Here is a 63,544-nt window from a genome sequence, read left to right as displayed (position 1 = left end):
GAGGCTCCTGGATCAGAGCGCTGCATCCTCAACACACACCGGCACACACACACCAACACACAGCCGCACACTGACACACACAGGCCTACCTGATGGCCTACATATCAGCCTCTTCCTCCTCGTTAGTGGTAATTGAACAGACTAGAGCAATAAACAGGTTTACAGACTGAAGGCGACAGACTGTGGACGGAATAAAGGTCAACGCGAGCAGCAACACTTCCATCCTGATCTTGTTTTCCTCACAAAATCTCACTGTACTGCCACCTTTATTAAATACAAACCAGTGTCCTTCAAGAGATTTATTCAACAGGGAAAAATATCCACTTGCAGATGTTTAGTCCAAAAAATTGATCAAAGAAAATGAAAAGAGAAATTGAATCTCATCAGTAAACAATGTTGATTTATTTACAGAGACAAAAATATGTGACAACAAACCATATAAGTAAGCATTTTGGGTTTGATCCCCTATTGACTAGTGATCGTCAGTCATACATGTTGGACACTTGTGTCTGTGGAATATCTGAACTGAAAGAACTGAGTGTTTAATTGAAGAACTGAGTGGACCAAAAAAGGGGAGCACAAAACCTGTTATCCAAAAGTAATGAACAAACCATCTACAAAGACAGACAAAACAAATGGATTAAAAAGATTCAAATATATAAATAATGGTGAAAAAGTGAAAAAAAATGCTAGAAATGCCCACTGAAAAGTGTGAGTAAAAGTTATTCTTTTTTAGCTACACAATAACAGTTAAAATGACTTGCTAAAATGTGGAATAAACAGTTTCAAACCGTTAGCTACAAGTATGGCTAACAGTTGAAATCATTAGCATAAAGTATGACAAAGAACTAGAATTGTTAGCTAACAGAGTGACTAACTGTTGAAGCTGATAGCTAATAGTGTGGCTAACAGTTTATATTGTGAGCAAACAGTGTGGATAACAGTTGAAACTGTTAGCCTGAAGTATGGCGAACAAGTGAAATTGTTAGCTAACGGTATTACTAAGCGTTGAACCTGTTAGCCAGCAGTACGGCTAACAGTTTAAATCGTTCAGTAACAGTATTGCTACGAATTAAACAGTGAGAAAACGGTACAGCTAACAGTTGAAATACCCTAACATGGGTCTGTGTAGCGTCATTTGGAATAATATGTTACTCTGATCTGTAACATGCAAACTAATGTGCAATATTGACTAGAATTAACTAGTTTGTGCTTTGTTTTGCTTTTTGCAACACATACTTATTATTCATGTTTTTATAAAATAATTCATGACCACATTAATATATTTTGAGGACCCAGGACAACATTTTGCGCCTTTACCATCACTGTTAGCACAAGCTAATCTGTTCAGTTGAGCAAAATCATAGATCACAATGTAGAAAAAATGTCTGCATTGAATTTTGTTTCAGTGTTGTCGCATGAAAGCTGTGGTCGCTGCTTGTTTGTTGACATCAGACTGTCAAACGCTGGCAGGGTCATCGGAGCTGTTTTTAGCTCGTTAGTCGGTTAATTAAGTGAATCAGATCACACAGCTGGTGGAAGTCCTGCCGCCAGGAAGGAAGCACCATGTTTGGAGAAAAGCTGCTTCGTAAGCAGACAACACGACTCCAGGCCACGATTTATCTGCCTGTGTTCCAGACGAGGCCTTCAGATCTCGGGCAAATGTGTCAAAGGGCATGATATTTCAAGAAATGTCTGAGAAACACCAATGAAGCTCATAAAAATAATGATTATTTGCATTTCAAAATCCAGTACCACCTTTTCTATCATTGACTTTTCTTTTCCTTCCTTATACTTCAAAATCAAGAATATACTGGGACCTGCTTGGACTAAAATAGGTGCTGTATTGTTAATTTCTCTCTATATGGATATTTTTTATCCACTTTTAGTGTTTTGTTTTTTTTTTTTTTAGAAATCAAGTTTGAAGTGCTTGTTCTTTTAAATGTCAAACAGCGAAAACTGAATTCTAACTATTATTGTCAGTTTGAACTTGAGAAAATGTTTGTTTTTTGGGCCACATCTTTATATAGTTTCGTCTATACTGGAGGCTTTTCAGCTTTTACTCTGACCTTATTATATTTCTAATTTCTGTCTCTGACACATAAATCACACAATTGTTCAAGTTAGTCTTGTAGTTTTGAAGTTGTTGTTTGTTTTTTCTGGCAGAAACTTCAAAAGTAACCACATAAAGTTGAACGGATGGTGCTTTATATTGTATACGATGTCTGAATGTCACTTCTACTTCTTTGTGACAGAAGATTGGTAAATAACCTGCTAATCTCTAATAAGGAAGCATGTAAATAGTTAAGTTTTCTATATTTTAGGAGGAGACTGGAGGGGTTGAAGCTGATGGATCTGATGCTGTCAGCATACCTGGATGTTGAGATTCACCAAGAAGATCCTTTCACCTGAACTGCTTGCATCAAGGCTGAAGATACAAGATCCTCACCAGCAAAATGGCTTCTCTCGTCACTGCGTTCAACGCTACAGCTACAGGTGAGTCAAACCTGTGCAACATCTGTTTCCAGATTGTCCTCCTGAGCTTTAACAGAAAACCACCATGACATTTCAAACTGTTGATAACAATGTCGCTTGAATTTCTCCAAAATATTGACTAAACTGCACCATTTTCTTCCATTTCAAAACAGAATATTCAACTATAAAAATGCGGAATATGGTTGACAGTGAACTAGTAAAACTACCTGTCGAGTTTGAAATGCATGCTATATTTAAAAATATCTGCAAAATGTCCTTTAACTCAGTTTTGAAGTGCTGCTCAGATGAAAAATTATCCTAATCTAAGCTTAAAATGTAACTAAAATTACGCGTCTCTTTAGCCAAATAGATTTGCTAAAAATGAAACATTTTTAATAACCAAATTTTGTAAAAATTAAAAAAATTCTGCGCTCCTGTGCACAAATTGCCATGAGCAACTGACAGTCACATGAAAAACATTCAGACTGTTCAGCTGAACTGCAGGCAGTGTTTGCACAGAGCAGATAAGTTATAAGTATAAAAGCAAATTACACACGGAAAGGAAAATAAACATGCAAGCTTTAAAATCTTGATATTTTATCAAAAATCACTTAATTATACGTCTCATTTATAAAAATCATCACCATAAACTGTTAGCTGTAAGTAGATTTTATTTAAAAAAAAAAAAAAAAAAAACTAAAAAATTCTGGGCTTTTTTAAACCTTTTTAAAAACCACAAGTGTTTTTTTTAAGGCATATTTTCTTCAGAATAATAAATAAAAATAAATGCTAAAATAACACCATTTATCAGAGCCATAAAGTGTTAAATACAGAAAGAATCCTGAACTTTATAACGTCAGATGCAGTTTTGTTAATAATCATCAACCTAATCTAAGCTTAAAGCCATGATATTTCATCAACTCACACTTTCACATCTTCTTTTTTTTTAATTCCCAAAAATATACAAACCCAGTTCTGTAAAAAACTAACAAATCCTCTGCTCCTTAATGCATCTGAAATGCTATTAGTGACTCAGCTGTGTCCAAAAGTCACATGACAAAAATTCAAACATCTAAGCACATCTTGATATTTTATAAAAATCACTTTATTCTACATGTCTCATTTATAAAAATCGTAAGAAAATAACTGTTAGCAGTAACCAGATTCTGTAAAAAACTAAAAATTCTGCCCTTTCCAACACAACTGTGAAGCCGTTAGTGACTCAGTCGTGTTTAACCTTAGTGGAACAAAAACTCACTGAATTTTTGCATGAACTGCAGGCAGTGTTTAAACAGAGCAGGGAGGGGATGATGATGCAAGCAAATGAAAAATGTAAGTCAGAAAACATATCTATAGTATGTAAAGATTAATAAAATAAATGCAGCATGGCTCCAAAATAGTGACCAGAGGAGCAAGTTGTTGAAGATACAATTAGAACCAATGAGACAAAATTAAAAAAATGAGACACAAAACGAGATACGAAATGAGACGAGGCTGTAAACATGGAAATAGTGAAATATCTACGTTACATAGAGCCACTTTTTTCCAGTCTTGGAGAAAAAACTGTCAAAAAAAGGCCACAAAACAACACAAATGAGACACAAAAATGACATCAATTAGACAAAGTGAGAAAAATGAGACACAAAGTGAGAAAAATGAGACACAAAATGAGATAAGATATGTGTAAAGCATAATGGAACACTAAAATAAAAGCAGCATGGCTCAGAAACGGTGAACAGAGGAGCAGGTTGTTGAAGATACATTCAGCACGGTGAAACATCTTTCTACTGATGATGAGCAGAGTACAGAGAAGGAGTTTGTTGAGCTTGGAAAAACATGAGTAGTAGAATATCTGTCATATTTGTTCCTACTACTTGTAAAATTTGTAATGGAAAATGATTTATATGCTAATTCCAAGAAAGTGAAGTTTTGTTTCTGTCTGTTTTTGTGTTTTTATGGCAGAATAACTGTCATACTGCACAAAAGATATTTGACTTCTCTCCACTTCAAGTCATGGTTGTTCTGTTTCCATTGAGGATTTTATACCGCAGAGAGTAAAAACTGACAGTAAAAAAACAGCTTCATTAGTTGACATCCAGTCAGTGACAGTCTGTGGAAATCTTTGCTGTCACTCTAATGAATATAAACCCCAAACTGAACAATCGGTCGCTGCCTTGTTGTCTCGGTGTTTGTGTCTGCCAGGCATTAAATTAAAGGAAGGAGTCTTTTCCTGCAGCAGTAAAGTATCTCCAGCCGTGATGGTGACCACACGGAGCTAATCTCTGAACCCAAAACCACCTCCCCCGCACACACAAAAACAGCTCCTGACAACCACAACAACATATGGTGAACGCTAAGCTGCCGTCAGGTCATAACAGCGAAGCTTCAAACTCTGGCACGTCGCTGCCCCGACTTCCCGGCAGCCGTCACAAGGGATTACCGATGAGCAGCACTTCATCGAGTCGTGACTTCGAACTGAATACAACACCTGACACAATGGAAGGAAATAATCCAAACCTTAAAGGAGCACCGGCGTCTTTGTGTTACCGCTTTGTGAAATTAGGACGCTTACAAAGATCTTTAATTTCGTCCTTTGGCACTAATCAACAGATGACTTTATGGATTTAAGTTTCTTTTTAAGCAGTTTAAAGTCAAAGCCACAAAGCTGATCCAGGAGTGAAAAATGTTGCTGACAGTAAAGTTGTAGAATGTTTTTAGATTAACTGCAAAAACTTTTGAAAATCTGGCATCGGAGTGCCAGAAAAAATATTTTAAAAAATGTTTGCCTACTGTGATGTTCAAGAACTGTTAGAAAAACAAACAAACTGAAATAAACTTGGAAAATAGCAGCAAATGTCCTTGAAATAATGATATTTTTGCTGATTAAATACTGTAACGCACTAATTTTATGATCACAAAGAATGAATTACTATTCACTAAAAATACAGATTATTGATGAGGACATTATTTAAATTTTTGGCCCCTTTTGTACATTTATGCTTTTTTCCGTGATTTTATGCAATATCTGTAATTTAATAAAATATACAAAATCTTTAAAATAACAGAAAATGTATTTCCCATTTTGCAGTCTTTAACATACATTATTTGTCTTTTAAATATTGGCAGTTATCTGTAAAGTAATATTATTTATCTCATTTAAATATGTTGCACATCGAAAAAAATGACATATTATTTGTAAAAATACATATTTTTGATGAGGACCTGATTTGAATTTTTGGTCTTTTTTTTTTTTTTTTAAATTACCATAGAAACTTGTACTTTTTTTCAGTGATTTTACAAAATATCTGTGATTCATCAAAACATAGAATATCTGTACAATAACAGTTAGAAAAATATTTACCATTTTTAAATATTTAACATACTTTATTTTTATTTCAAATATCTGCGACTTGTGTGATCACACATTGGAAAAGAATGAATTACTATTTATAAAAGTACAGATTTTTGACGTGGACATTATTTAAATTTTTGGCCCCTTTTTTAAACGTTAAAACTTCACATAATTTGAAATATTGGCCAATATCTGAAAAATAACATTTTCTAGCTCATTTAAATACAGTAAAACGTTAGAAATGTATGGTTCGGATCTAGGAAAAGACGCATTATTTGTAAAAAAATACAGATTTTTGATGTTGACATTATTTAAATTTTTGGCCCCTTTTTAAAAAAAAAAAATTTTTACCATCTACTTTTATTCTTTTTTCTGTGATTTATGCAACATCTGGAATTTAATAAAACATGTAAAATCTGTTAAAATGTAGTTAGAAAATATATTTGCCATTTTCAGTCCTAATCATACTTTGTTTGTCTTTCAAATATTGGCAAATATCTGTAAAATAGTATTTTTCCGCTCATTTAAATGTAGTAAAACTTCATGGTCACACATTGGAAAAAAAAAGTCATATTGTTTGTAAAAATATTTATTTTTCATATGGACATTATTTATAGTTCTGATCTTTTTTTTGGTAGTGTTTTTGTTTTTGTTTTTTACAGTCTACATGTAAATTAATACTTTTTTCTGTGATTTAATTTGCTACTATCCATAATTTAACAAAACAGGAAAATTCTATCAAATAACAGTAAATTGAAAAAAAATATATATTTTTTTAATGGGGCAGTACAGTGTTGAATTAGAGCATTCACTTCAAACGAGGTGAATACTTATGCAATCATTTATTTTATATTTTCAATTAATTCACATTAATTTGTAGAAATCTGTTCTCACTTTGAGATTAAAGAGTCTGTTTTTTCGTAAATTGCTGTTAAAAAAAAAAAAAAAGAAGCCAAATTAAATTGGCCACGATTCAATATTATACGGATATATTATACTAAAGTGTTCCCTTTCACAGGAGGAGAAGCCACACATCAAAATAAAACTGTCACTGCTGTTCCATCATGTGAATTAGAGGTAATTCAGTTTATGGTGATTGATTGCAGAGTGATTCGTCAAAACGTTGTCAAAGCGAAGCGACAGCCAGGATTCACTTGTTAACGCGTCTCGTCATATTCGACAGCAGGTTTCTTGTTCTTATCTTTGGACGCTGCGATTCTCATTTCACTCACGGGTTTTCAAAGTGGCTCACGGCAGGAGCTGTGTGACCGACAGACGGGTTAATTAACTTGTTTTTAATCTCGTTGAAAAGCTCCCCGGCCCTCTCCTGCTATCACAATGAACCTTCTCGTTTCAGATTCAAGTCCTCGCTGCAGCAGCTGTTTGAGTGCTGTGAAGGATGGATGAAGGATCTTCTGTCCAGAAGGTCACGAATTCAGTTTGAGAAAACGTACGCAGACTTCCACGTGTCCTTGATCAAGTCTAGAAACACTTCCTGTCCTCTGGAGAGAAAGAGTTTCAGCCAAATTGTGCAGCTTCAGATCGCTAATTTATGATGTCAATGGTTCAGATTTGACATTTTGTTGAGCATCAGTATCTGAAATTAGCCACCATCAGATTCATTTTTGGTATTTAGCTGATGTATGCAGGTGAGAGCATCAATCAGACTTATTACAATGATAAAAGGTGAAGCAAAAACTGTTGTTTGTCTGTTTGCAATGTTAAATATTTCAGTTGTGAGCAGTTACTGAGGAAGAGAAATAAACAGAGACTGGATTATAAACAGGACACCTTAAAAATGAAACAAACTGTAAGTAATGTGACCCAATTTAAGAGTTTTTGCCGCTTTCTGTTCTCAAATTGGTCATCCAAGCTTGACTATCGCTAAAGGAACTTGAGTTAAATGAGCTGTTGTGTGGTTATTCTGTTTTTTATGCAGTGGTTTCCTCGTTTTTCACTTCTGAGATGAACTGGAACTGAAACCTACAACCCCAGCAGTCTGAGCATCATCACTAAAGTTCATTAATTATCGCCTCTGCGTCCAAACATCTCCGTATATCAGCCCGAGTTTACGGCGTTTGGTCCGGAGGTGGAGCAGCCGTTTAACCTTTTTATGGAGCTTTAATTCTCGCTCGGCCTTCCGAAGGGTTTCCTCGCTTCACCGGCTCGCCCAGTTAAATGAAATTTATGCGACTCCAAACTCTCTTAGCGTGCAAACACACACATTCCTCCTGATGAAATTTAAGCCGAGTTCCGGTGGTTACATTGAAAGTGTCCGGCCTCGTAAAGAGGATGCCTTCCTCCCTCAGCAGCTTCATCAATCACGGCTGATAATTGTGATCGATGGGGCAGGAGCTCGGACGAATGAAGGCCGGAAAACATGTAGCCGAGTGCGGTGAGGAAGTGTGAGATTAATGGCAATAAAAGTGACTGAGCGAGGGTGAAGGTGAACCGTGCAGCGTTTTAACACCAGTAAATCATTAGCACATTAATGCGGAGATGTCAGGGTAAGTACTGTAAACAAACAAGCACCATGTCAGCCGCCGCTGCCCCGGCTTTCCATCTTGGTTTGGGTTGGATTTGAAGGGAACCTGTTGGATATTTTCAGACTTTTTGCGAATGAAAAATGGAAGTAATGCTTCTCTATTTTATAATGCTGTCCTAGTTCCTCAAGACTGCAAAATAAAGAAGCCCATATTGGGGATGCCTAATTTATCAGTTGGTCAAACCGCAAAGAGTCACCAAACTATACCAAAGTGATGCAAAATGACTCTTACTCAATCCCAAAGAGACTCTGAATGACTGCAAAGGACTATAAAGAGACGTAAAATAAGTGAAGACAATTGAAATATAGTCAGACTTACTTAAAACGCATATAAAGAGATTGAAAAATGACTATAAAGAGACACAAGATATAGACTCAAAATGATCAATACAAAGAGACTCAGATTTACCCAAAACAGTTATAAAGAGCCTCAACAAAACTAGAAAGACACCCAGAAAGTCTCAAAACAACCACAGATAGACTCAGTTTTATTCAAAGCAACCACAGGGAGAATCAAAATGTGTCAAAATAATTAGAAATACACCAGGAATTAATCAAAAACAAATCCAAAGATAGTCAGCATTAGTCAAAGAAATTAACAGAGAGCCTCAACACAACAAGACACACACTGAATTATTCAGAATAACCAAGAAGAGACTCAGAGACGACTACAACAAATCTAAAATTACACAAAACTGACACTCAAAAGTACGTGATTAAAAACAACCAGAAAGAGATGCAAACCAACAAAATTAAAATGTGAAAAGAACACAAATGGACATAAAATGACTAAAAATAGATGAGAAATTAGCACAAATTCTTGATCAGTCTTTAGACACAAAATGACTCAAAACAACGACAAAGACATTTAAACTGACCATAAAAAGACACAAAATGACTCAAATCAACTAAAAAAGAAACTGAGACAGAGTTGAGATTTACAACAGCTAACAACACTCAAACCAACTAAAAAAGACATTCAAACCAAGTAAAAGGACATTCAAACCAAGTAAAAAGACATTCAAACCAAGTAAAAGAGACATTCAAACTAACTAAAGGACAGTCAAACCAATTAAAAAAAACACAAACAAACTAAAAAGACACTTGAACCAACTAAAAAACACTTAAACCAACTTAAAAAGATACTCAAACTAACTAAAAGGACATTCAAACCAACTAAAAAAACACTTAAACGAACTAAAAAGACACTCAAACCAACAAAAAACAACACTTAAACCAACTAAAAAAAACACTTAAACCAACTAAAAATACATTTAAACCAATTGAAAAGACACTTAAACCAATGTAAAAAAACAAAAGAAAACACTTAAACCAGCAGAAAAGACATTCAAGTCAACTAAAACCACATTCATACCAACTAAAAAGACCCTCAAACCAACAAGAAAGACTCAAACCAATAAAAAAGACGCTTAAACCAACTCAAAACTCAGAATGAGTCAAAACAGCTACAAAAAGACAAATACAAAGAAGCTTAAATCCACTATAGACTCATACTGACTCAAAACCACTAAAACTCGCACTAACTCAAGATAACTACAAAAAACTGACAACTGTAAACATTCAAACAACCACAAAGAGATTTACACTCAAAACAACCAAAAAAACCCCCCAAAAAACCCTCAGAATCTGAAGAACTCTGCAAAATCTCACAAAAACCACAAAAACACTCAAACCAACCCCCAAAGTGAGTCAGACTGATGAAATACAACCAAAAACATTTGGAAACTCCAGAACTCCAATCTTTTTGATTTTGTGGTACAACTTGTCAAACCTCCTCAATCAGATATACAAGTTCACTAAAAATAACTTTTATCTTTTCATTTTTGTGACCAAATATTTCCTATTAAGAAGTAATCTAAATGTTAAATGACTATATATTATAATTATTATGGAGCAGCTACATATGGTTTAGTTAATCTGTGCTCAGAGGTGAGACTTTTCATGACAACTTAAACATTTTTTTTTTTTCAGATTTCAGCTCAACTATAATCAGAGATTATTTTAACTACCTGTCAGGTATTGGAGATTTTAAATCAGTGACATGATGAGAGATAAGAGTGAAAATTTTAGGCTTTTATCTTTAAGAGTTCCACAGATATTGTCGTTCAAACAGCCTTAAATTTCACTGTGCAACTAAAAGTCCAGCAGAGGCGACTGAAGCATTTTCCTCCCCAACATGAAACATTAAAAGTGCACAAATTGTAAATTAATTAGTTTTTTTTTTTTTGCAGTTTAAACTCCTAAAGCAAGCTACTGTTGGTACACATCACCTGTCTGACTGCAGTTACTAAACAACCGACATAATTTATGGATTTCATTAAAGATTCGGTCTTGCTAAAGTTCATTTATCGCCACTTCTTCCTGACCTTTGAAGCTCTGACAGGAAGCGATCCAGTCGGACGGCTCAGGTTGCCATGGGAAACCTGTGGACAGAGGGGGGTTCTGGGTAATTGTTGTTGAGCCGAGGTTGGAGCCGGCGAGGGCTCAGAGAAAATGATTTTACAAAGGAGGCCCTACAGAGAGGAGATGGTCCAGCTGTATGGTGCTGAATTACATTACCTGTGCCGCTCGCTGAATCTACCTCCATTGTTCGAACGCCAGGTGAAGCCACAGATGAGGTTTAGCCCCCAGCTGTAAAATATCTATCTGCCTCTGAACTGAAGTAATCGCCTCAGGCCAGAGTCGAGAACTCAGCCAAAGACACATTTCACTTTTAACCATAAACCTCATATATTCTTTTAAAGCAGCAGCTGCTTTTCAATCCAGATTCTTCATGCAGATAGCTCTAATTTCTACAAAGATGCTCTGCCGGTCTTCAGAGACTACTTTTTGGGTTGTGTTGCTCTATCTTTCGCTTCAAAATACCCCAAATTAGTTGTACTGGATTCAAATCAGGTGACGTACTTGTCTAGATCGTAGTTTTCACTTTGTTCTTGTGTGGAAACCTCTTTGGATGGTTCTCATGCTGGATTATTCCCCTTCTTCTAGCTTCTGCAGACTGGGAGTCATCTAGTCTGCCAGTACTTTGATATATCCTCATGGTGCATCTATGAATATCATCCTCCCAACACTTTCTGCACCCATACAATCCTCCGTGCTTCACTGTCAGGACTATGCATTCACTGTGGTAGTCCTGTTGAGGCTCACACCAATCATCCTGGATTCCATCTGAGCCGAAGAACTTCATCTTGGTCTAAAGAATGTTCTCTCAACATTCATCAGGTGTCTTCATGTTCTTTAGGAAGTCACATCTTGCCATTTTTTGCTTTAGAATAAGAAGCGTTTGTTTTCTTGTCCTCTGTCCATAGAGGTTGATATTTTTCACACTGTGAGCTTCATAGAAACTCAGATTTCCATTGATAACCTTTGAGTAGTTCACTATCCGAGGAGACATTTTAGGAGGACAACCATTGTAACCCTGATTGGTGGAACCATGGCTCCTTCTATACCTCCTGATTACTGCTTCGACTGTGTTTTCATTGATTTTTTAGTTGGTTACTGATCTTCTTGTGTCTTTCATCATCTTTGTAAAGTCACACAATGAGACTTTTCAGTTGCCCTGGCAATTCTTTTCCATGTGGAGCCATGATACAAGTCCAAAACTGTTAAGTTCTGCTGTTTTAGAACCATGTTCATGCAGTTAGGCTGACTGGAATTTACAAGTGGGTTCAGTTTAGTTTCAGTGATCAGGCGTATTTAAGTGTATTAAGTTTGTTCTTTGGAGCCTAATATAGTTTTTCTGATTGTTCATAAGACAGAATGCTACTGTTGTCTACTGTATCTTTTGATTTTGGATTGTTGGTTGGTCAATACAAGATCGCTTGAGTTAGCATTAGCTGCAGCATTTGACAACCTAATATTGATAATGTTGAAAAATCCCACAGTTAGTTCGGACAAACAAGAGAAATCTGAATCTCGTCACTCCTGCAGAAGCCTCGGTAAATCAGTCAAAAAGGAACATGAGAGCTGCTCCATCTTATACGGCCATTTAGAAGGTGATTCTCTTTTAAGGGAATCATTCATCATGAATATTGAGCCTCAGTTTGAACCAAATGATCCGACCTTTTCAGTAACAGCTATCCCTTGTCTTCATCTTACAAGATGAATTTGTATCATTGAAGCTGTTGCCAAAACACTCTCCGTTTATGTGGGGAAAACATCATTACCCTCTGCTGATCATCCCGTATCTCCACAGTGTCCTTGAGCCAAACTTCAAATCCCCTCCTGCTCGCTCTCTTTGTAAGTTGCTTTGGATAAGAGCAACAGAAGACGTAAAAAGTGCTTGATGCAGGGGATCCAGGCGGTGAAATGGTAATCATTAAGTAACCAGGGATTTTAGGGATTTACGGATTTAAAGGCCACCCTTCTGAGAGTAGCATCGTTTGGTTTCATCGCGTTGACAGATTGGGCCTCTCTGTATTTCAAATTGCAGATGGAGGGCTCAGTTTGGATCAGGAGCATGAATAAAATGGCCAAAAAAGGAGAAAATACCCTGAAAGCACGAGCTAGTATGGCTAAAAAGGTACAGATATTAATTTGTTTCCTAAAACTGGCCATTGTCCAAACCTGCAGAGGCTTCTTGAAGTGATTTACGATTGGCTTAAATGCAAATTCATCATCAGGAATTAATGCTAAATCCTAAAAATGCTGCCTAAGTGCAGGAGAGGCTGCACATTTCAGGTGTGTGTTTGTGTGCATGTGTTCGCCCGAAGATACAGCGCTCTAATCTGTGGCCTTTTCCCGCCACTGCGACCGAGGAAATGATGAATAAGTAATTTCCCGTGAACAGGTTGTGCAGCCTCAAGTGTGGCATCGTCGACGTAAATGAACAGATGGAGGCTAGAGAGAGAGGAATGGGCTGGGGATGAGAGGAGAGGAGGGAAAATAATAAAGAAACAATTCAGTCTGAAGATGAAATGTCTTGTTCTCTCTGCAAAAGTAAGAAAAAAACTGATTTCTGGCAGTTTTATTCTGCTGTGCATTCACAAGGCAATTTACTGCAATGGCTTCACTTACAGTTCAACAATTCACTTTCTCCGCCTTCAAAATGTGGTGTTTCGGCCACGTTTTATAGCCAAAACTACCAAATAGATCATAGATTTATTAAAATGTACATCAGTTTGTATGCAGCTTCTAATAAACTATTCAATCTGTTAATGTTCAGCCTCTGTTTTACATTAATTCTCAAGTAAATCAGCTTCTGATCAGTTTCTAAATGTATAAGCTGAGCAGACTAGTCCCTCTCAAACTGCATAAAACACTGATAAATAGTCAGATACAGGATGAAGAAATACACGTTAAAAAAACAACATAAAAATGTGATCCTTTTTGTTTGACAGATTTTTTTCCATATTTTTTTAAGCGCACAAACATGTCAGTAAAATTACAGAAATAAACTGTAAACCTACATGTTTAAGGTAAAAAATTCCATAATCTTGAAAGAAATAATAAATAAGTAATTTTTATGACCCAAACAAAATATATTCAGAAATTTATCACAATTTAATCAATATTTCTTGTTTATTTGATTGATGAAACAGTTTTTTAACATTACAAATTTAAACCAGGTCCTCAGTTTACGACGTCCTCGACCTACAGTGTTTCGTGGTTATCTCCCCAAATTCTTTTTAAGAAAGTCGTGTTCCATCATTCTGACGTAGGATGTTTGTGACGTTAAAATAACTTTCGCGTTGGAACTAGTTGGCTAGCGGAGTGGAAGAATACGTCGTCACACGGCGCTATACGAGGAAGACGGCTTTGTTTACCGGTTTTACGCCACATATGTTGCCATATGTGAGTTCCGACTTACGGTGAAAATCGAGTTACGTCACACCATAGAAACGGAATTTCTACGTAAGTCGAGGACACCCTGTATTTCTCAAATTAGAAGCCGTCAGTCAACAGAGAACGAAGTATTGGTTTTCTAAATATGCATACATTTATTTGTTAACTGAGCGATAACTGTGTTATTTAGTTATTTTAAGCTTGTAAATAACACACTTTGTGGACCCGTCTATCCGCCCCGATCTCCTCCCTGCTTGGTTTTGCAGTGTTTTAACATTAAATTACTTCCTCTTTTGCTTTTGATAGTAGAAACTCTGCCTTTATGGGGAATTCTGAACACAAATACTCAGATTTTCACCCTGGAACTTCTGTTTTCCTTCACAAATTAGGCAAGTCTTATTCTGCGTTTGTAATCTGCTCTTCCAAAAGAAAGACTCTATAATAAAGGAGTTTCCATTGCTTACTTACAGATGCAAACTGTAAGTTAAACTCCTAGAAATTGCATTTCTATGTGTTAAAGTGCAGCATCTCATAGATTTCAATGGAAATAGAAGTTAAACTGGGTTTTCTGTTAATATAAAAAGGAACATTTGTTAATTTATATATTCGTCAAGTGGAAAATATGCTGATTTTATGACTTCATGTATGTTTTTTCATCATAATGTTCCATCTAGTGCAGTTGCAACTTGTGCAGACCACAGAAAGATCTTGGTCTGTTTTAAAACAGCCTTAACCAAAGTTTGTTGGTTCATCTGGTTTCTTTTTTTCCTAAAGAGTCTAAAGCACTTCGTACTTGTAAATTTCGCAGTATTAAATGGGAAAACTGGTTTGTTGTACAGAAACACAATTTGTAGGAGCATTAGCATTTTTTAAAATCTTATCCATCATAAATTTAAAGATAAATCAGTCTCTACTTGTGATTTTAACAGCATTAAACAACACAAAACCTCAGTTCCAAAGAAATCAATTGCTTTTATCATAATCCATGAAGTAGCTTTCTTCTTGTTCTCCTTTATGAGCATTTAGAACAGATTTTAGGCCATGAATTACCAAGAGTTTATAATTTTGTCATTTTGCTATTTTCAGTATATTTCTGACAAATAATAATAAAGATTTTTTTGTACTTTTTTCTATATTCGCACAAAATGTACTGCAGGATTACAACAGCTCTGGTTGTCTGGGAACAGTTCAAATCCTCCTCGAATGAAGCTCCTGAGCCGTTTTTTTTCCTGCTATTTTAAGCTCTTCTTTGCCTCGTTTTTCAGGAATTCCTGTATTTGCATTCAGGCCACATCTGAAATTCACCAGATTCCTGGTGTTCCTTCCCAGAACCAACCTGGCTGACAAGCGAGCGCTCGGTTATTCTGATGCAAAGCGAGCTTCACTGATAGCGAAGCTCCTTGATAATGCGGTGAATAGAAAGCTCCTTTTCACATCCCACAGTTCCCATTCATCCCAGCTGAATAGACGCGTCCAATCCAGTCTGGGCCTCTAATAAGAGCTGAACTACGGGGCAGCAACGGTCCAACAGAAAACATTTACCTCTTTACACAACGACCAGCTTCTTGGGCCAAACTTCTCAGGAGGTGCTTCCTCCAATGAAAACACTTCAAGGTTCTTTAAAGTTCTTGAAATTTCCTTGATGCAAACTGTTCTTGTAAAATGTAATATTTTAAACTTCAGTAGGAAACATGAGATCGAAGCTGCTTTTATTGTCTCAGAAGATGGAAAATGATTTAGTTTGATGCTGCAGAAGTGATTGAAAAGGTGAAGTTCAAGTTCAGTGGTTTGCTGTTGGAATTTGGTAAAATTTTTCCTGATCTTCTATTCTACCTCCACGTCAAAGTATTCACTTAATTTGAGAAAAATACTATGTAGACTCACCGTGAATGCAGTTTTGTGGCACTTTACCTTTTTTTTACTATTGTTTTTACAATACATCATTTAAAAAAATATGTCATTTTTATCTTCCAGATTTTTTACAGATTTTTTTTCACATTGAGTGCCAGAAATTATATTAACTTTAAAAAGCTGTGAAAATATTGACAAATATCTGTAAAATAATTAGATTTTAACTGATTTAAATATAGTAAAACAGTGCAATTTAATGGCCACACATTGTGAAGTATTTGTGAAAATATTATCTACAGTTTTGGCCTGTTTTTTGTTTGTGGTTAACGTGATTAATGCTTATTTTTCCTGGGATATAACTAGATATCTGTAATGTAGCAAAACACTGAAAATCAATATTAATAATAAAAAAATCATTAAAAAGAAATACAGTTAAATCTGTTAAAAATGGAAATTTTACAGTACAATTAAGAAAATCTATATATACAAACAAACACATAAATAGATATTTGTAGTGTAACAAAACACCATAAATCAATTTTTCCAGAGAAAACTGTACAAAAATAACAATGAAAAAATGGTAAAACTGTTTTAAAAAAGCTGAAATTTACAGTGCTCAAAAATCTATAAAAAAATAAAATAATATAAAAAAAATCTGGCAACAATAATGACAGAAAAAAATTTAAACCTTTTTTATACAGTAACATTTTAAAACTCGTAGTACAGTGAAAATAATGGCACATTTTTTGTTAATTTAAATACATTAAAGTGTGGTATAATTTTATACTAAAATGTTTGGAAACAATAAATTACCATTTATAATACAAACACATATTTTTGACATTATTGGCCTGTTTTCTTATAGTTTGCATAATAATCTGTAAAAGACCAAAAAAAAATAAAAAATCTGTACAATAACAAAAAAATTCTTTCACAACATTCTTCAGTGTAAGAGGAACCAAATCTTCACATATAAGAAGCTGGAAGCGAATAATGTTTGAAATTTTCCTTTGATTAATGACTTAAAACACCTAAATGCTCAATAAACAGATGGGAATTTAGTCCGCCTTCACTTTTTAATAATAAAAATGACAAAGAACAGCAGACTAGAAAATGGAATCTGTTTTTTTTTAACTAATGCTGCTTTAGATGATGTGAATTCATGATTAATTTGGGTGTTTTGGCTCAAACACAGAAAAAACACATAAACAAAGGCAGACTTAAATAATTATTCAGATTGAGTCTGTTTTTTTTAATGTGATTCTTCATGTGGAATAAATGAAAGTTGAGCAGGTTTGATCGAGCTGCTGCTGCTGCTGCTCTCGACCCTGAAAGTGTTTGAGGAATCCTCCAGAGGAAGTCCAGGTCGACTAAATGGATGTCAGAGCATCACTTCACAGCTCACATATCCATCACAGACCAAGGAGGACGTTCGTATAAATCTCACAGCTTTGTGTTGCTGCTGCAGCGTCCATCAGACGGAGACGCTTCCTAAAATCCTGAATTTGAAGCAGGCAAGAGCTCATGAACAGAAAACGGGCTGAAAGTGGAGAATTTTTCCTGCTAGATGTTCACGTCTCTGGAGACTTTTCACGAATACAACGAGCTTTGTACGAGAGACAGAAGAGGACGAGTTCTAGTTCATATGCTGCGATTAATTAGGATGTAAAAACAACTTTCCTGCTCTGTTTTTGGTCTAATTAGCTGTATGTGTTGCTCCCTTTAAAAGCTCCCTGAGACTGAAAACCAACAGGATGTTTGTCACTTAAAAAAAAATAATAAATTACAGTTAAAGCTGTTAAAAAAAACATAAAAAAAATAGTAGATAAATTTAAAAAGTACAGAAAATACACACAACTGAGAAGTACTGTAACATAAAAAACTAAAAAAACAAATAATTACAAAATAATTACATTTTATTTCATTTCAATGCAATAAAAATGAAAGAAGAAATTGCTGTTTTTAAAAATAGAAATTTTTGATGTTGACATTATTTTTTAATTTTTTAACATTTATTTGTTTTCTTATTTAATAGACAACATTTTTTTCTTTAAAATAAATGCAAATGTCGGTAAAATAGTATGTTTGCTAATTTAATACAGTAATAGTGTACAGTCAGATATTGTAAATGAAGCGTTTACTAATTGTAAAAATACAGATTTTTGATGGGTTGTTATTCACTTTGTTTGCCTGTATTTACAGTGCAATATTAAAGAGGTAATAATAATAATAATAATAATAATAATAATAATAATCATAATCATAATAATAATAATAATAATCATAATCATAATCATAATCATAATCATAATCATAATAATAATAATAATAATAATAATAATAATAATAATAATAATAATAAATATCAGGCAGCAAGGATGCCAGAAAAATATGTTTAAAAGCTGGTGAAATACTGTAAATTAAAAAAAAACTGTGAAACTTGTGAAAATAATCTGAAAAATACTACTAGTATTTTTTAGCTTTTTTAAATACATAATATAATTTTAAATACATAAAAAAGTGTAATTTTATAGTTGTGAAACAAATTTGCTATTTTTTAAAATACAGACTCACTAGATATTATCTGTATGCAACAAAACAGGAAAATTTGTACTATTCATATAGTATATGTGTGTGTGTGTGTATATATATATATATGTATATGTATATATGTATATGTATATATATATGTATATGTATATATATATGTATATGTATATATATGTATATATATGTATATATATATATATATATATATATATATATATATATATATATATATATATATATATATATATATATATAATTTATAGTCAAACTTTGTAAAAGAATAAATGAACATTTATAAAAATACAATTTTTTTACATTTCATTTTGACATAATCTACAGTTTTAGCCTGTTTTTCTATGTTACTGTATAAATGAGTCTTGAATTTTACATTTTTTTCTATGTTTTTACTCATTATGTGTAAAAAAACAGCAACAATGATTTACTTTATAAAATGCATAATAAAAATGTTTTACAGTGGGAACGGAGATCGACAGCAGATCTTGACTTCATTTGAGAAGTTAGATTGAAGAAATATTTGTCATTTTTCTTTGATGAAAGTTTTAAACAAGTAATCAATTACTGAACTAACTGTTTCAGATAGAAAGGAAAGTAAGAGAGCATGTCCTTTAATCGATGGAAATTTAGATTTGCGGATGTTATTTACAGTGTTTTTTACAGATAATATTTAAATTAATACTTTGAAAGTAAGATTTTTCTAATTGTTTGTAATTTAGCAAACTAGAAAACATGTTTACCATTTTTCTCTCCTTGATATAAATCTAATTTTAGCAGCTTATCACTCACCAGTTAAAAAACACTGATAGTTTAGCTTTCACCTCTTTCTTTGACTGAGCTGATCAAAGTTTTCTTTGGTTCTACTTTATATTCATATCGGTGGAGGTGCTGGATTTGATCTCCTGAGCGTCCAGGTGGATTTACTGGTCAAAAGGAGTCCAAACTGTCAGTTAAAGGAGAATAAAATATGTGATTTTCTGGTCTGGCTTTGTGGTCGTCAGCTGTCAAGATGTAGAAGTAGCACAGCGCTTTAATTAACAGGAGAAGCTTTTATTTTGACATCCAGCGTGCAGCTACAGCCTCCAAAGTCAGAATAGATGGCATTAGATTGAATGGAATACTTGATGTTTCTTTATCCTTTTGTCTTTATCTCATACTTTTGACTGTTTATGTCACATTTCAGAAATTTTGTCTCATAATTTTGAGTATTTATATTCGATTTTGGAAATTTTGTCACAATTTTGAATTTTTATTTCATATTTTTGACTGTTTATCTCATAATTTTGACTTTTTAACCTATAATTTTGATTTGACTTTGTTTCATATGTACTATTGAATTTTTGTCACAATTTTGAAATCTTTTCTCATGATTTAGAATTTTTGTTTCACAATTGTGAAATTTTATCTCAGAATTTTGACTTTATATTTTATGATTTGGATTGTTTATCTCATAATTTTGACTTTTTAACCCATAGTTTTGATTAGATTTTTTTCTCATACATATTTTTGAATATTTGTCAAAATTTTGAAATTTTATCTCATAAATTTGACTGTGTTGAATTATTTGAGTCTTTATTTTGATTTGACTTTATATCTCATGCATAATTTTGAATATTTGTCATAATTTAGAAATCTTTTCTCATAATTTAGAAATTTTATTTCACAATTTTTTTACTATATATCTCATCTTCTTTAACTTTATATCTCAGAATTTTGACTTTTTGTTTTATAATTTTGACAGTTTTTCTAATTTCAACTTTTTAACCCATAATTTGGATTTGACTTCATATCTCATACATACTTTGAATCTTTGTCATAGTTTAGAAATCTTGTCTCATAATGTTTATCTCATAACTTTAATGTTTCTAGCTCATAATTTTGACAATTTATCTCAGATTTTTTAAAACTTTTGAACTGTTTAACCCTTTTTTTTTACTTTTATTGAATAATTTTGTTAATTTATTTCATGCTTTGTGATTGTTTTGATTATAGTTTGACTTTTTGTGTCACAATTTTAACTTTTTATCTCATAATATTCACTTTTTAGATTGATAGTGTGACTCTTTTGAAGGTAAAACCATCACTCCAGACGATGTAATCCTCAGATGGAAACATGTCAAAGTGAAATATTTCATTCTGAGTCGAGATGTCCGAACCTCCTCTTTGCTTTAAGACATTTTGTTTTCTTCTTGTCGCCTTTTTGTTTCCAGAACAACTTGACAGTAGTTTTATCCAGCAGAGAAAAGAGAACAAATCACTGAGTGTCAGATTAGAGGTTAAAGCTCTGTTACAGTCAACGTTTTCCTCTATTTTTTTTTTTTTTTTTTTAGCTCCCACAGCTTTTTAATGCTCCTTTTAAACCGTCATCAAGTCTTCATCAGGTGCTCTTTCATCAAACTCTGACGGTTAAAGGTTTTTGCTCCCAGCAGACTTTTTTTTCTGACAAAAGACAGGAGAATAATTGGATTTTTTTGTGCGTTTTATTGTGGAGTCACCCAGACTCCAGCCTCGGAGGATTTTATCTCGCTGACGGTGTTTAATCACCAAACTCTCAGAGAACCGGAGCTCATTAGCAGAAACCGTCCAGCTGCAGGAGTCATTTACCTTCAGCTTTATTTATGAAGACCACTGACTCCAGAGACGCTTTTATTGTGGCGGTCTGATGTTCCTGTCCTCTGTTAGTAGAAAGAAAATCACGCCCAGGTTCTTTGTTCAGAATGTGTGCTGCAGCAGTAAAGAATGGGAGTTTAATGGACGTTCTGCTTCTTGTTTTTGTCAATTAAAGGAAGTTAAATTGAATCAGAGTCCAGCTTCACCACTGGAAGGAAAGAAGCAGGAAGCAAAGTCATTTTCATGAAGGTTCAATCTCATTATTCTGACTTCAGCAAAGCTTTATTTGGATTTTTAGCTCTTAAATTTTAACTCGTCATCTCCTAATTTTTACTTTGTGTCAGAATTTTTAGTTTTTGTCACAATTTAGTATTTTATTATTGCATTTTTTCTTTTTAATTTAAGAATTTTGTTTTTTTACATCACAACTTTGACTCTTTATCTCCTCATAATTTAATATTTTCCCCCATAATTCTGACTTTCTATTTCAACATTTTGACATTTTGTCTCATGAATGTGATATTTCATCTTACAATTTTTTTTTAATCTTGCAATTTTGAATTTCTTTCCATGATTTGGACTTTTTACCTCATAAGCATGTTTGTTTGTTTTTAAAATCTGACAATTATCTATTTTTTAGTACTTTGGCACAATTTTAACTTTTGTTTTCAGACTTTTGATGCTTCATTTCATAGTTTTGACATTTAATCTTGTCATTCTTTTTTTGATTTCTTAAGATACTTTTTCTCATAATTCTGAATTTATTTCTTAATTTAGACATTTAATCTTATAATTTTTACTATCTCTCGGTTGACTTTTTATCTCATAATTCTGACTTTGCTGTCTACTAATTTTAGCTCTTATCTCATACTTTGGACTTTACTGGTCATACTTTTTAGTTTTTATCTCACATTTATATTTTGTATGGGATAATATTAGTATTTATTTCATAATTTTGACAATTTCCCTGATCATTTCAGTTTTTCAATCATAATTGGAATAGTTTTTCTCACAATTTTAGTCATAATCTTATCGTCATTTTAATTTTTTTTCTCCTAATTGTTACTTTCAAACATTTTTTAATATTTCATCTACAAATTTGGAGAAAATCTCAAATTTTTGACCTTTTACTGTACCTTTGACTTTCTATCTCATACTTAATACTACATACTTAGTTTTGACTTTGTATTGGTTTATTTTAGCATTTATTTTATTATTTCGACTATTTATCAGATAATTTAAATTTTAAGTTCAATTAAATTTTATTCCTCATAATTTTAATCTCAATTTTCTCATCATTTTACTTGTTTTTTTCACATTTTACCTACAAATATGGGGCAAATTTTTATATTTTCTGGTTTTTATCTCATACCTATTACTTTCTATCTAATACTTTGTAAAAAATATAGAATTTATGTTCTTATTATGTGACTGAGAATCCGAGGTAGTCTTTGGAATAGAGGAGTATAAAGTAGAGAATGTAGTAGTTTCAGTGGTTGTATAAACAGTAAAAGCATTTCCACACACATGTAGTATGTATGTTGTGTACCGTGTTGTCTCCGCCCCTCCGGGTGACGCCGCCTCCTCCCTCCCAGCAGCGGCTTCATTCCTCCCGCAGACCGGAGCAGAGACGGACGGTCGGAGCTCCGGAGCGTCGCTTCTTCTATCCCCGTTAAAAAAAAAAAAAAAAAAAAACAATTTTAAAAGAAACAGCTTGTCGGAGTCGAAACAAACTCACATTTTCTCTTTTACTCTCTTTTTTTCCTTTTTCACCTTAAGGACAAATGACGCGAGAAAACCCGAGAGAAAGACGCAGAAGATGAAGCGTCTCTTCATCAGCCAGCCGGAGGTCAGTTCACTTTGCGGCCAATTTTACACTTAACTCCTCTGATTTATTTTTGAAAACTGTGCAATCACGCATGTTTGTGGTTAATTTAACAGAACAATATGTGGAGATAAATTCGGCTTCACTTGCATGAGAAATAACTACATTTTTCCTTCAAATATCCGGTGCTATAACGAGTCCGTGCAGCTTTCCAGAGTTTTTTTTAATTCCATTTATTGCACATGATGACTTTGTTTAGTGTTTCATGTAAATTTAATTCATTTAGATGATTTATTCTACCTGCTGATATTTCTACTGTGTTCAAATATACATTATTTCTCGTGTTTAATTTACAGTGCATTGGCATTAAAGCTGTATTAGCAGCAGCAAATGATAAGCTGACAATTAGCGTGTATTGTCCCTCGTGCACGCGCGGCCGTGCGCGCCTCCTCAGCCCTGCCAGTAAGGTCATCTGATAAGCTGAAAGTCCTCCTTCTGTCTGTGTTCTCCACCAGGGAAACTCTTCATCCTCCTCTTCTTTCCTTCTTTTTCCTTTTCCTGCATTTATTTACCTTCTTCCTCCTCCTCCTCTTCATCTCCTCGGGAACTCCTCTTCCTCAGCCCTCTTAGCTTTTCTTTCGCTCAGACATGGAACAGTGCTTTTACTGTTCTTCCTATTTATTATGTTGTGCATATTGCATATTTATATTAACAAATATGTGCAGTTTTGGTGTCCAGTGACAGTAAATTCTGTTCTATTTCATTATTTTGACTATTTATCTGATAATTTTAGTATTTCTTTAAGTATTTCGACAATTCATCTGATAATTTTAGTATTTATTCCATTATTTCAACTATTTATCTGATAATTTTAATGTTCGTTTCATTATTTTGACTATTTATCTGATAGTTTTATTTTTTTAAATTCATAATTACATTATTCCTCATAATTTTAATATTTATTTCAGTATTTCGACTATTTGTCTGATAATTTTAGTTTTTGGTTCATTATTTGATTTTTTTTCTCAAAATTTTAATCTTAATCTTCTCATCATTTTAATTTATTCTCACAATTGTTACTTTAAATCTCATTTTTTACATTTTGCCTACAAATTTGAGCTTTTTAATCTACATTTTTAGTTTTTTGCCTCATAATTGTTACTTTTAATATATATATTTTTTGACATTTCACCTACAAATTTGGAGATAATCTACATATTCTGGAGTGTTTATCACATAACTTAGACTTTTCTATCACAATTTTACTTCTTATCTCATGCTTTGGACTTTTCAGGTCGTGCTTTTTAGTTTTTATCTCATAATTTTGACTTTGTATGGGATAATTTTAGTTTCTAAGCTCATTATTTGATTTGTTTTCCACATAATTTCAGTCTTAATCTTCTCATCATTTTAATTTATTCTCATAATTATTACTTTCAATCAAATTTTTTTACATTTTACCTACAAATTTGAGCTTTTTAATCCACATTTTTGAGTTTTATCTCATATCTATTACTTTCTATCTCATACTTTTTTCTTTTTAGTTAATACTTTTTGCTTTGTATCTCACATATTGACTTTTCTGTCTAATAATTTTACTTTTTATCTCTTACTTTCGACTTTTCAGTTTTTATTTTATAATTTATACTTTGTATGGGATAATTTTAGTATTTATTTCATTATTTTGAGTATTTCCCTGATCATTTCAGTTTTTAGGTCATAATTAGATTTTTTTCCCTCATAATTCCAGTCCTAGTCTTCTCATTATTTAAATTTTTTTCTCATAACTGTTACTTTTAGTCTCACTTTTTACATTCTACCAACAAATTTAGGGCAAATGTACATATTTTAGATTTTTTTTATCTCACACCTTTTACTTTTATCTCATACTTCTGGCTTTATATCTCAGAATTTTGACTTTTTTCTCATACTTTGGACTTTTCAGGTCATACTTTTCAGTTATCTCATTATTTTGACTTCATGTGGGATAACTTTAGTATTTAGATCAGAATCAGCAACTTTATGTTAACTGACTTTCCTCTTCTTCTTTATCCGCTTATTCCTCATCCATCCATCCATCCATCCATCCATCCATCCATCCATCCATCCATCCATCCATCCATCCATCCATCCATCCATCCATCCTCTTTCTTACTTTCTTTCTTTCATTCAAACTCAAACCAAACCTCTGTTGGACGTTAAAATTGTCAAAGAAATTTGACACACCTTCACAAAATTTGGATTTATGACGTTGGAAACTCCTTCCAGACGGGTTTTTGGCACGTCGTTTGTCTGCTAATGCCTTCTTAAGTGCTGCTTGGCTGTTTTTTCCTGCTGAAAATCGAGACTTTGGAGGTAAATTATTGCACTGGAAACACTTAACGCTGAAAATGTGACTTTGCGCTGCCCTGATGTCGACTTCTTCTTCTTCTTCTTCTTCTTCTTCCTCCGCTGGCTGGAGAACCTCCTTGGTGGTGGAGGTGGCAGTGACTGAAAGTCAGCACTTAGTGGGTTCATTTACCTGGAAATTCGTCCTGAGGGGAGAGAGCAGCGGCTGTAATATTTTACGGATGACTTTCCCGGCCGATGAATGGTGGCGTTGGGCGCAGAGCGGATTAATGTTCTTGACTGTATGCCAAGAGGAAGGCTTTTTATTTATTAGTCGGTCGCTGCTACTTCAGGAACTTTTTACATCTGGAGCAGAAATGTTGCTCAGTCGACTCATCTGCACTGATATTCGTCTAAAAATCAAGTTCAAAGTTTGAATTTTTTCTCCTAATTGTTGCTTTTAATGTCATGCTTTTGAGTTTTAGCTCATAATTTTACTTTTTACGTCATACTTTGGATTTTTCACTTCATATTTTTTCACTTTTATATCAGAATTTTAATTTTGTGTGGGATAAATGCAGTTTTTATTTCATTATTTTGACTATTTACCTGATAATTTTAGTTTTTAGTTTATAATTTGATCTTTTTTCTCATATTTTTATTCTTAACCTTTTCTTCATTCTCCTTTTTTTCATCTCATTGTTACTTTTAATTTCACTTTTTACATTTTACCTGCAAATTTAGGCTTTTTAATCTCTTATTTTTGACTTTCTGATCTCATAATTTTACTTTGTATCTCATAATTTTTTATGGGGTAAATGCAGTTTTTATTGCATTATTTTGACTATTTATCTGATAATTTTAATCTCAATTTTCTCATCATTTAAAATTCAGACTTTTTAAAATCTATTTTTTACATTTTCCATACAAATTTGGGTTTTGTAGTCTCATATTTTTGAGTTTTTATCTCATGCCTTTTACTACTATCTCATAGTAGCAGCCTTCTATCTTATAATTTTGACCTTTTTGTCTGACAAAAACAATTATTACTCAAAAAAGATTGTTATTACTTTCGGAAAGTTGCAGTCAATTTGCATCTTGTGTGGAACAACAATAGATGCTTTACTGTAATAGAATTGCAGCTTTTATACAATCCACATAGAAGCTTATTTAGCGTCCTTTATTTCTGTTGCCACTTCAGTTATTTAAACTTTAACTGATTCATATTTATGTCTCAACATTTCAGCAATGCCACATCTTGCTCTTTTTGACATTGCTGCCTAAAAAAACTGACACTAATGTCGTCCAAAATTATATTCTAGAAATGAAATGCAGACAAGCACCTGTTGGAAAACTCTTTCATTTTCTGCAACCTCAAAATTCTACAAAATTCTGCTTTTTTCTACCCTAGAATGTTAATAATAAATGCATGAGAGACTTTTATAGTGTTATCCTGTATATTAGAGGCCAAACATGTAATTTGATAGTAAGAAAACATGCTTTTTATGAATTTTTGTGTTGTATTTTCAGTGTTGAGTTTTATCTAGGAAACAGCAGTATTTAACATCATAGACCAACATGAGGGAATCTGTAACAGACAGTTAAATTCAATTCAATCAGATAGTTCCATCTATTAAAACTACACAGGAAGAACTGTCTGTTTTTCATAGTTGCTCTGTGGAAATACAGCCAGAAAAAGTCCTTGAATTTTTGTCATGTGACTGTTGGTCGCAGCTGTTTCCTTCGTGGCTTTTTGATAGCGGCGAGAAGCGCAGAATTTTTAGTTTTTTACAGAATCTGCTGCAAGCTTTTTATTTTTGGCAAATATCCAAATGAGACATGTCAAGTCATTTTGATGAAATATCTTGATTTCAAGCGCAGGTTTGTTGATGATACATTCAAGGACTGTCGGAAAGTTGAAAATCTGACCCTTTTTTTTTGTTTTTTACAGTTTCTGGCTCCGATAAATGGTCTAATTTTGGCTTTTTTTTTTAATGATAGCATGCCTTTTCAGCCGCTTGGTGAGTTTTGCAGCTGCAGAGTGTAAAGTTAGCATGAACCTCATCAACCACCTTCATGGAAACACACCAGCAGCAGCGTCATTAAACTGCTGTACAATTAACTGAACTCTTCTGAAGTAAAAGGTGACGCTGCTAATTAGAGGCCGCTGTCATTTTATGATTTCATTTGGCAGCGAGCGAACTCTCAAGGACATCCTTTACCCCGAGCAGCTGTCCGTCGCAGTTTCCCCCTCGGCCACGTCGCAGGTGAACGCAACCGTCCTGCTCCCGGTGCATGCTGGGAGCAGAGCTGCAGGCCGGACTCAGCTGGACTTCCAGAGGTCAGCGCTGAATTAAACTCCTGCAGGACAGATCAAAGAAGCGACCTTTAGTGCAGCTTGAAGCCAAATCAAGCAGCTTGTTGATGTTCTTCAGGGTTTTTTTTCAGAAGAAACACCTTCAAGAAGTCAGATTGTGGAGGTTTTATCTGTCAAACTGATGCGCATTTGTTGAACGCCGTCTTAATTAGGAAACGGTGTCACAGATTTTATCACCTTAATACTTGAATTTATGACCTATGGCACACATTCACTCAGTACAGGAGGTCCTCAACTTGCGTCGGAGTTCCGTTCCTATGGCGCGATGTAACTCGATTTTTCGCTGTAAGTTGGAACTCTGGCAAAAATGTAAACAAAGCCGTTACGTGCATCACTGTATCAATCAGTTCTTCGCTCTGTTCACCAACTAGTTCCACAAAATCAGCTCTAATGAAACGCTGTAAGTCGAGGACGTCGTAAACCGAGGACCTCCTGTAAATAATTTCTTCTATTACAAAATGAGGCATTTTTTTTGCTCCTCTCACATTTGTTGAGCTCATATTTTCACTGTGATATAAATTTCCAGACCTGAATGCAAACAGCACAACCATGACTAGATATAAAGGAAACCAAGAAATGTCTCCTGTACAGCATGATGCAGTTATAATGTCATAAATCATCACAAACGACAAAGGAAAGGTTTAATTTTTTTATGACTAAATCTGGAATCAACATGTTAAGCATTTTTCCAGATGCCCACAGATGTTACCAGTGCTACATACTGTGGATATTTTACATTTATTGGAGTTTTTGAAGCAGCTTTTTGAGGTTTTCAGGGTCTATTTTGACGAAACGCCTTCAAGAAGTCAGATTTTGGAGGTTTTATCTGTCAAACTGATGCACATTAGAGGTGTTTTCATTTCATTTTATTAAACTGATAGTGAAGGATCGTGACTGAGGAAGCTCCCTTTGGTTTGTTTGATCTGGGATTACTTCCTGTTTGAATCCTTATGTGAGAAATTCAGATTAGATTCAAATTTCAGCCACTCCTGGTTAAGTTGAGGGTTTTGTTTTCCACCCGGCAGATGTGTCTCAGCCTCCATGCTGTAATCTGCTCATTTTAAACCGCTGTGATGGAGAAATGATAAAGTCAGTGCGAGCATATGGCTGCTGGAGATGGTTATTATAGCAGCATTCATCCTGGGATTAGGATCGGCCGACTCTCGGCTAATTAAACTTTCGACTCCCCGACGCTCCGACTGAAGAGAGTTAATAACACAGAATATTTCACCGGCTCAGATATGAATGCATTCCCTGTTTCCAGTTGTGAGAAAGGCACCAGCCCTCCAGCAGTTTGCTGCCGAGCCCCTGAAAGCTGCTTTTCCAGCGTTTCTTCTCCCTCTGTAGTGGAAATTTCTCTGCCAACGTGAAGTAAAACAAAAGTGATTCAGCATCTGTGTGATCTAAAGAATCCCGTCCTATTTCCTGTTTCTGTAGCTGCTCGTGACATTAAATCCTGGACGTCTTCTGGAAGTTTGGGCTTCCAGGAGGCCCAGCTGCAGGACTCCAGTTCTGCTCTGAGGTCCTGCTGCGTTTCCAGTCGCATCTTCCAAACCCTGGTTTCCTCCTTCCACATCCATCCTCGCCTCCCGCTGAACGAAGCAGGGATCTCCTCGGTGTCATATCAAAGCTTCTTTGTCTGCCGGCGTGTTATTGATCGCAGCTTTGCTCCTGCTGCCCGCTGAGCGCTCGTTTTCCAGAGCGCATCGATAAAACCTCCTCCCCAGCGAGGAACCAAGGTGCAGGAAAATGAAATGTCACCTGGCAGGAGTTTGACCGGAGCCATTAAACAAGAAGACACCACTTCCTCCCAGAGAAGTGTTTTAGAAACGCAGGCGGCGCAAGTTAGAGCAGGACGATGAGCAAATTTAGTGGAAAACGTGGAAGGAATGAACCAAATATGTGCTGGGAGTTTTGATTATTTGAAAGAATTTGTGATCAGGGTTGGAGATTGAAGACTTCAACAGGTAGATTTCTGCTGTTGATTTAGTCACATTTTTGCTCACTATGGGCTCATTTTTTACTACTATCTAAAGTGCTGCAGCTCTGTGGAAACAAAACAGCCACGAAGAAGGAGATAAAACTCAGAAATAGCTTCTGTGCTCTGTGACAAAGTTATAAATCTGAATACATTATGAAAGAAAAGGACAACAATTTAAGTTCTTTGAATATTCATTGTACAAAAAGTGCAACATCTTGGGAAAAAAGAATTATTTAAGGCTCTGTAAAGTATAGATATTTATTTATTTACAGTTTTACACATCAACTCTACAAAGATGTTTCACCATGATGACTTGCTCCTCTATGTTATTATTATTTTATTGATCTTTACTTTTTTATATTGCTTACATTTTTAGTTTGTTTGCATCTTGGTCTCCTCTCTGCTTAGCCTGCAGTTCAGCCAACAACAAAAAAAATCCCTGATTTTTTTGTCAGGTGACTTTTGGTTGCAGATCAGTCACTGATAGCTTCACAGGTTCGTAGAAAAATGTAGAATTTTTTGTTTTTCACAGAATCTAGGTAACACAAACAGTTTATTTTTTGGAGATTTTCTATTTAGGACTTCACAGAATGAGCTAATTCTAATTAAACACCCTGATTTTCAGCTTAGGTTTGGTTGTTCTTACCAAGAAAAAGTTCTTAAATATGAAAATGTAGCTTCTTGCTATGATAAATTGTGAGTTTTTGGGAATCAGAGGACTAAACAGCTAATGAAGACTTTAGCAGGTCAACATCCAGTGTCATTGCAAATAAGAATTACAGCAGAATGATGGGAAATGTAGTTAGAAATGTAGTCATGTGACTGTTGGTTGCAGCTGAGCCATGAACGGCATCACAGCTGCACCAAAATCCACTAGATTTTTGTCTTTTACAGAATCTGGTTACTAAAACTGCTTATTTTTGATGATTTTTTTTTATAAATGAGACATATAGAATAAAATGATTGTGATGAAATATCAAGATTTTAAGCTTAGATTGATGGAACAGCAACAAAGTTCTCCATTTTTACAGTCACTAGCTGTGATTCTGTAACGATAACACCCCTTTCAAATCTTTTTTTAAGAGTTAAATAACTTCATGGACTCCAGCAGTTTGTTTTTCCCAACATGATATTCCAAAAAGCGTTTGGTCGTGTTTCGCTTGTAGTTTTGTGTCGCTTTGCACAGCCTTGATGCTGCTTGACGACGCTTCTATGCAGAAATTCTAATTCAGCAGCAGTTGCTAAATACTTGAAACCAACACAAAGCTTCCCAAAAACACAAGTTTACTTTTCTAATTAGTCTAATTTAACGAGCTCTCACAGGAATGTCACAACATTTGTGTGCAGCAGCATTCAGAGCTGGAGGAATAATGCATGATACATTTCTGTGTGTTTTTCTCAGTTTTGACTGAAAACTGCTCCATTAAAACCCGATAACTTGCATGAATGAAAGTCCTTCAGCTCACACATTAGAGCTCTAACGGCGGTCATCGGTGAAAGGCGTTTTCACGGCGTCTCCTGCACTCTGCGGAGCTTTAATCAGATTAAAATGGCATCATTAGCGTGCAAATGCAAATGTTCCCACTGCGTCCTGCAGGAATCCTAAAGTCTCTCGGGACGTTTTGCTGCGAAACGATTTCTTGTCGCCTCTCTAATCAGATTACAGTCCGCTGCTGACTGCGTGTTTTCATACACAAATTGAATCGCAGCTCAATTCTGACAAGGAAATTGGTAACTTGCTGGATACGATCTGAGATGTAAACACCAGAGGCTGCAGCATTCAGTTTCTGTGGGCAGAAAGGAGACAATAAATAAAATTCTGCAACATTATGTACGATATGTGGCCGAAAACATGTGGACAAATACCTGATTGCAAACACAACATTGAATTTTTCCCACTTTGATGTGGCAGAACTTCACTGTCTTGTCGTCCATCACCTTTGAAATGAATTGTTATCCTGCATTTCTGACTAAACTACAGTAGCCAGCAAGTTAAATACTGACAACCTGCTCTCAATGCACTGTAGGAACAACAAGAAACAGGAAAAATGATGCTAAAAAACTGGAATACTGTAATAGTTTTTTTAAAAATAAAAAAAAGCTGTGAAAATAACTACAAATAACTGCAAAATAAATACATTTTTGGTTGATTTAGGTAGGGAAAAAAAGGCATTTTTACCATTAAACTCTGACAACATTGCATTTTTTGAATTCAACATGTAAATTATTACTTTATTCTGTGATTTTTTTTCCTTGATATTATCTGTAACTTAAAACAATGAAAGAAATAGTTAAAAAGCCAATGATCTTTAATTTACATACTTTTTCTTTCAAATATTAGAAATATCTTTGCAATAATGAGACTTTTTGCTGATTTAAAGCCATAGTTTACAGTTAAACATTGTAAAAGGACAGATATTTCATGCGGACATTATGTGACGATTTCACCTCTTTTTGTGGTTATTTTTTAAAATATTTTATGTAAGTGAATATGGGTTATTTTCTGTGATTTTACTTGATATTATCTGTAATTTAACAAAACAGAGGAAACTTGTAAAATAACAGTTAAGATTACATATTTACCATTTTCCCACACCTTAATATACATACTTTTTCTTTCAAATATTGGAAATATCTTTGAAATAATGAGACTTTTTTGCTGATTTAAAACCATAGTTTTACAGTTAAACACTGCAAAAAAACCCCAGATATTTCATGTGGACATTATGTTGAGTTTTTGCTTGTTTTTGTGGTTGTTTTTAATGTTTAATGTCTAAATTAATATTTTTTTCAGTGCTTTTACTTGATATTATCCGTAATTTAACAAAACAGAGAAAATAATGCTTGTAAAATAACAGTTATGATGATATATGTACCATTTTTTACAACCTAATGTAAGTTTTCTTTCAAATAATGGCATATATCTGTAAAATAATGGTATTATTTTTGTTGATTTAAATATAGCACAGGAAAACAGCTTTAACTTTATGGCCAAGTGAGCCAGATTTTTAGTTTTATACAGAATGTGGTTGGAGCAAGAACTTTTTCTTTTAATTCTTGTCTGAAATAATCTTATTTTGATTTAATATTGCGATTTTAAGCTTAGACTTGATTAAGTTTCCTGACAAAACCAAAAGTCCCATTTGATAAGTTGAAGGACTGTCAGAAAGTTGAACATCTGTTGATTTTATTTTTTTTTTTCTTACAGTTTTTGGCTCTGAGAATATGCGTAATTTTGGCCATTTTTAAAAAAGATAGCTCGCCTTACAAAAATGCCAGCTGGATTTTAGATTCTGGGGGTTTGTGGCAACTGCAGGCTGTCGTCCACTAAACTTCAGAGTTGGACTGATCTAAAACAGCTTCCTAGAAAACATGAGCAGCATCGAACACCCATAGTTTTAGCATTAATATTCTAGTATAACATATGGATGAAAAATGAAGGTGTTTAGAGGGATGTTCCTTATGTGTAAATGTATTCAGTTTGTCCGACTGGTAGGGTGTGGAGATAATAGATTATTTTAATAAAATCACATTAACAGTCTCAGTTGTGCTGCTCTAATATAGCATTCAGTCCCACATAATCCCACATTGTATTATAGCTGCAAAGAAACGAGTGAACTTTCTTCCCTTGTGTTTTACATTATGTCTCTGACCTTCTTCACTGTCACTTTGACTCAGAGCTTAAATCGCTTTTGGTTTCATTCTTTATTGCCTTTTCGATTGTTCTCCTAAATCGCATCTCCCTCTTCCCCCCTTCACTCCGACTCTCTCTGCATTGATTGAGGAAAAACCCTCCCTGTTCATCTGAGAGCTCATTCTCTTTCCCAGCTTTATTTTCTGCTGCTGCACCTCTGACCTTTGACTGTGCTACTGATCTAGAAAATTAGCAACGTCTTTGCACGTTTGCTCGAGCGCAGATGTGGTTAAAATGGTCTGAAATGCTCTGTTTCCCTTCCAGGTGAACAGCTGCCAGTGAGCTTTTATCAGAGCAGGCCATGGCTGCCCATCGAATCATCAGAGTGACGAACAACAACCACATCCTCCCTCGCTGCAAATCTGAAGGGACGCTCATCGACCTCAGTGAAGGGGTCACTGGAGCCAGTCTCAACGATGTCAAAGGTTAGCGTTTTACTGCTGTAACAGCATAGAAATCATGGGTGCATTCCTAGGATGCATACTATCATACTATACAGTACACCAGCAAAAAGATTTAGTGTGTCTGAATATAGAAAATGTCAAATGTAATACGCCAAAAACACTGGATTTTGCAATAATGAATGCATCATTAGGACAAATTACTGTTTCCCAATTGTATGTATACATTGAACAATATGTACAATGCCTTTAAAGAATATTTACCCTCATTGGAAATTGTCCCCTTTTCAACGTTGAATCGTGGTTAATTTAAGTTGCCATTTTTGACAATAATTTGCAAAAAAGAAAAAGCAATTTATGTTAAAGCAAAAGCAGATTTTTATAAGGTATTGTCAACTAATGAAAAATATAAAATGTAAATAAGTGGTTGCATAAATTTTCATCCCATTAAAGTGACTCACGCAATATCTTAGGTTTGTAGCTCCTTCAGGGGAGTCATAGATGTCTTGGTGGCCTCCCCTACTAGTGTATGTCTTGTAACTCCTTCAGAGGAGTCATAGATGTCTTGGTGGCCTCCCTCACTAGTGTCTTTCTTGTAACTCTTTCAGAGGAGTCATAGATGTCTTGGTGGCCTCCCTCACTAGTGTCTTTCTTGTAACTCTTTCAGAGGAGTCATAGATGTCTTGGTGGCCTCCCTCACTAGTGTGTTTCTTGTAACTCCTTCAGAGGAGTCATAGATGTCTTGGTGGCCTCCCTCAATAGTTTCCTTCTTGCTCTGTTTTTTTAGAACGTCCTGTTCTAGTCAGATTTACATGAGTCATATTGTTTTCATTTCCTAATTATAAATTTAACTTTACTTTGAGGGACATTCATTGACTTGGAGATTTTACTTTATCCATCCCCTGACTAGTGCTTTTCAATAACTGTCTCATGGAGTTGCTTGTAGTGTTCTTTTGTCTTCATGGTGCAGTTCTATCCAGGAGTACTGATTCACCGGTGACTGGACCTTCAGATACAGGAGTCTTTATGCTATTTACCATTATTAAAATGACTCGCGAGACATTTTTGAAATGGAGATCATCTGAGTGCAGTGAATGTGTCCCAAGTGATTGTAATAAAAAGACACCTGTATTGGAAGGTCCAGTCACTGGTCACCAAGACATTTATGACTACTCTGAAGGCGTTACCAGCTAGCATATTAGCTGGGTCACTTTAAAGGGGTGAACATTTGTGCAGTTGCTTGTTTTACATTTCATATTTTTACTTAATTTACATTACTTTGTAGAAATCAGTTTCGCTTTGACACTTTTTTTGTGAGAACTAAGTTGACCATGACTCGCTGTTGAAAAGTAATAAAACAGTTTAAAGGGATCAATAGTTTTTATAGACACTACACTTTGTAGGGGCAGTTGTAGTATGTAATGAAACTCAAAAGAAAAAGTTTGAGATGCAGACTCTGCTCTGCAAGGTACAAGACTATGATTAATTACTCAGTATGTCTATAATGTGAATAATTTGTTGTTTTAATTGCGTTCTTTTCATCTTTTTGCAATTAAATTATGCAGCTGAAAATGGCGTTGTTCTTATCTGGCTGTTTAATTTTTACTGGTTTCACTTCATTACAGCTTTGTTTACATGCTCCATATACTCTAATGAGGTGGACTAAAAATAGTAATATATGCAGTTCATCTCCTCATACATACCTGAAAAAAATCAGGTTGGATTCAGATGATTAGAAATAAGCTTTTAGTTATTTTGGAGGTATTTTTGATTATTATTTTTTCTATCATAAAGACTGACCCATTGACCCACTTTTACACAAAAGACTCTGTGTCTAATCCATACTGTTGCTGGCTGATTAGTTAAACCGGTCCCTTATATCTGTGTCTGATTATGAGACAAGCGCTGTTAACTGCAGCACAGTGAGTAATCAGTCAATATCTGATTAAGTGCACTTATCTAAAGCAGAGCCAAACCTGTTATAAAACACTTTGCAATCAGGACAGATAAATCTGTGATTTCTTTCCTTTTTAGTGCCTTCTCCCAGTGCCTTAAGGCTGGACACTTCAGCCTCCTATGGAGCTGCACAGGAGGTGGTCGCCATAAAGGATTATTGCCCAAGCAGCTTTACCACGCTGAAATTCTCCAAAGGCGATCGCCTTTATGTGCTGGACACATCAGGTGGAGAGTGGTGGTATGCCCACAACAACACAGAAATGGGATACATCCCAGCCGCCTACGTCCAGCCGGTCAACTTCAGGAACTCTTCGCTTAGTGACAGTGGGATGATCGACAGTCTAGGGGAGGGGTATGAGGACGGGTCGAAGGAGTTTGGAGGTCTCGGGGAGTGGACGGGAATGAGCCTGAAGCCCTCCACGATTTACAACAACAGTCCTTTCTCTGTGAACCCCTTTATCTGCCCGTTAGATCAAAACTGCAAAGATATAGGTGTGAGGAACTCTGCAGATCTTATTGTCTTTGACGCTCTGGCATCTCCTTCATCCTGCTCCAACTTTAACAGTGGTACAATCATGAGTAACGGGTTCAGCAGCTACCATATTAACAACACCAATCCTACCAGCCCCATCCAAGAGATTGGACCTAACCTTCACAGGGATAATCCATTTTTCAGGAGTAAACGCTCCCACAGTTTGTCAGAACTGTCCGTCCTGCAGGCGCAGGCAAATCCAACATTACCTTCTTCTGGGTTCTTCACGGGCCTTAAGGCTCCAGTGCCAGAGCAGTTTCAGAGCAGGGAGGACTTCAGGACCGCTTGGTTGAACCACAGAAAGCTCGCCAGGTCTTGCCATGACCTCGACTCTCTGGGTCAGAGTCCCGGATGGGGCCAGACGCAGCCGGTGGAGACCAACATTGTGTGCAGATTGGACAGTAATGGAGGGGTTGTTCAGCTTCCAGACACCCAAATCAGTGTACACATCCCTGAGGGCCATGTTAGCCACGGAGACTACCAGCAGATCTCCATGAAAGCCTTACTGGACCCTCCTCTGGAGCTCAACAGTGACCACTGCTCCACCGTCAGCCCTGTGGTGGAGATCAAGCTCAGCAACATGGAGACCAAGTCCTTCATCACGCTGGAGATGAAGGTGTCGGTGGCTGTGAAGAAAGAGAGTTGCCACTCTGCTGAAGTGCTTTGTGTTCGAAGTGATTGCAAAGAAGGGCCTTACACACCGATCCCCAACGCTTACATTTATAAGGACACCGTCCAGGTGCAGCTGGATAGTCTCGAGCCTTGCATGTATGTGGCTGTTGTGATCCAGTCGCAGTATATTACCCACAATATGACTGTTTGGGACCACGTACAGAGGAAAGTAACTCTGGGTGTATATGGACCGAAGCACATTCACCCATCTTTCAAAGCTGTTGTGGCCATGTTTGGGCATGACTGCGCGCCCAAAACCTTGTTGGTGAATGAGGTTGGCCGGCAGGCTACCTCGACCCCGCCGGTGGCCCTCCAGCTTTGGGGGAAGCACCAGTTTGTGTTGGGATACCCTCAGGACCTCCAGGTCGGATTGTACTCCAACATGTCCAACTACCAGGTGAAGGCGAGCGAGGGCGCCGGGGTGGTTCGTGGATTTCAGGTAAAACTGGGGAAGGTCAGCAGGCTGCTGTACATGATCACGTCACACAACCCCAGCAGCATCTCCGACTTCACTCTCAGGGTCCAGGTGAAGGACGCCCTCGACTGCATCCTCACTCAGTTCTGCGTCCAAACTCCGCAGCCACCACCGAAGACCGGAACGAGGATTACAGGCCAGAGGAGGTTTCTGAAAAAGAAAGAGGTGGATAAGATCGTCCTCTCGCCGCTGGCTGTCACCTCCAAATACCCAAAGTTTCAGGACAGGTGCATTACAAACCTGAAATTTGGCAAGTTGATCAAAACGGTGATCAGGCAGCACAAGAGTACGTATCTATTGGAGTACAAGAAGGGGGATGTTATTGCTTTGCTCAGCGAGGAGAAAATCAAACTGCGAGGGCAGCTGCGGACCAAAGAGTGGTACATTGGATACTATCAGGGGAAGATGGGGCTTGTCCACGCCAAGAACGTTTTGGTTCTGGGTAAGGTCAAACCTATTTATTGGTGTGGGCCGGACCTAACCACCACAATGCTGCTGGAGCAGATCCTGAAGCCTTGTAAGTTTCTCACCTACATCTACGCGATGGTAAGGACGGTTTTAATGGAGAACGTGGGTAACTGGAGGGCGTTTGCCGATGCATTGGGATATGGGAACCTGCCGCTGAGTTATTTTTGTCGGACCGAGCTGGACAACGAGCCGGAGAAGGTGGCGTCGGTTCTGGAGAAGCTCAAAGAGGAGTGTACCAGCATGGAGAACAAGGAGAGGAAGTCCTTCCAGCGGGAACTAATGATGGTAAGCCATTTAAGTTTCAGTACTGCAGTGTTACATATAACATCAGATTATAGCCGTTGTAGATTGACAAAATCATTATCGAGCACAGGGAGGGAGTTAATTTCTAAAAAGAAATTCCAAGATAAACCACGAATCAACGTTTACAGCATTTTTCAAAGCACAAACGTGTTATCAATCATTTCTCTCCTCTACTCAACTTACTATAGATACTTGACTGCTTACATTTTTCATTTGCTGATGTATATATACACATTGTGCGCTTCAGTCGCCTGAATTTATGTCAAGTGTCTGTTGGTATTAGCTGAGTCATGAATGGCTCACCAACTGTGCCAAGAAGCACAGGATTTTTAGTTTTTAACAAAATCTATATATTTAGGATGCATTTTAAAAGATGGCATTTGACGTTAAGTGATTTGGATGAAATTTCACAATTATTAGCTTAGTTTTGATAACTTTTGCTGGTGGAAATGCACAGAAAATTAATAATTGAATGGGTTTTTTTTTTGCTGTTTCTGACTGATTAAGGGTATAATCTGATAGATTTTGGGGTGCAGTGAGTTAACATGCTGGAAAAAAAGGGAACATTTTGCATACATAATCTTCTTCACATAGTCAGAAAATCAACTGCAATGTCCCTAATGGACAGTCGTAGTTACAGTATTAAAGACATCATGCAAGATTTGTCTTTACGCTTAGTGAGCGATAACCTTCAGGCAGAAATACACATCAGTGCATTGAAGTGATTTTGCCAAGATTTTATTGTGCAAGTAGATTTTATGACCCATTTCCACAGAAGTAGCAGACTATGTCGTTCCCACTGGTCACCAACATTTTCACTGTGAACTAGTTGAAGTTTGAAGTTGCAAAAAAAAGCAAAAACAAGTCCACCTGGTCTCCTCTGTCGTGCAGCTAATGTTGGATTTTCCAGGCCTTAGTCTGGTCCCGTTGGGTTCTTGAATGAGGACAGCTGCTTTAAGTTCCTGCTGAGTGCAAAACACTTAAAGTTGTATGTTTCCCATTTTAAAAATTCCCTGATGTTCCTTCTTTTGATTTAGTTGCGTAACTGCATTTCTTTTTCTCGATGTAGAAACCTCAAAAGTGGCTTCAGAAGTTGTCATAATATGGGGCTGAAAATCTGTTGGTGGTCTAAAGTTCAATTAGTTATTTAGCTCAGAAAAAGTTTCCAAAAGACAAAGTTTCACTTTCTGGTGTTAAAGAAAAAAACAGACCATTTCGTTGTAGTTCACAAACGCTGAATTGTTCATTCCTGCATAATTGATGCCATTCTGCTGTAATTCCTCAGCTGTTAGAGGCTATTGAAAAGTACATTCATGCTCAGCATTTACTGCCCAGATAAATATAAATGTAAAAGAAAACTGTCCTGCATTAACATAACAATAAGCAGTAGGTTTTATTCATAAATAATTCACTTGACAAAGTAAGAGAGGACTGTCGGTGTCTCTTGGCTGGCTGCTGCATCATTAGTTTTGCTTTGTGTTGGCAAAAAAGTCACATTTCTCCAACAATCGGAGTGTTTTATTGATGATGATTTCTTTGCAGTGGAGTCGTACAGCGTGAAACAGTGTGCACTGGAAGGATTCGGTGTTCACACTCAGTCACATGAATGGTAAACGACTTGTCTTACAGCCTGAGGAGGCTCGCGAAGAAAACAGCCGTCACATGAAAAATGAAGCAGGAGGCTTGGAGGAGGAAAACCCTGCAAAGGCGACGCACAGAAATGAATCTTAACATCCGCAGCTGGGCTGTAAACAGCTCTGTCAAACACGCCGGCCTCCATACGTTTTTCCTTCTCCGACGGCGCTGGCGCCCCGCGGGAAGCAAAACGGTCCCGAGACATTTCCCTCGCCAGACGCCATTATTCAAAAAGTACTTTAGCAAAAGTAACTGCTGTTTATCCGGGCCGAGTCGGTGGAGCGTGTTTGCAGTGTTGTTGCAGCTCGGAGCAGCTGGGGGTAAAGTGCTTCGCTAAATGGAACTTTAACAGTAGCTATTAAGGTAAAGGAGAGCGTTACTCATTTGGCGTTGATGCACTTTACCTCACGGTGTTACCCAGAACAAGTCACCTGAAACTACCTCTCCCTGTTTGGCTGTGTGTCAGATCAAATCTAAAGAGGAGGAGGCATGCTTTTATGTTTTTTAAAAGGCTTTTATTCTGGCGGCTCCTTGCTGCGTGCACAAAGATTGCCTCGGTTTTCTTATCTCCAAACCCGGCCTCATCCTTGACACCGCCGAGCTCCGTTTTTTATTTTATTTACTGGAAAATGAAACAAGGACGCTCTCAGGTGTCCTTCAATGAAGTCCTGCAATTTTCTTCTGGAGCCAAAAAACACTTTCATCACCGAGGACGCTGCAGAGCTCTGTCCAGCTGACCTCGATGGAACCATTTGTCCACACAGTTTAAAGTGCTGCAGCACACTGTTTGGCTGGCTATTAATCTCTGATGTGATGTTTTTGGCAGCTGCAGAAAAACGGATTTTGCCCCATGCATTACAAAACACTGATTTCATTCATTCAGTGTTTTGTGTTGCTTTGGAGGCTGTTCAAACCAAACCACATTAAAGGTTTACTGAGATTTGATCCGGCTGATAAAAGCAGCTCACATTTTTGTAGTATTTTGTGGTACTACTATTTTGCAAAGCTGAAGTACAAACAATTAATTATTTAAACATGGAAGGCAAAAGTTAAAAATAGGTGTGAATGTTGTATTTTCAGCTATGCTACACAGTATATGTGTAAAGTAAATTTTTCACCCTCTGAACCCCAAATAGAAGTTTCTGGGCGTTTCCTGTTCCTGTCACATTTTTACTCACCATGGGTTCATTTTTCACTGCAACATAAAATCCTGCACCTCTATGGAAACAGAACAAGCATGACTAGAAGTAGAAATAACTCAGAAATGTTTTTTATGCAGTATGACAGTTGCAATGGCTTAAATCATTAACAAACAAAAGTTACATTTCTTTATTTGTTTCCAACGCTGGAAAAAGTGGTGACTTCTCCTCTGCTTTAACTCTATAAAGATGTTTCACCATGCTGAATGTATCGTCCAACAACTTGCTCCTCTATGTGCTGTTTTTCAGTCATGCTGCTTTTAATTTTTTTTGATGAAAAATAGTTTATTTTCCTCTCAGTTTCTCTAATTTGTTTCTATACTTGTTTTCTGTCTGCTCTGACTGCAGTTCAGCCGAATAGTTTCTGAATTTTTGTCACGTCACCGTTTGTCACAGTTCAGTCATTCATGGCTTCTCCGTTGTGCTGAAGAGAACGGATTTTTTTGTTTTTAACAGAATCTAGTTGGAGTCAATCGTTTATTTATCGCATATTTTTAAATGAGACAAGATTTTCAAGAAATTTCACCGTTGTAAGCTTAGTTTTGGTTGGTTTAGATGATTAGTTCAAGCAAGTTGAAAATCCAGAAAGGTTCAGATGGTTAAATAAATAAATAAATGTGGGTTCTGTATGTTTGAACAATGTTTGGCTGCACAATAAGAAGAATCCATCAGTAGATGTTTCAGCGTTTTGGAGGTTAACTGATGAGGCTTTTGATTTTTATGTCACTATTCGTATTATACGCCAACATTTTATTATCTTCCCTCTTTCACAACAAAGGCATTGAACTGCTGATTCATCTGCATCTTTCAAGCCTGTAAAATGACTCTTTCACCTACTGTTTGTTTCATTTTTTTTTAACTAACTTTTCCGATTTTTGGAGCATAAAGTATTTTTGTTTGGACTTTCTGTTTGGCAGTTTGAGGCCAGCTTTCATTGAAAAGTAGACCCTTTAAAACAGATTTTTTTTCCCCCTCAGCTTTTATGAGAAACATCTGAATCTTCTTGCCTCCTGCTGTGAAAACTCCCCCTGCAACGTTTTACCCCAGACAGCAGCAGGGAACGAGGCCTAGTGAGTCGAATTACCAGATCTTTTCAAAGGGAAAAAAAAAAGCTTGTCTTATATAATTACTCCATAAAACATTCCAACACAGGGAACCTCTGACTTCAAAATCCTCCATGAGCAAACAAAGCGCTCTTTGTTTTCTCTTAATAATGCGGCTCGGACAAAAATACACAAATCCACATTAATCTGTGCGTCTTAATCAGACATGAAGGAGAAACAGTGGGATTAAATTACCCAATATGTTCCTCCGACGTGTGCAGGAGTCAAGTTCAGGAATCTTATTATTCACCAGAGATCACTTATGGATGCTGATCAGCTAAAGATGCTTCAGAAGAGGAGGGTCGAAGGTTGATGATCGATGAGGAGCATAAACTGGAAGGTGACCCACAGAGAGGCCACATGAGATATCACAGCTTCATCTTCCCCCCTGAGGTTTCCGTAATGAGACAGGAGGAAGTGGGTTTGGTGGGAGGGAGGTGAGAGAGGATACAGGTGGAGAAGAAAGAGCCCAGACACACCTGTTTCCAGTCTTCATGCTAAGCTAAGCTAATCTGCCACTGGCTCTGTACTCAACTGTCAGACTCTGCTTTTTGTGGCACCAAGTTGTGCTTTAAATTAGTTAATTTGAGCTCAAGTGGGAATATTTTCTTATTGTGTGACTTTTTTTTCTCTAAATCCGCATAGCAGCAGAGTTCCCTGTCTGGCTTCTGTTATTATCACTCATTACAAGAAGCCTGAGCTGCAACAAGAAACGTCCCTTTTGATTTAAACCACTTAGACCTCTGTGCGGTTTATCATTTTATCTATAATTTAAAGCCTATGCACTGAAACAGCTTTTTATTCCTCCACAGCATTGCGTCAAAGTTGGTGTTTCATTGATCCGGCCGATTAAAAAATGGCCAAAGTGGCAGTTTTAGTTGGTTTCTTGGATCTTTGCAGCTAAAAAATCCCAACTGCCTTATGATGTGTCCAGCGTGTGATGACAAATAAACCCTTCACGATGCCAGCCAGAGCGTTTTAATCGCACCGAGTCGAGGTGTAAGCAGTTTAAAGGCGCGTTGGCACAGCTGGATTTTCTTTCGATACAGCTTGACAGCAGCAAAAGGCTTTTTTCCGTTTGTACCTCAACGATGTGCTGAAACTGCGATAAGAGCCTCCTGCTGCTCGTCATCTTAACCAGCTCACCGAGGCTTTTCTCGTCTTCCTGCTTTGGTTTTACTTGAAGCTGATCTGCTTACGTAATCAGCCCAAATATATCCATATCTTTTTGTGTCGGCCGGTTTTTAAGTGAACAATGGCACCGAAAACAAAGCCCCGCTAATCTTTCCGTCTTTAGTCTCCTGCATGACCACACGTGTTGAGCTAATCGGTTTAACGCAAGACACGGCTTTGCCTCGTTGTACACAAGGACTTTGAATGTACACAAGTGACACTAGAAAGGCAACAAGCCGCTCAATAAATAGGACTATTAGCACTTGTTGGGTGATGTAAAATCAAACCAAAATGGCTAATAAATTTTTTTAAATGGACCAAAGATTGTGCAAATTAGCTCAGACTTATCCAAAATGCCTAACAGTGTTTCCAAAAGTACTCAAAACTTGACCTAAATAACTAAAAAACTGTACAAAAACCTGTTCAAAATGATCCAAGACCCGTGTTTGAGTCTGACTGCAGCAGTTTAAAGTCTATGACATAGAGTCATAGAAACGATCATCAGTACCCTGGATGTGTTTCTGTTTCAGTTTGTCCAAAATAACTAAAGTATTGTTCAGGAGGAGCCAAATATTGTGCAAAATAGCTCAAACGTATCCTAAATGCTTTAAAACCTTTACAAATTGGCAAGAAAGTTGCCCCAAATCCTCCAAAATACTTAAGAATGCCTAAAAGCATTTCCAAAATTACTCAAAACTTCACCAAAATAACTCAAAAACCTGTCCAAAATTATTAGACCTCAAAATATCAACCAAAACTACCAAAAAAATGTCCAAAAAAACTGGAGACGTCTATGAGACATCCCATAATACTGATGCTCAAAGCTGGTGATACAGAAACAAAAGCAGGGTTTTGGTTTCAGATTGTGACACCTGGAGTGTAAAAAAGTGGTAGAAATGATGTGGTTACAGTTTTTAACACAACTCAAATGTGTTGTTAAACCCTGAAAGGACTGATTAAATTATGAGGCTCAGAAATGATGGATTTAAATGACCCAACAAGTGCTTTTAAGAGTCTTCACCTCCTTGTGTATAACAGAGTAAATATATTATAGTTTCAGACAGTAGAACAGCTGCAGTTTTACTGTTCAAAATGTGATTATAGAAGAAAATCAGGCTGGACAAAAATCAGATTTTGGGTTCAGATTGATTAAAACTGATTTGATTGCACTTATTAACAGAACTCAAATGTGTTTTTCAGCCCTGAAGGTAAAGCTGTGCAAGGCCTCATAAAATACACTAAAGTTACTGCAGATAAAATAATCAGCTGATTCACTGACAGATTTTTTTATTGAATGACCTTGTTTGTCTGAAGTTATGGAGGTACTTCAGCTATATTTGCTCTCTGGGCAGCCTGGAACATTTAAAAAGAGTCGGTTGGGGGTTTACGACTCCCCTCTCCTCCACGCCAGCCGACAGGTGTTCCCATGTGAAATGTGAGCCGGCATTGATCAGGACGGCGCTGGAGGCCTGGGGGGCATCCGACACCGCCCCGGCAGATCTTTTAACGCCGCAGATCCAGTTACAAAGGCAGGAGGACGAAATGAGAAAGCCGTCCCTTGTGCTCGTCAGCGGAGGACAGCGGCGTTTAATAATAGATCCCTGCACAGAGGCGGAGAGAATCACTCCTGCAGGGGACGTAATCAATCCTCCCATCTCAGAACCTTCAGCCATAAAGCTGGGAAAATAAGGCTTCTTCAGAGATGCTCCTTCAGAGATACTCCTCCACCTCCATCCCCTGTGACAGACACTAGAAATCATATTTAATGTCGGCCAGATTGACTCAAAAATTCACCAAAATACCTCAAACTTATCCAACGTCCCTAGAAGAGTTTCCAAAATGACTTCAAAACTGTCCAAACGTGTCCAAAATTAGCCCGGGCTTGAAAAAATTTCCCAAAATGACCCCCAAAAAAATGTCCAAAATGAGCCAAAAATTGCCCAACCTACTGCAGACATATCCAGAATGCCTCAACACTTTTCCATAACCAACTTTGAGCATCAATATGATGGGATGTCTCATATTTTGAACAGTAAAACTGCAGCGGTTAATGTCTAGGACAGAGTCATAAAACCAGTTATTGGTACCATGGATGTCTTTCTGTTTCAGTTTGTCCAAAATAATTTTTAAAATGTTCAAAATGAGCCAAAGATTGTGCGAAAGGGTTTCCAAGATGACTCAAAACTTAATAACCCATAAACTGTCCAAAAACCTGTCCAGAATTGTCCAAGACCTGTAAAAATGAACCAAAATTTACCAAAAAAAATGTCCAGTTACATCAAAATTGCCCAAAATGACTCAGAAATTCACCAGAATACCTTAAAAAAAACTGTCAAAAAATCTGTCCAAAATGTGCCAAGACCTGAAAAAATTACCAAAATGACAAAAAAAAGTCCAAAATGACTCAAAAATTATCCAATCTTCCTCTCACGTATCCAGAATGACTCACAGCTTTTACAATCAATTTTCCATAACCAACTTTGAGTATCAGTATTATGGGATGTCTCATAGTTTGAACAGTTAAACTACAGCAGTTTAATTTCTATGACATAGAGTCATAAAAAGAGCAATTGGTACCGTGGATGTGTTTCTGTTTGTTTGTCCAACATGACTAAAAAAAAAAAATTCAAAAAAAAAAAATTTCAAAATATCCAACCTCCCTCAAAATGTTTTAAAACCTTTTCCAAAATGGCAAAAGTTTGCCCCAAATTCTCCAAGATGCCGCAAACCTATCCAAAATGTCTGGAAGTGTTTCCGAGCTTAGTCAAAACTTGACCAAAATAACTCAAAAACCTGTCCAAAATGATCCAAGACCTTAAAAAATGAACCAAATAATGTCTAAAGTTACATCAAAATTGTCCAAAATGACTCAGAAATTCACCAAAATACCTCCAACTTATCCGCATCTAGAAGAGTTTCCAAGACTACTCAAAGTTCGACCAAATTAACTCAAAAACTGTCCAAGAACCTGTCCAAAATGATCCAAGACCTAAAAAAATGAAACAAAATTACATCAAATTTATCCAAAATGACTCAAAAATTATCCAACTTACCTCAAACGTATCCAAAATGCCTTAAAACCTTTTCCAAAATGGCAAAACATTGCCCCAAATTCTCCAAAATAGCTCAAAACTTCACCAGTTACACAAAAAACTGTCCAAGAATCTGTTCAAAACTGTCAAGGACCTGAAAAAATCTAACAAATTTACCAAAAAAATCTCTAAAGTTACATCAAAATTGTCCAAAATATCTCAAAAACCTTCCTGAAACGTATCCAGAATGCCTCAGAACTTTTCCAATTGATTTTTCATCACCAACTTTGAGCACCAATATTATGGTATATTTAATAATTTGAAGTCTCCTGTGACAGCCAATAAAAATCAGCATGTCAGTGAATATTTAACAGCCGGCCTGATGATCCAAACCTGCCTGCTGCTGGTTTATTATCTAGAAATGTGAGATCTTGTGCAGCAGGAAACCAAAAAAACAGCAGCAGCGTGTCGTCAGTTTTACCTGCAGAGAACCAGTGAGGGTTTCTCAAAGTAAATCCTCCTGTTAGTTCCTGCTGAGAACAAGCAGCGATTGATCCGAACCGAGGAGGAAAGTGCAGTTTCATTAGTTTCATCCCACGCTGCAGCTAAGAAGACGTTTCAATCAAACGGCATCAGCTAGAAACTAAACCCAAGCAGAAACAGGAATATTTGTCTAAACAACCTTGAAGATTTGGTAAATTAGACTCGTAACAGATTGATTTTTTTTCACACTTGAAGCAAGAAAACAAGCTGCTGTGAGGAAACACTCAGAGGTAGAAGAGGAGCTTTCAAACACCAGGCTCCAGAGAGGATTTTCACCACATTTTAGGGGTTTATTTTTCAACTTTTCTCACGAATTTTCACTCTAGCTCCAAGGTCAGCTGCCTGTATTGTTTAACTGTGCAGTTTCTGGTTTATTTTTCCTCACTGTGGGCTCATTTTTCACTGCAGTATAAAGTCCTGCACCTCTATAGAAACAAAACAACCACGACTAGAAGCAGAGTGAACTTAGAAATGTCTTCTGACACAACTATAGTGCCACAAACCACCAAAAAAGAAACAAAAAAGTAGAATTTCTTGGATTTTTTGCCCTCAAAATACTGAGAATACATGGAACCAAAATTTTTCCAAGTTACCGATACTGCAAAAGAATTTAAGAAAGACGTTTCACCATGCGGAATGTATCTTCCAACAACTTGCTCCTCTGTATACCGTTGTTTTAGCCATGCTACATTTATTTTATTGATCAAATATCTGCTATTTTTCTCATAATCTCGCTTGTGAACACTGCCTGCAGTTCAACCGAAAACACTCATGGCTTCTCATTTGCATCATGGAGCACAGAATTTTTTTTTTATTTATTAATTTTCTTTTACAGGGTTTGGTGCAAACAGGTTATTTTTGGTGAATTTTAAAAGAGGCATGTAGAATATAGTCATTTTTAAGCATTTGGGGGGGGGGTTAAGTTCAACTAGCATCGTAAAAGTTGAGAATGCGACAGTTTTTTCTGTTATAGTTTCTTCCGCTGATAAATGATGTGATTTTGGCAATTTATCAATCCTTTTATTAAAACAAAAAAAGCAGGTTTTGAAGTACAGGGTTGCATTTTTGGTGTTGTATATTTAGATACGGTTTATATTTGTTACGCTACAATGTCGGATGCTCATACGGTTTCAGATAATGTGGTAAATGTGCGTAAAGGTAATCCATGTGAGTCAAAAGCTGCTTTGAAAACTCCAACAGCCACCACTTCATTCAGTGTTGCTCACAACCGCTGGGTGCAGGCTTCCGGAAATTAGCCAATCAGAGGACAGTGGGCTTTTAACAATGGTGGCCTTGAAGAGACAGCAGCTAAAACAGCTCATTTCAGACAGATAATGAGCTTGGAGAGTGCATAATGGAGCAGTGTGAGGTAAATATGGATTTTTTGAATTGTGAAGCTGCTCTACTGGGAGAATAGAAATAAAGAGCAAAACGTCAATAATTTTCACCCCAAGTCTGAATGTTGACAGTTGGGCTCTAGATGTTGATGAGCACCAGTGTCCAAATGTACATTCCTGCTGTATTAATTAAAATGCATGAAAAGATCCAGCTTATATTGATCTTGTTGAATCTCTTGTGGTTGTTTTGTGTCTTTTGCATGTTGTTTTATGGTTTTCAGGGTCTTTTTGTGGTCATTTTGTGCCTCTTGTTTTGAAGATGCAAACAAATGTTCAGATTAACGCTGCGATGTTCCCAATGGATTCAGTGAGAAGTTGCAGCTTGAATGAAGCTCATGTGATCATAGAAAGATCAAGCTGTGTTTTCAAACATCACTTTAAAGGGAGTTTTCATTCCAGTTTGATGCGTTGCGAGTTAAAGCTCCTCAGCGGCTGCTGAGCTCCTGTTGTTTCTCTGTTGGTTTGTTTTTGCTTCCCTTCCTCCTCAACCTGCCTCGTATTTACCTCTTTCCTTTGTCTTTCCTGGCTGTCAGTGTAATCATCCACCCTGTTCCACTTCTCCTCCTCCAGCTGAAGCTTCTACTCATTTATCTGACAGCCGTCTGGTCAGCTGTCAGCTCCGTCTGTCCGTCTGCTTCAGGGCTTCCTGCGAATCTCAAACCCTTCGGATGCTTCGGCCTCTTGTGGAGCCGAGCGTTTATCTATTTTTAGATGAGGTTGTTGGTTAATATGGTGGGAAAAACAACCAAAACCAGGCTAAGGACGGGACATAGATGATGAAATGTGCTGTGGTTCACATTCTGGCTTTTTTTTCCTGAAGTAGTTCTGCAGGTTTTCAGACACTGCTGCCCTCTATTCTTCCTACATTATACATAAATGACATTTTCCTCCGAATGTCAACATCGCTTTTCTGTGCAGAAGATGTAATTTTATGCTCCACGTGACTTCGATGCTTTTCAATTTTCGCTCATTGATCACAGATGACGTTTTTGAAATGCAGATCGGAGTCAGAACACTTTTTCAGATGTATTTAAGTGAAGGAGTATTGATTGGTTTGATTAACAGCGGTGCACGCTGTGCTGTTGAATCAGCTTCAAATGATGTAATATCCTGCAAATACTGGCTTTACATGTTGATTTAGGATTCATTTCGGCTAACAAGGCTGCAGGTGGGATCTAGAAATAACATGCAGATTTATTTTTCCCTGCAACTAATCGATTGATGGAATAGACTGGATTATTTCATCCTTTTTTTGAAGATTTTACAGCTATATTATCCACTTTAATGGCTTTATAATTATATTTTTTTTACCTGTTTGATTGTATTTATCTTGCCTCGAACCCCAAAACCTGTCAGCAGATTTGAAAAGCAGGTTTTCTTTATTAAAAATTTGCTTCAATTACAGCATTTGTTAGAACGAGAAACAGTGAAAACGGGGAAAAAAGCCGGATTTTGAACTTTCTGGTAGTCCTTGATTTATCATGTGTGACTTCAGGTTTCATCAGGAAAATTAATCAAACATAAACCCAAAGTCTCATTTAAAAATTTACTAAAACTGAGCCATTTGCACGAACCAGATTCTGCAAAAAACAAGAAATTCTGCAGTCTTTGTTGCAGCCAAAAAGCCATAACTGACTTCGACCAGCAGTCATGTGACAAGAATTCAGTTTTCAGCTGAACTGCAGGCAGTGTTTAGGAGACAACTATGGAAATAAATAAAAATCTCAGTAGTGAAATATTAATAGTATGTAGATTTACCATTTTCTTGCAGTTTTGGTTAAAAAAGTCACTTTTTGTAAAACAAATAATGAAAGAAATTCAACTATAGTTTTTGTTTTTTTATTTCTTTCATCATAACTTTGTCATATTGCACAAAAAAGACATTTCTGAATTCTCTCTCCTTCATTATTGTTCTGAAAAATGAGCCCACAGTGAGGAAAAAACTGCTAAAAAAAATAAAAAATTACAACTTGGGGTTCACAGGTTTAGCAGTAAAGTAACTGATGCTGCTTTACATGTTTACAAGTGAGTTTGAAAGTTGGAATCCGCTTTAACTTTCATTTCACACGATTTATATGCAAATACATTTCATTGACAGTGCAGGAAAATTGGCTTTTCAATTTAAAACACACACTGATGCAGACGTTCCTGAAGTTCTTTCTTGTTCTAGCGTCTGTTTTGCGAGATAAACCTCAGCGCAGCTCTTTTGATGGAATATTAAATAAAGTGAAGAGTTGATGTGGATTCCACAGAGGAACTGAAATGTAAATGACTCCAGCTGGATCTGGAACAACAGCTGACGGCGTCCTTGAGCGAGACGTCGGCCTTTGACCTCCATCTGCTGCAGCTTTGACGACGTCTCAGAGCCAAAAAACGCAAAACAAAAACTCAGATCCAGTGTTTTCCACTCGCCGCTCCGCTGACCTCTATATCGAAGCACAAACCTCCTCGTGTCACGCTTCTTTCTTTAATCCTGTCCGGCTTACGACGCCACGCCTCCTGGCTTCACATCATTTGCAGACGTCTTCAACCCGACCGCCTCTATATTTAGACTGACACCTGTCTGACGCCTGAGTCAGCAGACGTTGCAGCGAAAAGCCAGGTGGTGCGGAGAAAATCATTTATCATCTCGGTTTGGTGTGAAAAAACACCGACCTGGACGCTGCAGGTCACTCAGGTTAATTAACTTTATTGCAGACCTGCACGCTTTAATAGAAAAAGACAGAAGAGAGATAAACGGGTGTAAAAATGCATCATGGTAATTAATTGAAGTTTGACGGCCTTGAGAGTGTGAGGTTATAAGGAGTAAGGTTTGGCAGATTATATTTAATTACAGTATTTCGGAGCTGTTTATGGCGATAAAAGTGTCACATTTTTAAAAATTTAACCCTCTGAAGCAGTATTTGGGCGATTCTTTGCTCCTGTCACATTTTTACTCACCGTTGGTTCATTTTTCACTGCAATAGAAAATCCTGCAGCTCTGTAGAAACAGAACGACCATCAATAGAAGCAGTCAGAGCTCAGAAATGTCTTCTGTGAAGTATGACACAGTTATGGTGCCAGAAATCATGAAAAAAACGCTCAGTGTAAAGTTGATTTTTTGGAATATTTATTCTGCAAAAATTAAAAGACTGAAAGACTTGAAAGAGAATTTTTGTCACACAATTGCACCTAAGTCATTAATGGCTTCATGGTTAGACTGATGATCACAGAATTTTTAGTTTTTTTACAGAATCTAGTTTATTTTTGGCAGATTTTTTGTAAAAAAAAATAAAAAATAAAAAAGAAACCTCTAGAATAAAATTATTTTGATGAATGTCACATTTACCAACAGATTCAAGGAATGTCAGAAAGTTGAAAATCCAATGATTCTATCTGTTTTTTCAGTTTCAAGCTCGGATAAATAGTGAAATTTTTGTTGATTTTCTAATATATAACAAATCTTTCAAAGTCAGAGGCAGGTTTTGGAGTTTTGAGGATTAAAGCAGCAAAATATTACCCAGATTTGGCAAAAAAACACACAAAAAAAAACCAAACTGTGGACACCCAATTAAATAAAGAAAAGACAAAAATTGAATTTGACAGAAATTATTGTCATTTTAAAATATATACACTAAACAAACTATTGACAAAACTATGTACTAATCTGATATTTTATAGTTCAGGCTGTTTTTGTTGTGCATTTTTGAGGGTTAATCGTTAAAAATCTTAACAGAAAAGATGATAGAAAATAGGGTTAATAATGAAGTTTTTATTGGTTACACTGCAAGTCTGTTGAATAAATCTTGCAGTTATTTACTCAGTACATGAGATTTATTGACATTAACGTCTGTTTATTGCAATAGTTCTGAGTAATGTAATTAATCCCCTCTTTTGGCAGCAGCTCCTCCACTTGAACCACATTAAACATTTATTTATCAGAGGAAACTTCAATCCAAGCTGAGCTCTTTGACTTCAGTAGAGTCTCTGGTTGCACAAGTAATTCATTAGAAATGATTAAACACTATTTATACACAGTCTTATATGTTTGTTTTTTCATTCTAAAAGTACAAGAAGCAACTTTTGAAGTGAAGCTTCTCTGCAGGTTTCTGCCGCTTGACGTCAATAATTAACTAATCGATCGATCGATCAGGTCTGTGGTTTTCAATGGAAACCACTTTCCAGGAACGTCTGATCACACGTCACGGGTTCGGTTTCACCTGAAGCGAAGCTCCTGAGGCTCTTCATCTCCGCAACTCGATGCCGATAAGAACTGATCTCGGACGAATTAGACGTTGCAGACAGACTCGTGTTGCATTTAAAACCAGAACATGTTGAGATGCTGCAGCAGCAGAAAAGGAGCTGCACTTTATTTACAGTGTTTTATATATTTAGTGTCATTTTCTGTACTTTATTCCCTCCAAAAGAGAATCTACAGCCATTTACTGTAAGCTGTCTTTCAAATGCATCATTTACTTGCTTTAAAAATACAAAATCCTTAAAATAGTTTTAATAACAGTTATTGTAGGGCCTCTGAAGCAGTTTCTGAGCATTTTTTGTCGCGTTTTTACTCACTGTGGGCTCATTTTTCACTGCATTTCTATGGAAACAGAACAGCATTTTGTGGAATAAACCATAAATCAAACTAAAGATGAAACAAAGGTGAACATTTTGTGTATTATTTATTTTACGTACTACATTTTCCAAGTTCTCACACATGTACTAATACTAAAGGATGCTCTAGATATTTAATTTTGGACATTTTTACAACCTCCACAAACTGTTTTTCACACTAATCTGCACAGATATTTCACCATGCTGAATATATCTACAACTCGCTCCTCTGTTTGCTATTTTTGAGCCTTGCTGCATTTATTTTATTGATCTTTTGATACTATAGATAGTTTAATGACTTACATTTTGAACTTGTTTTTTTTTGCATCGTCTCCTCTCTGCTCTGTGTAAACACTGCCTGCAGTTAATCCAGAAACTCAGTGAATTTTTGTTCCGTGATGGTTAAACACAACTGAATCAGTAATGGTTTCAAAGTTCTGTTAAAAAGTGTAGAATTTTTTTATTTTTACAGAATCTGCTTACTTCTAACAGTTTTTTTAATGCAGATTTTTATAAATCAGACATGTAGAATAAAGTGCTTTTCTGAAATATCAAGATTTTAGGTTTGGATTTTTATTTTCCTTTCAGTCTCTACTTTGCTTGCGCTTCAGCCGAATACTTCCTGAATTTTTGTCATGTGACTTTTGGTCACTGCTGAGTCACTAGTAGCATCTTGGATGCATTAAGAAGCAGAGAATTATTAGATTTTTACAGAATCAGGTTTGTACAAAGGATACATTTTTGGCGATTTTTAATAAAAAAGACTTTAAATAGTTTGAGCTTGATGAAATATCATGATTTGGTTGATTATTATTAACAGAACTGCATCTGAGCTGATTAGTCCAAGTTGAAAATCTAAAGATTCTTTTGGTTTTATGCTTTATAGCTCTGATTGTTATTTTGGCTTTTTTATTTATTTGTTTCTTTATTTTAAAGAAATACGCCTCTAAAACCCACTTTTGGTTTTCGAAATAGAATAAAACCTAAAAAAAACCCTCAACCAATCACTTGATCCACTAATCATTCCATCTTTAATTTATAGTGTTTTTAAGGTGACCAACGATAAATTAAGGTAACATTTATAATCCTGTCGTGTTGGTTTTTTTTGTGTTTTGTTGCAGCAGCGTGACTGTAAACCAGATAATTTAGCAGCAGAACGTCACTCATCATGAATCTGAGAGTGAGTGACGGACAGGCGGTGAAATGAGAATAAAACGAGGCCTTTTTCATGCAGATTGCAGTGTTGTGGTGGCTGGAGTGTGTGTGTGTTTGTGTGTGTTTGTGTGTCTGTGTGAAGCTTTGAAGCTGCAGCTGACTGACAGAGAGGCTGAATCAGTAAAAACCACTCGAGCTCCATCAAATTAAGTCGATGCTGCACACTTGAAGGTTTCCTCGTAAGGAAGAAGAAACTGTTTTTTTTTTTTTTTGCCGTCTCTCTAGAATGAATCCGAATGCTGTTTCCTCCAAAATGATTTACATAAAAGCACAGAACTTGAAATTCATTTTTGCAAAATGAGATGGAGATGTGATAACAGACGCTGGAAATAGCAACACGCCGGCCGTCTTCGAGGCAGTGACACGAGATCTTTTAATGCAGCAGAATCCACTTTAACCCCTGAAGCTCTGAGCTGCTTCTTCACTTTTTGACCCTGAAAAACTCAGTAAGATAGAAAAAGAGCTCAACAACCGAAGAACGATTTTAAATACGAGTGCAAGAAAACGACTTAAAAGCAATAAAATATACACAGATGTGGCCAAAAACTGATGTTCGCTTCCACTTAGAACAGAATAAAACACAATTTCCTCCTCTTATAATATTAAAATATACAATAAACACTACAAATATAGACTGAAAAAGATGCCGTTTCACACCTTTTTATGCTCTGATTGTAGCTTTTAATGAAATTTGTAAACCATCCTTTGCAGCAAGGAATCTAGTTACTACTAAGAGTTTATTTTTAATTTCTTCTTTTTTAATTTATAAATGAGACACGTAGAATAAAGTGATTTTATGAAATATCAAGATTTTAGGTCACTAATTTGCTTCCTGAATTTTTGTGATGGGAGTTTTAGTTACAGCTTAATCACTAATAGCATCTTGAATGTGCCAAAGAGTGAAGAATTTTTGTGTTTTTTATATAATCTACTTGCTGCAAAGGTTTAATTTTTAGCAAATTTTTAAATAAGATGTGAAATACTGTGAGTTCGATGCAGTATCACAGCTTTAAGCTTATATTTGGTTAATTATACCAACAAAACTGCATCTGACGTCCAAGTGGAAAAGATTCTTTTAGTTTTTGCACTTTGTGGCTTTGTTGAATGCTGTCATTTTGGCTTTTTTCTTTATTTATTTATTTTAAAGAAAATATGCCTTTTAAACCCACTTTTGGTTTTCGAAATAGTAAAAAAAAAAGAAAAAAGCTCCAGTTTGCTCAGGTCAGAGTCATAGCAGGACGTTTAAAAACGCTTCTTTTCTTTTTTCTGTCCTAGTTTCTTTCCTTCCTTCCTTATTTTGGTCTTTGCAGAAAAGATGAATCTTAAACAGCAGCATCCTGAATTTAACATGATTCATCTCGTCTGACCAGCGATTACTCACAAATATGAGAAACGTATGTGGAGAGAATTCACTGCAGAAACTACACGTATATAAATATGACGCCTTACACAAACGCTGTCCAGGAAATAATAAACACAAGATGAGATTCACATGATGCTAAATGTTTGACAGGAGCCGATTAAATCTTTAATAATCATCCAAATTGATTTCAGACGAGGCCAGATGTTCTGGCACCATCAAACCTCATCCACATAATTCTCCGCTCTTCCTGGAAAATGTTAATTAAATTAAATGAAAATCTGTTTTGTTGTGGTTTGCTGCACAATTCTTGATTTTTTCGACAAAGATCCTCTAATATTGCCTTCGACAAACTGGCAACAAAGGAAGGAATACGATTGTTGGATAAGAAGCAAAGAAATAGGAAGGAAAAAGGAGGTAGAAAACGAAGAAACAAGGAAGCAGGAAAGGAAATAAGATGTTGGCCTGTGCAAAGCTAATGACTGTAGCTCCTGTTTGACTTTGTACTTTTCTACATTAGAGAACTGAAATATCTTCGGGTAAAATTCCTAAAAACTTGTGTTTACACCCTGATGGAGTTTGTTTGGGTCACAGTGGGGAAAAAACACAGATATGCGTCCACTTGCCGGCTTTCTTTCTGGGGCTTTCGACAAAGAAAAACCTTTGAAAGGTTCAAACCACAGGACCGAGCCTCGCTTTGATGCTCCACATCTTATCTCCGGATTCACACACAAGCTGCATTTTTCCCTCAGTAAAAAGGAAAAACATCTCAGTGGCTGTTGTGCCTCTTTTCAAGAAAAAGAACTTCTAGCCTGGGGTGTGTTTTCCAGTCAGCTGCTTTTATTAAATCTGTTTAACCCTCATTTAACCAAGTTAGCCGAGTAAGAACGCAGCAGCCTGAGGGGCAACATGACTTATGGATGCTAACGGATTATTTTCAGACATCGTTTTCTCACTGCTTTGGTTTTTCCTATTCAGCTTCCAAATCACACACACAAAAAAACCCCAACGTATTTCCTATCTTTCATAGTTTTCTCGTGAGACCTACCTTCATGAAGGTTATATTTTATTTAGCATCACAGAAACACCTCTTTATATAGATTGCATTACTCTTCAACAAACTCTAAAATGATGAAAACATTGTATAAAAAAAAAAAAACTAAGCAGATTTTACCTAGTTTAGAAAAATAATCTGAAAAAAGATTTAAATCTGGCAGCAAGGGTGCCATAAAAATTGTTCAAAGCTCTTAAAATTTAAAAAAAAAAAAAAGAAAGAAAAGAAAAGAAAAAAAGACGTAAAATAATAATATTCTGTAGTTTTGCGGTAAAAATACGGATTTTTTTAATGTGGACAGTATTACAGTTTTGGCCTGTTTTTTTTCTTTACATTAACCACCTAAATTACTATTTTTTTCTGTGATTTTACTAAATACCAGATGTACAACATGTAAAAAAAACAGGCAAAATCTGTTAAATAAAAAAATACCTTTTATATATAGTAATAATTTAAAGATTAATATACTTTTGTCTTATAATTAAAAGCATTTTTTAAAAATACTATAAAAATGGTGTAGTTTTACTGTCCAATGAGATTAAAAGTACTAATTACCACTCATAAAAATACACATTTTAAAAAAAATTTGATTTATTTTTTGTGATTAACATGTAAATTAATACTGTTTTCCCGTGATTTTATTACATATTTTCTATAATTTAACAAAACATGCGAATATGAACAATTACAGTAAATTTTTTTAATAACTGCAGTAATTTTTTTTAAATTTAAAAAAAAAAAATGTGTGTGTAATGTGTGCATAAACTTTGTTCTGAAGAGCCAAAGAAAGTTGTTTTAGAAAATGAAGTCTGAATGGGCAGAGTTTTTGTTTCGTCAGCAAGGTCATCCAGCGCCTTGACGGTTCCTCCTAAACAAAAGGTGATTGGAACCACTTTGTTTTTTGATCGGTTTTCTGCTTGTAGTTTGTGGGTCAAGGCTTCCTTTTAAAAAATCTGGAGGTATTTCCAGGCAAGACAATATCTAAAACTTCTCCAGTGTTTCCTTCCAGTTGGAAAACCTCAGATGGAAGACACCCAAGATGTATCCATGAACCTTAAATCAACATTTCAACTTGTTCTTTGCGCTTGAACCTAAATGTAAAAATGGTTATTTTTTTGGTAGATGCTGGTTGTAATTTCTTTCAATCTGGGAAATGATGTTGAAGGGAGGCGAGCTTGTATCACATTTTTAATAAAAACATTTTTCACAGATTCCAGTTACTGAACTACTCTGTTGCCATGTTGGTTTTACTTGTCCACTGACTGAAAATTAAAGCTCTTTACCATCTTGTCTTGAAAAACCCCATTCCACGCTGACCGTCTTTCTGTCTTTAACCCCTCAGGCGTTGCTGAAGATGGACTGCCAGGGTCTGGTTGCCAGGTTGGTCTTGGATTTCGTCCTGTTGACCACAGCGGTGGAGGTGGCGTCCCGGTGGAGGGAGCTGGCTGAGAAACTGGCCCGGGTGTCCAGGCAGCAGATGGAGGCTTATGAGGCTCCACATCGTGACAAGAACGGCCTGCTGGACAACGAGGTAAGACGGCGTTATTTATGGTCATTTAAGAAACTACAGTTCCCATTGAGTCAATGAGTTAGTTTGTTACTGCAACTGTTTGGCACAATTTGGCAAAATAGCACCAGTGAAAGTATCCAAATTTGCTTTTAATACCACGTTTGTCATACATCCATGGACGTATCAACAACTCAGTGGATTATTTGGTTACCAAGAAAAATTTTTTAATTGTGATGATTCTCGGGCAGGTTCTGCAGTTGTTGGGAACCTCCTTTTTCAAACCGTTTAAGATATTTATTCCATGCATTTATTCCAATAAACATAAGAGATAAGGTGAGGTAAGGTAAGAGGTCATATCTTCAGGTTGTCTAAGTTGCATGAATATCTAAAAATATAACTGCAATGTCTGTCCCTTGAGATTTTACTGATAAGGAAAATATTTAATGTAAATTTCAGCAAGTAAACGTTAAGGATTCATGGCACCATAATTGTGACCAAAAGATGTGTATTAAGGCTGCAATCATTCTTTGAGCGAGCCAAAGAAATGGGCCAAACTACTGTGGCTATCTTCCCACTGATGCACCTTCAGTGTCTTTGCTTGACCCTTCGTGCCACAAAAGTCCTCCCCTTGAGGAAGTCATCAGAACAGGATAGAACTTCATCAGGGAAGTACAGGAAACGCTTGTCCAATCTGTTGCTGTCTGTTCTTGAAATAACATCTTGTCTATTTTCCCTGACCCCTGCCCCGAACCTTTCAGTCCATGTGGAAACCGGCCTATGACTTCCTGCTGACGTGGGCCGCCCACGTTGGCGACAGCTACCGAGACGTAATCCAGGAGCTGCACCTCGGTTTGGACAAGATGAGGAACCCCATCACCAAAAGATGGAAGCACCTGACCGGCACGCTAATCCTGGTCAACTGCCTCGATACCCTCCGCAGTGCCGCCTTCTGTCCCACCGGATATGGAGACTTTGCCGTCTGACCATTCTTAAAGGTTCAAGTCTTCATCTTGTGGTGGAGGTTTCTGGGGATCAGTACTTTTTGGTTTAAGACGGTACTGAGGATACCATGACCGGGATGGATGTACAGCTTTAGGTCAGTCGGATGACTCTTGAGGCTTCCCTCGGCTTTTGATCTTCAGGTCGGATTTGTTTCTTGTTTCACTGCAGGTAGAAACGCCACGATTCTAGCACTGGATAAGTCAATGTGAAACTAGAGCATCTGCCTCTTTGTGTTTTTTATCCTCTATGTTGTTCTCTCTCTCCATCTTGCTTTGTCTACCTCTGCTCTCCTCGTCTCTTCTCTACCTCACCCTTTTGTCCTTATCACTTTGTCTTTTGATGGCGTTCTCTATTAAATCCAGTCTGTTTTTGTATTTCTACCTTGTGTCCATTTTGGTTCCGTGAATTGCATTTTCAGATATTTGTCGTTGTTTCCGCCGCTGTATATTTCCTTCGTTCACCCTCAGGACAACATCAGAGACCTCAGCCACTGCAGTACAGACCTGTGCATACTGTGACATCTCCACCATACTTATAATTTCATTTAATCCCCAAACAGAACTGACTGTTTTCTTGATCTTGACTGTTTGACTGTTTGCAAGCCAAACTTTATACATAAACAACTTCTGTCTCCATTTCTGATGGGCAGTTTTTAGTCTTTGACTGACTCTCACTCGCATTGTTTTATAAAAGAAGAAACAGTGGATATTTAAAATGTCTTCAATCAGAAGAAATTTTCAAAAAAATGTTTCGTACATTTAGAGTTTGTCAGTGATTAGCTTGCCAAAAACGTTAGCCCAATGCTAACGTCACATTCAGTAAAGATACTTTATATCTGTTGATGCAAGATATACCTATATTTTTTTATACTTGCAGCTAATATATTATCAGCAATGTTGTTGTTTTCTGAGCTTGGATTCTCTTTTAGTGTAATCATTTTTCATCATAAAAAAAATGGAAAAGTTGGACATTTTGAGAGTCAAAACTCCAATCTTGCAATGTTAAATCGAGTTAAAAAAAAACATTTTTTAGTTGAACATCCATATCCAGTCCTCAGTTCAAAAGATGATGCTACATACTCCAACAGACTGTTAGCTAGCTAGTAGGCTAGCATGGATTATGGGCTCTAGCAGGGAGTTACTTTCAAGCATAACTTTGATTTTACCTGGAGAAATTAGCTAACAATGCTAATGATGCCGCTGTCTGGCAAAGTCAATGGCTAAAAATACACTGTTAGCTAGCTCATAAGCTAGCATGGATTAATTGCAAGTTCAAAATACTTGTTCCGTGGATATTTTAATCTATCATTATGTCATGAAGACATTTCTGAAATGTATCTCAAAATGATAAACATGGAAATGAATGCATACAGTGCACAACACCATAATGAGGACTGTCTGTGTTAGCTAGATGGTTAGCTAGCAAAGATTACTTACCCTATTTCTGTTTTACAGGTTTCAAACTGTTCTACAGACTGATTGTTTTATTTGTCACGATCTATGTCAAGAAGACAGCATAAATGACAACATGGACACTTACCCTTTTAATTAAATATCAAAATCTGATCATTTTGGCAGATGACAATGCTACATCTAGCTACAACATGTAGCATTAGCTGGCTGGCTTGGATTTTATGCATTTCTTCCAAGCGCAACTTCAGTTTTCTACATATAAAACATCTGCTCAAACACAAATGTTTTGATTTATTAGACATGATATGTAGAAGACAGAACTGAAATGCATTTCAGAATAAATGAAACACAACATGCAAGCTACTAAAATTACTGTCAGACATTTCCAGAACAGACCAAGATTATAATTATTTACATTTTGCACATTTTACCAGATGGATCAGAATATATTTAACTTAAAGACACATCAGCTCTTACAGCCAGACTAAACCTGTGTGATTTTTATTTAAATTTTTTTAAAGAACTGTGAAAAGTACACATCAGAAAGTTAGTTTTTGTTAAAATCAGATTTTAAAAAGCCTTTTTATTTATCATTTTGTGATCTCGACGAGGATCATCAGTCAGCTTTGATGCTATTGATTGATGCTTGTATTGTATAATTTGTGTTTTCACTTCACGCTTTTTCTTGTTTGTGTTCTCTATGTTTTTGTGACTGCTGCAGTGTTTGGAATATGAACCTGAACTGAACAGAAAATGCGTGAGGAGTTTATATATTTGTATCGAACGAGTATTGACACATTCGTAAGTGATGCTGTTTCACCTGTGAGACGTCGCAGATCTGAAATCTGTTCAGTTTTTCTGTTCAAAAAGTATCAATAAAACTGAAAACTTTTAAAAATGTGACGAAAGACCCTAAGCGTGTATGTGCAGATATTTTCTGCAAATAAAATGAACTCTCTGAACTCCAAAACTCACTGGCAGGTTTAAAAGACATGTTATCTTTTTTTTTAAAAATGCCAAAATTACACCATTTATCTGAGCTAAAAGCTGTAGAAACCGAGATAATGGTGAGGTTTAGCAGTTCCTTTGGTAAAACGAACCAAATCTACGCTTAAAATTACTTTATTCTTCATATTTCATTCATAAATCTGCCAAAAAAACTGAACTAAAACTCGTCCAAAATGATTAAAATTGTCCGTCATGACTGAAAATCTGGTATTTTAAACACATTTCTAATAATTTTGGACAGTTTTAGGCTAAAAAGACAATTAAACCTACTTGATCAATAAAATAAATGCAGCATGGCCTAAAAACAGTAAACAGAGGAGTAAGTTATTGGAAGATACATTCAGCATGGTGAAATGCCTTTCTACAGTTGATGTGCAGAGACTCAAAACTGGACTAAAACTTGTCCATAATGACCAAAGATCTGTCATTTTAAACACATTTTGAGTCATTTTTGACTAGTTTTGTGCTACTTTGGTCACATTTCAAATAATTTTGTACAATTTTAGACTTGAATGACAACTAAACCTACTTGATCAATAAAATAAATGCAACTTGTCCCAAAAACAGTGAACAGAGGAGCAAGTTGTTGGAAGATACATTCAGCATGGTGAAACATCTTTCTACACCTGATGTGCAGAAAATCAAAACTGGACTAAAACTTGTTCAAAATGGCTAAAATTGTCCATAATGACCGAAGATATGTCATTTTATACACATTTTGGATAATTTTAAACAGATTTTCGAGTCATTTTAGTTGTTTTTGACTAGTAAAATATCTATTTTTTTCCGGTATTGGTAGCACCTGTAGGAACGTAAATGGATAATAAATAAGTTCAACTTTTGTTTTAGTTTTTTGAATTTTATGTCATTTTAACAGTTTTATTGTGCACATAGGACATTTCTGAGCTCTCTCCACTTCTAGCCATGGTTGTTCTGTTTCCATAGAGGTGTAGGACTTTATATTGCAGAGAAAAACAACCAACAGTGAGTAAAAGTGTAACAGGAGCAAAGAAGCTGTTTGGGGCGCACCGCATCTGTAGCATGTTTTGATTAGCTTAGCACAGCAAGGTAGTTAGCCTAGCTCAGTTGAAAGTTTCAATGAAGCTATAATGTCTTATTTTGTACATTACTGTATGTTAACTACAAAAGATAAAGCTGTTAGAAGGTATATTTTTGTTCCTTCTTTCACTTTTTGTGCTAACCTCTGCAAAACACATGCAGGACTTATTTCTATGCCGCGAGCACAGAGATGAAACTGACACCTATTTTCTCATCTGAATTCACCAGTTAAACACATCTAAAAATGTCGGATGTTGCCGTTGTGTCTCCATTGTGATTCTTCTGTCAGCACTCGAGCGCCCATTGCAATGCAAATGTGCGTTGTGCGGAGCGTTGTGTGACTGTCGTCGTGAAACAATTCCTGCGTGCAAACACAAACCGAGAACACATTCACACATGAGCGCACAGCCTCGTGTACTCACAGCACACATGAGCGCACACAGATTCGTCCTCTCATTCCAGTAATCCTCACACACACACACACACACACACACACACAGTTTAATGTACTTAATTAAAGCAGATAATTATTCTCCCTCAGAGGACAGGCCACCTTGACAGTGTCGTCCTTTGCCTCTCGATGATTCACCCTCTACATTCCTGCTCGTCTCCTGGATACAACTACAGACCAAGGCCGAGTCCATTTGTGTGAATGTGCCTGCTTTTTACTGCTAATTTATTTTTGAAAAAATCACGTTTAAAACCGTTTCAGTGTAATAATAATAGTGATTAACTAAAGTTGAAGAAAAAAAACTTAATTCTTGTAAAAACAAAAAAAATCTGTGCTTTTAGCTCATCTTCTTGGCTAGCTGTCGCAGATGATGGATTAGCAAAGAGAAACTCACCATTTGTTTGTCTACTTTTAACCCTCAAACCCTCCTGTCACATTTTTCCTCACTGTTTTCACTTTCATATAAAGTCCTGCACCTCTTTGGAAACAGCTGAAAGTAGAGAGAACTCAAGGATGTCTTCTGTTCAGTGTTACACAGTTGTAACGTCATCAACAAAAAGGAAAAGCAAAAGTTCAAAAACTG

At 36.3% G+C, this 63,544-nt stretch overlaps 1 protein-coding gene and 1 long non-coding RNA gene across 3 annotated transcripts in view; both read left to right on the top strand.

Annotated features, from left to right (window-relative positions):
- Nucleotides 1-7,731, top strand: part of LOC111571344 (uncharacterized) — an 11,254-nt gene extending 3,523 nt beyond the window's left edge. Inside the window, exons 2-3 of the long non-coding RNA XR_002746366.3 lie at nt 2,325-2,496; nt 7,185-7,731. This is a non-coding gene — a long non-coding RNA (uncharacterized LOC111571344). The remainder of the gene's footprint in view (nt 1-2,324; nt 2,497-7,184) is intronic.
- Nucleotides 7,732-22,816: 15,085 nt separating this feature from the next.
- On the top strand, nt 22,817-61,343 carry LOC111570748 (SH3 domain-binding protein 4-A-like). Of its 2 annotated transcripts, XM_055008652.1 has the most exons (6): nt 22,817-23,052; nt 27,551-27,697; nt 33,673-33,833; nt 35,844-38,197; nt 57,862-58,050; nt 58,788-61,343. In XM_055008652.1, the coding sequence occupies exons 3-6, from the start codon at nt 33,710-33,712 to the stop codon at nt 59,010-59,012; spliced, it is 2,892 nt and encodes a 963-aa protein (XP_054864627.1). In that variant the 5' UTR covers nt 22,817-23,052; nt 27,551-27,697; nt 33,673-33,709; the 3' UTR covers nt 59,013-61,343. The 2 variants fall into 2 exon arrangements, with proteins under 2 accessions (XP_054864627.1, XP_054864626.1); XM_055008651.1 differs by lacking the exon at nt 27,551-27,697.
- The last annotated feature ends 2,201 nt before the right edge of the window (nt 61,344-63,544 follow it).

This window comes from Amphiprion ocellaris, chromosome 24 (assembly GCF_022539595.1).
Source record: "Amphiprion ocellaris isolate individual 3 ecotype Okinawa chromosome 24, ASM2253959v1, whole genome shotgun sequence".
Classification (NCBI taxonomy): Eukaryota; Metazoa; Chordata; class Actinopteri; family Pomacentridae; genus Amphiprion; species Amphiprion ocellaris.
Note: the sequence above shows the minus strand (reverse complement) of the source record. Positions and strands in the feature narration are given on the sequence as shown.

Excerpts from the sequence above, each read along its gene's own strand:
- LOC111570748 (XM_055008651.1), top strand. The coding sequence starts at position 33,710 with ATGGCTGCCCATCGAATCATCAGAGTGACGAACAACAACCACATCCTC. Across the intron at positions 33,834-35,843 it reads CAGTCTCAACGATGTCAAAG|TGCCTTCTCCCAGTGCCTTA; the intron begins GTTAGCGTTTTA and ends TTTCCTTTTTAG. Across the intron at positions 38,198-57,861 it reads TCCAGCGGGAACTAATGATG|GCGTTGCTGAAGATGGACTG; the intron begins GTAAGCCATTTA and ends TTAACCCCTCAG.